The 72089-nt window shown below is 46.6% G+C and overlaps 1 protein-coding gene and 1 long non-coding RNA gene across 2 annotated transcripts; both read left to right on the top strand.

Moving 5' to 3' along the window:
* Nucleotides 1-35888: 35888 nt before the first annotated feature.
* Nucleotides 35889-40722, top strand: LOC140128714 (olfactory receptor 11A1-like). The gene is made up of 3 exons (XM_072150412.1): nt 35889-35927; nt 39799-40171; nt 40430-40722. Exons 1-3 carry the CDS (start codon nt 35889-35891, stop codon nt 40720-40722), a joined length of 705 nt encoding a protein of 234 aa, XP_072006513.1.
* A 2267-nt stretch (nt 40723-42989) lies between these two features.
* On the top strand, nt 42990-50322 carry LOC140125818 (uncharacterized). Its single transcript, XR_011854738.1, has 3 exons — nt 42990-43099; nt 46115-46256; nt 50214-50322. It is a non-coding gene; the product is annotated as an uncharacterized lncRNA (long non-coding RNA).
* Nucleotides 50323-72089: the final 21767 nt, after the last annotated feature.

Raw genomic sequence — 72089 nt, 5'->3', positions numbered from 1 at the left:
TGTTGTGCGACGTGCCCAAGAGGTGGAATTCAACATTAAACATTTTATCCAGAGTTTACCAGCAGCGCAGAGCGATTGTAGACTGCCAGATGTCAACTTCCACCAGAACTGGTAGTCAGGTCAGTCAGCTTCCTCAAGTCTACAATGAGGAGTGGATGTGGATGTCTGATACCTGTTAGGTGCTGAGTAACTTTGAGGAGTCAACACAGATGGTCAGTGGCGATGCCGCCATCATCAGCCTCACCATCTCGCTGCTTGGCCTGTTGAAAAACTCTCTGGTCAGCATGAAGCTGACTAGCTTTGCGCTAGTCACATGAGACGGGCGAAGAAGATTCCCTTGTTGATAGCCAAAGCACCCTCAGGTCTGTTTCTCAGCGCATATCGGAGGAGGTGGAGGAGGATGAGGAGGAAGAGGAGGAGAATGTTGGCGAGACACAAGAGGGGACCATTGTTTAGTCCTTCACTGTTCAGCGTGCATGGGCAGAAGAAGAGGAGTTGGAGGAGGAGGAAATGGAGAGTCAGGCCAGTGAGGGGAGTGAATTCTTGCGCGTTGGTACTCTGGCGCATATGGCAAATTTCATGCTAGGATGCCTATCCCATGACCCTTGCGTTCAAAGAATTTATTCCAGCACCGATTACTGGGTATTCACTCTCCTGGACCCACGGTACAAGCAAAATCTTTCCACTCTCATCCCTGGAGAGCTAGCAGCAGAGGGCGTACTTCTTCGGGACAAGTAGCGAGGGAGAGTAGGCAAGCAGGCAGCTTGTCCAGCACTGGCAGGGGTAGGCTTTACAAGGCCTTTGCCAGTTTTATGTCACCCCAGCAAGACACTGTCACCTGTCCCCAGTCTCGGCAGAGTAGGGCTGACCTTTACAGAAAGATGGTGAGGGAGTACGTAGCTGACCATACCATCGTCCTAAATGATCACACAGCTCCCTACAACCACTGGGTTTCAAAGCTGGACATGTGACACGAACTGGCGCTGTACGCCTTGGAGGTTCTTGCCTGCCCTGCCGCTAGCGTGTTGTCCGAGCGGGTTTTCAGTGCAGCTGGTGGCATCATCACCGATAAGCGTACACGCCTGTCGACTGACAGCGCTGACAGGCTGACGCTTATCAAGATGAATAAAGCCTGGATTTCTCATGATTTCCATTCTCCACCAGGTGAAAGCAGCTCAACTTGAATAATGTATGCACTCCTCCTCCTCATTGTCCTCCTTCTCCTCCTCTTTGTACACTAAAGCAGAGGAAACTGGCTATTTTTTGCCAAGGCCAACTGGCTCTAGCTATAGTACTCTATGGATTTAATTTTTCTGGAGGGCCACCTACCCGGTCCTCTGTTTTAAACAATTTTTGGGAGTGCCACATACAGGCACTCAATCTATTTAATTTTCCTGGAGGACCACCTACCTGCTCCTCTGGTTTGAAAACTTTTTTGGACTGCCACATACAGGCACTCAATCTATTTAATTTTTCTGGAGGACCACCTACCTGCTCCTCTGGTTTGAAAACTTTTTTGGACTGCCACATACAGGCACTATCCAAATTAAATTGTCTCCATAGCAGCCTCCACACGTCGTCTTTTTAGCTGCCTCCACACGTTGTCTCCATTGCTACCTCCACACGTCATCGCCATAGCTGCCTCCAAAAGTCGTCCAAATAGCTGCCTCCATACATGGTCCCCTTATCAAACGAGCTGTGTCAGGCAGAATTTTGGGTTGTTTTCATGGCTTCCACATCAAACTTTTTAACTTTGTCGCCACCCTGCTGTGTTATCCACAAAATATACTGGCAAACTTTTATCATTTACCGATATTATTTCAGCGCTTCTTGCGCATCTGTTTACATTCTCCTCACCCGCCAGAACCCAAACTTATAAGAGCACTACTACACTTGATCTTTTACAAAAGGTTCTTAGAAGTGCTGTTTGGGGAGTAGCCGAGAGACAGGGGCTTGGATAGGCGAAAGCTCGCCTAGCAGCGGACCGCCAGCTCCATCCCAAGATCCAACTAACATAGTTTTAACTGCAGCACCTTTAATCTGCTACTAGTTCACTGTCTCCATACATGGTCCCCTTATCAAACGAGCTGTGTCGGGCAGAATTTTGGGTTGTTTTCATGGATTCCACATCAAACTTGTTAACTTTGTCGCCACCCTGCTGTGTAATCCACAAAATATACTGGCAAACTTTTATCATTTACCGATATTATTTCAGCGCTTCTTGCGCATCTGTTAACATTCCCCTCACCCGCCATATCCCAAACTTATAAGAACGCTACTACACTTGATCTTTTACAAAAGGTTCTTAGAAGTGCTGTTTGGGGAGTAGCCTAGAGACAGGGGCTTGGATTGGCGAAAGCTCGCCTGGCAGCGGAGCGCCAGTTCCATCCCAAGATCCAACTAACATAGTTTTAACTGCAGCACCTTTAATCTACTACTAGTTCACTGCCTCCATACATGGTCCCCTTATCAAACGAGCTGTGTCAGGCAGAATTTTCAGGTGTTTCACCAGATACATAGTGGAACTCGGCCCATCTGTCGCCGCCATGCTGGAGACCTGAAGTTGCAATCATAGCAGCGCAATATGAATGCCCCATACTGTCGCTCTTAATCATGGAAGTCGTCTCCATGGCTGCCTCCACATGTCGTCCCCTTATCAAAAGAGCTGTGTCAGGCTCATTTTTCGGGTGTTTCACCAGATACGTTATGGTCACTATGTCGCCACCATGCTGTGTTATCGACTAAATATACCGTCAACCTTTTGTTCACATAGGAAATCATTTCAGCGCTTCTTGCTCACCTCCTTTGGTTCCTCTCTGCCACCCATTGGTTTGAAGCCTGTTGCCATGACACTCTCTAGCCTGCCGCTGCCTCTGTATGCCGTCCTCTATAGTGTCAGGGTCAATTATTGCATGTTTTAGATGCTATCTAGCCTCATTCGGTCACTCTGTCATGGCCATGCTGTTGCCCATAATTTTGGCATAATGGTGCGATTAAGCAGCCTCAGAGGCATCCATGCATGCTGCCCCTGCTGTTTCCTGTCCATTTCCGTGGTGTTTCCATCCTTTTCTGAGGTTCCCAGGTGTTTGGCCAAGCTTCCCTGTGCAGAGCCTTGGTCTCCTTGAAAAATGCTTGAGTCTCCCATTGACTTCAATGGGGCTCGTTATTCGAGACGAGCACTCGAGCATCGGGAAAAGTTCGTCTCGAATAACGAGTACCCGAGCATTTTAGTGCTCGCTCATCTCTAATCTTCTGCTTAAACCAAATATCTCCCTCTTGCTGCAAAATCTATAATGCTGTTAAATTGGCACTCAGAGGATGCTCCATCTCCCAACAAGGTTTCTCAGCGTTACTGATTAGAGATTTGCACTTATAGTAACCGCAAAAACTTCAAATTTAACTTTTTACATAGTGTGTAAACCTCAACATTTTAAAGATCCTCTGCTATTGTATGGTCCCTAAGATAGCATGTAACACACGTACTAAACCTTAAACTCTATACAGAAATACAGGCGAAAATACTTTGAAATGAACCACCTCATGTGTGTTCTAATTAGGATCTATTTGATGTCCAACTATCTAAATTGTTATTGCACCATTCCAGATATCCGTTGTCATTGAGTTCTTTGTTCTTCTCTGGAGGAGGCAATGCCAAACAAGGTGCTGGAGGAAACCCTAAGATGACCATACCCACTTTCCTTCCATTGTTAGCAGCAGCACATAGTGACTAGATTTCTTTGTTCATTTGTAAACTAGTTTTGTACCACAACCTCAAATTGGTGATTCTCTTCTTGTACATTTATATAGATCTTATGTATTGTGTTTGTCTAGTGTGCTCTTATGGTTATTTAATATTCAAATTAAAGCTGGTTGGTTCTTTTTTTCTTGATCCATAGCTTAAACATCCCTATTCTCATTCATAAATATAAGCTACCTGGGCTGGCTTCTGGCCCAATATAATCCTGTCATGAACTGGGCTTATATCTAACAAGAGGTTGACAGGTACTACTCGGATGTCCGAGCTCTGTGTAAGCACTGTCTCACTCTTTCCTTGAATACATGTGTTCAGGGGATTGTATGTGAGAACCAAAGCTAACTGACCTTGTGTAACCCCAGGGGGTGCGGAACGTCAGAGACCCCGAGGTCATTATTTTTGCAATTGTAATATCTTAATATCTCTATAAAGAAAGCCAACAATAGTTGTGTCCTCTAAGGATTGAAAGCAAAGTTACCCTATTCTGCCACACTCTTTTCAGATAGTAGATGTTACCTCCAGGTGACCCTTCCACACACTATACATGTTCAGCCTTCTAATATGTCTAAGTGTACTGTCATGAATGTGCAGTGTTTTTGCAATATCTTAAAAAATGTGGGTGTTTGATGGAGAATTCACAATTGGGATTGTCCTCTGTCCTGAATGTTCTCTACATGTGGACATTCTTTCCCCCATAGAGTGATGGACTTCCCTCTTTCAATAAAACCCCTATGGGAAGAGACAAGAAGAGAAGAGAATGATGGGAACAGATAATCCATTGATCATTGCTGATCATGATCATTTCTGGAAAGTTCCCTCCTTCACTTGGTGATATCATGCACCTGACTGCTGAAGATCAGCAAAGTGCCAGACCTTGTGCTTGATGTAGCTGTAACATCTGTGTAAGTCTCATCCTCGTCCAAAGTTTGGGATCCTGGAGGTGCTGATTTTATCTTTGTGGTTTGCTTATTTTCTGTAGTGTGAACATGGGTTTACTTGCTGTACAGTTTTAATTGATTTAGAACCTCACCTGTTTCTTACATGCAGCCAACCTTGGTTGACAGCCTCACACTCCTTTCCTGCTCTCTGTGCTGCCTGGATCTCTGAGCTGTAGCCCAATTACCAATGAGTCCAAGGCATTGAGATAACATAAATGTTCTTCACACCCATTATTCACTGTTGGATAAAGAAATAGTGGAGACCTCTCTGGGGCCTCCAGATACTGTACACAGGGGAGGCTGGTGGAGACCTCTCTGGGGCCTCCAGATACTGTACACAGGGGAGGCTGGTTGAGTCCTCTCTGGGGCCACCAGATACAGATCACTCATGATATAAACTAGACGTATCTGAAGCCTTATACATTTACTGGTCTGAGCTCTAGGCTTGTTATTATTCTAAAGGAGAGAAATGAAGGACTCAATGTGCAAGCTAAGAAAACATTTCTTCATTCTGTATTTTTGCACTGGATAATGGATTCATATAATATGCACAAACCAGTCGGACCTGAGGTAAGTCATTGAAATCAACTACAGTTTAAGATTCTCAAAAGACATTATGAAAACAGAAAAAGTTTATTATAGAGGATTGATGCATCTTCCATGTACATTATACCAGATGGAGGAAGTGTCTGCTTTATGAAATGGAAAAAAATCGTAGATTACAAAATGTAAAATTAGAATCAAAAAATTATTATCTCATTGTTTATATGTATTTGAGTATTTCCATGTTACATGTCAGACTATTCTAAGCCTTATTATTTTAATTGACTTCAGTTGGAAAATTACATTTTTATAATTTTAACAAAATGTATGCTGCACTCACTATTATTTACTATTCACTATTCATCTCACTCTGTACATACATGATGTTACTTACCCTGTACTGATCCTGAGTTACATCCTGTATTATACCCCAGAGCTGCACTCACTATTCTGCTGCTGGTGCAGTCACTGTGTATATACATGACATTACTTATACTGTACTGATCCTGAGTTACATCCAGTATTATACTCCAGAGCTGCACTCACTATTCTGCTGCTGGTGCAGTCACTGTGTACATACATGACATTACTTATCCTGTACTGATCCTGAGTTACATCCTGTATTATACCCCAGAGCTGCACTCACTATTCTGCTGCTGGTGCAGTCACTGTGTACATACATGACATTACTTATCCTGTACTGATCCTGAGTTACATTCTGTATTATACTCCAGAGCTGCACTCACTATTCTGCTGCTGGTGCAGTCACTGTGTACATACATGACATTACTTATCCTGTACTGATCCTGAGTTACATCCTGTATTATACTCCAGAGCTGCACTCACTATTCTGCTGCTGGTGCAGTCACTGTGTACATACATGACATTACTTATCCTGTACTGGTCCTAAGTTACATCCTGTATTATACCCCAGAGATGCAGTCACTATTCTGCTGCTGGTGCAGTCACTGTGTACATACATGACATTACTTATCCTGTAGTGATCCGGAGTTACATCCTGTATTATACTCCAGAGCTGCACTCACTATTCTGCTGCTGGTACAGTCACTGTGTACATACATGACATTACTTATCCTGTACTGATCCTGAGTTACATCCTGTATTATACCCCAGAGCTGCACTCACTATTCTGCTGCTGGTGCAGTCACTGTGTACATACATGACATTACTTATCCTGTACTGATCCTGAGTTACATCCTGTAGATCTTTTATTTTATATAAAAGTAAAAAACATAACAATACACACAAAACATAATATACAATATATACAATCTCTTACCTGCTGGTCCAGCCACATTCACACCTAGTAAAAACAATAACTTACAATACACTGAAATGAATAAACACCAATTACCACAACCCCCACCCAACACCCGCAAATAAACAAAAATGACTATAAATATACATAAACCCACCCTACACCCTCTAATAACAAACCACTCCACACAGATCACATCCCACACCCGTTTTTTTTTTTTTGTTTTTTTGTTTTTTTTCAATATATAATAACAAATACACACAACACTACACTAAACTAAATCCCTCGCCCGCACCCTCCCCTTCCCCCCAGACACTGGTCTAACGTCCAAAGTTTGCGTTAAGTAGTCCAGACCAGTGCCCAGGGTCATAGAGTCCAACAGTTCGTAAATCCCACCACCATCACCCCCCTCCCAACCACCATCACCCCCCTCCCAACCTAACACTAATCCCAAACCCCACTATATACAATATATACAGTATTTACAACACAACATAAAGAAAACAGAATACAAATAAAATCTCAACAACATCAATCCAAACCACATAAAGCCCAGGTTCGGCGCCTGCAAGCGCTACATCACTATAACCTCAGGACACAAAACAAAAATCTACTGTGCAGCATCAGCCCATCACCAGGAGCGGAGATGACAGACTAAGGGACACTAAAGGAGAACCCCCTCCAAAGGAGAGAGGCCCTCCCCGTGCCCAGCCTCTCATACTCCAGAGAGCGCACCTTCACCAGGTCACCCAGAATGTTCCTAACCACCTCATCCACCGGGAGGATTTTACGCTGCGTCGATACTAAACACCGTGCGTTCCACGTGTGGTACCTGACCACTAGACTGACTAGGAATAACGTGCAGCGGTCCCGGCCACCCAGGCCTCTGAATGCTCCATAGGCCCACTCCGCATAGGAGAGACCGGCCAACCCGGGCCAATGGATGGAAGCGCCCACCCGGTTGTACACCTCTGTGTTAAAGGGGCACTGAAGCAGGAAGTGGTCCATGCTCTCCAGCAGGCCACCGCACTCCTCCCGGGGACAACCCCTTTCCTCAGAGCTCCTACACTTCAGATTGTCCCTCACACACAGCTTTCCATGGAAGCAGCGCCAAGTCACGTCCCAAAACTTCAAGGGGATCCTGATGGAATTCAATAAACTCAAACCCACCCTCAGATCCCGACTTGGGCAATCCCTGAGGGCCAGAGGCTTCTGGAAATGGGTCAACAGAACCCTCTTGTCAAGGAGTTTCCTCGACATGGTCCTGATCTCCCACATTCCCAGACCCCACCGGCGAATCACCTTCAGAACCGGGGTAGCGTAAGCCGGAAGATGCCCATGCGGTGTACGGAGATCCTTCACTCGCCCTCCTGTCTCCCATTCCTGGAAGAAAGGCCGAAACCATCCCCTGCAGGAGTATACCCACGGAGGAGCCCTCTCTTTCCAGAGGTTTGCGATATTGATCTTAAGAAAGGTATTCACTAGGAACACCACAGGGTTGACCATACACAACCCTCCTTGTCTCCTCGTGCGGTAAGTAACCTCCCTCTTGATTAGGTTCAGCCTATTCCCCCATAACAGCTGGAAGAACAGACTGTACACCCGAGTCCAGAGGGGTTCTGGCAACATGCACACACTGCCCAGATAAATCAGTAACGGGAGCAGGTAAGTTTTAATCAAGTTCACCCTTTCTCTGAGGGTCAAAGACCAACCCTTCCACTGGTCCACCTTCTGAGCGGCGATCTTAAGCCTGCCGTCCCAGTTTTGCATGGGGTAATCCCCCTGGCCAAATTCGATGCCGAGAACTTTGGCAGAGTCCTGGGGCCCTGGAAGAGTGTCCGGGAGATCAAAGCCTGGACCTCCCTCTCCCAGCCAGAGACTCTCACACTTATCCCGGTTGATCTTGGACCCAGAAGCCTCTGAGTAGCGGTCAACCTCTGACATCACCCATTGCGCCTCCCCTCCCGAGGACACGAAAACGGTGACATCATCGGCATACGCTACCACCCTTAGAGTGGCTTCCGGTGCTGCCCGATCCATCCCGACTCCCACCAACGGCCCACGATCAATCCTCCTAAGGAATGGGTCGATCGCGAACACGTACAGTAGTGGGCTCAGAGGACAACCCTGGCGAACACCAGACCCGACCTCAAAAGAGCGGCCAATCCAACCGTTCACAAGCGGGAAACTCTCTGCCCCTGCGTACAAAACTTTCAGCCAATTGACAAACTCCCCCGGCAGGCCATACCTCAGAAGGACAGACCAGAGGTACTCGTGGTTAACCCGGTCAAACGCTTTTGCCTGATCCAAGGACAGCAAGTACCCCTTCCAGTTACCAGCCCTGCCCTGCTCCACTGCCTCCCGGACACAAAGCACAGCACTAAATGTACTGTGGCCTGGAACAGAGCAGTGCTGGGTCCCCGAAAGGAGCCGGGGTGCAAACTGCACCAGCCGATTAAACAGCACCTTTGCCAAAACCTTTCTGTCCGTATTGAGAAGCGCTATGGGACGCCAGTTCTCAACACGAGATCGGTCCTTACCCTTTGACAGAATGATCAGGGCAGACCTCCTCATTGACTTCGGCAGAGCGCCCGAGGAAAGACACTCATTGAATACCTCAGTCAAGAGGGGAACCAAGGCATCCTTAAAGGTCTTATAAAACTCGGATGTTAAGCCATCCGGACCCGGCGATTTCTTGAGGGCGAGCCCTTCAATCGCCAGGCTGACTTCCTCTTCCCTGATCACTTCGGTCAAAACATCAAGAGAGGGGTCTACTCCTGGCTCAGGGACAGTTTCAGCCAGGAAATCCGACATCACATTCCTATCTAGATCCTTCCTGCCCAAGAGGTGCGAGTAGAAGGATCTGACGACCTCCAGAATCCCTGATCTGGACCTTTTCAGGGATCCCGTACTGTCAACCAGTCCTGTGACAACTTTACCATTCACTGACATCTTGCAGTTTCTGTAAGGGTCGGGCGAGCGGTATTTCCCGTAATCCCTCTCAAAAACCAAAGATGCGTGTCTATCGTACTGACACCTCTTCAGCAAGGATTTCACTCTGGAGATGTCCTCACGACTACCTCCAGTCGAGACGAGATGCTCGAGTTTCCTCCTCAGGCCCTGATACAGGCGGTACCTGTCCAGGCTCCTGAGGCTCGAGAGCTGGCGGAAGAATCTCGCCACCCTTTTCTTGAGCATCTCCCACCACTCTGACTTACTGCTACAAAGGCCCAGCAATGGTACCTGGCTCTGAAGAAAGTCCTCAAAGGATTGTCTGATCTCCGCTTCCTCCAGGAGAGACGAATTGAGCTTCCAGTAGCCTCTTCCCATCCGGGGGGTCTCTGTAACATTCAGAGAAAACAAAATTAGACAGTGGTCGGAGAACTCCACTTCAACAACGGACACTGCTGAAGAAATGGCTTCCTCCTTTAAATAAAACCTGTCTATTCTAGACCTGCAGCTACCCCTATAATAGGTGAACCCCGCGTGGCCTGGGGTGTGCCGGATGTGGACATCCACCAGGCGAGCCTCACTAGCTATGCTATTAAGAGCGACGCTATCATAAGTCAGCTTGTCTCTGGAACCTCCCCTATCCTGGGACCTCGTGACAGCATTGAAGTCCCCTCCAAAGACCACCTGCCGACTTGTAAAAAGGTAGGGCTTGATCCTCATAAAGAGACACTTCCTGTCCCACTTGGACTGGGGACCATAGATGTTAATTAGGCGAAGTTCTTGTCCCTTCATGAGGACATCCAGGATCAGGCACCTCCCCATTTCTAACTCAATAACTCGTCGGCATTCTACCGGTGCGGTAAAAAGGACCGCCACTCCGCTATACGGCTCGGCCGCAAGAGACCAATAGGAAGGCCCGTGTCTCCATTCCCTCTTAGCTTTAAACACGGCCGCCAAATCTGGCAGCCTGGTCTCCTGCAAAAATAAAATGTCGGCTTCAACACGGCCGAGAAAATCAAAGGCCGCAAATCTAGCCGCATCAGACTTAATGCTGGCGACATTAATGGACGCCAGCGTCAACGGAGTGGGTGCCGCCATCATGAGTGATTGAGTTAGACGGCTTTCTTTTTACCCATCTTACCACCACCCTCGGGAAATGAACACCCCCTTTTTAGACATATTGTGGTGTCCATCTCCCGCACCTCTGATGCTTCAGGGGCAGATCCAGGACCTGCCCCCTCATCCTCGTCTCCAGACTCTGGGCCAGTCTCCCCTCCTGAGGACCCTGACTCCCCAGGGGGAGACTCGGCACCCCCTGCAGGCTCCGCCACCTCTGGCCCTTCACCCTCAGCCCCTCCATCGGCAGGAGAGGCTCCATCCAGGGCCAGAAATCGATTTGAAAGTTCGACCAGCGGGGGGTCGGTTGCACCTTCCTTGGGTACCTTAGTCAGGGTGGGAGGAGATCTTACACCTCCCTTCTTTTTACCCTTTTTCTTCTTTTTGGCGCCACGCTTACGCTTTTCCTCTAGCCACGCCCTATTATCCTCGTCCATACTCTCATAATGGGAGGAGTCTGAGGACGTGGCACCTTCCTCTCTCTCGATCCTCCTGACCTCCTCATCCAGTACATGATCCCCTGGGGCCTCAGCGACAGGTGTGGTCTCCAGGACAGCGCCAGAGGTTGTCCCAGCAGCCCGAGACTCCCCCCGCTCTCTCTCCTGTTGACGCTTCTCTAGACGCCTTAGCTGGGCAGGCGTCTTTTTCCTGTCTTTCTTCCCTGGCCCCTCCATTCCTCCGCCTCTGCTAGTCCCCTCCCCAGCAGATTCAGCCTCATGGCTTTCATCCGCTGAGGCTGAGCCTGCATTAGCGAAGGAAAGAGGACAACGACTGTACGGGTGACCGAGATCACCACACAGGTTACACCTAATCTGCCCTGTACAGGATGCAGCGAGATGGCCGACACCCCCACACAACGCACACTTCTGCACGGTGCAGTTTGCGCTGAAATGTGTGGGGTCGCCGCACCTGTGACACAGCTTAGGCTGCCCCCGGTAGAAGATCAGGATCCGATCCCTCCCCAGGAAGGCTGATGAAGGGATGTGGGCGACTGAGTTACCTGAACGCCTCAACTTCACCATGAAGGTCCAGGCCCCTGACCAGATACCATACTCGTCTCGATTTTTCTCGGGTACTCCCAGTACCTCTCCATAACGATTCATCCAGGTCATGATGTCAAAGCAAGATAGTGATTCGTTACGGGTAAGAACGGTCACTTTCTTGAGTTCGCTCTGGCGGGACACTGCTTGCACAGCAAAGTCCCGCCACTCGGGCTCGTTGTATCTCAGCTCATAGTTGGACCAGAAGAGCTCAAGCCCCTCCGGCCGAACAAAGCTGATATCAAACTCAGATGTACCATAGGGATGGATCAAGGCAAAGATGTCAGCCGCCTTGAAGTCCATCTTCAGCAGCAGCTCAACTACCCGTGCCCGAGGGGGACACACATCACTGCCACGCCACCGAAGACGGACCACATTCCTACGGTTAGCACCCGGCCCGGTTGTCGGGAGCGACCATGATGTCTCCCTGCCTCTTTGCTCTCGGAAGGCAGACAGGCCGTGCCTCTCTATCCAAAATGACAAATCAACCTCCTGCCCCGCTACATTGATCGTCCTTTCTCCCTTCTGTAAGGCCTGCAGGAGGCGCCGTTGCAAAAAGCCGTCCCCAGAGCCCAGAGACGAGGATGATGGAACCCTACTTCCCCCAGCAGCGACACTGGCATAGCTCTTAACGGGGGCCGCCACTGGGGGAGCAACCGGACCAACCCCTGCACCCACCTCATTAACACTACCCACCTCAGCCGCGCCACCCACACCTCCAGTCACTCCATCACTCAATCCCATAACTGGTAACGGTTCTGCACCACTCACACCATTCACATTATCCACCACAACATTACTGACACCATTCACACTGGCTGGACCAGCACCAACATCAGGGGACATGACCACCTCCGCATCTTCGGGCACAAGGGACGGGGGTCCCCTCGCAGAGCATCGCCCAAAGGGGACACTAACTCTTGTCACACTTGTGCCCTCCGCATCATCGGTAGCAGATGTTATTTTACTTTTTCTGTTGCTTGGTAGTATTCGCCGCTGATCTTTAGCCGGTGTGAGGCGCCGCTGATCTCCAGTCTCCACAGAATGTGCATTATCCCCAACACCGACACAAAACAGTACCTTCTGTCTGGGAGGTCCTGAGCTCTCAGCCTCAGCGACCCCTCCACACTGCCCCCGCCTCTCAACTGGGTGATCAGCGGCAACAGCATGAAGAGGCGCCGAGGCATGAAGAGGCACCGAGGCACTGGAAGCTGCCACCAGTGCCGGGCTATCCCCCCCTCCCACTGGGGGAGGCACCACAGCACTGGATTTCGATGGTATCGCCACATCCGAGCCGCCCTGACTGTCCGGCCTTGCGGCCGATGCCTCCTCTGCTCCCCCACTGTTACCACAAACAGAGACGGAGCCCATCGCCACATCAGATGTCACACCTGTAATCTCCCTGCACCTTTGCACCGGGTCCACAGCAGAACTCGGGGGGGTTTGGGTAGCAGGGCTTGCACAGTGAGCTGACCCTGCGCTTTGCCCGGGGGGGTGTACAGGGAGGGGGGTAAAGATGAAACGTACCTCTTCTTGCTGCTTTGGCCTGGTCTTCTTACTCTTCCTCCGGCTGCTCCCCCCAGCGGCTTCCTCTGGGAGTTCATCACCAAACGAAAAGTTCTCCATGCGCACTGGGGACTCGAGCAGCCGGATCTCTGCCATGAGCGCCCCTCCCTGGCTGCCGGTGTCACTGTCCTCCCCCGAGCGAGGTGTTACTGCTGGCTGTCCTGCAGGGGGCCCACTGCACGAGGCCTGCTGATCTTCCTGCAGGCCGCCAGGTGGGAATTGCTGATCGTCATCATCATCGTCATCCTCCTCCTCCACCTGGCTTTCAGGCTGCAACCCCATCAGCCTTTGCTCTCTGTTATCAGCCATCTGAGCAAATCTATCATCATTAATCAGTTTTTCCTTAAACGGCCCACTGTTCTCACAAATAAAGGTCTTTCTTTTTGTCAGCTTGTCAATCTCTGCCTTTAGGTGATTAATCTCTCCTTTAACCTCCGCCTTGCGCTTCTTTGGCGCCGTGTTCGCCCTGGCACGGGCACAACGCAGCTCCTCCCGGAGCCTCCTGATGGTCTTGGTCGCCTCTTCGTACTCACAGAGGTGGCTCTGGACCCGGGAGGCATAGGTGGACAAAGACTCCCGGGGCCCCTGCACCGCCCAGCCTCCCCCCGCATGGTCAGCCTTACCTCTGTGAGCACTCCGCTTCATGTCTCCAGCCCCGGAAGGACCGCTGTCACCCGCACCATCATGGACGTCCAGGTTCTTGCTGCGCCGCTTCACACCAGACCCAGGGGGAGTAGGAGCTGTATTACAACGATTCCTGGTGGAACGTCTCACCCCTGAGTCCTCCATAGCGCTGGCCGGTAGCTGGCTACCCCTGCCCCCCGCCGGCCTGGCCCGGGAAGCAGGAGCCTGGGGCTTGCCGCTCTGGCTCATGCCTGGAAACCCACCCCCTCCCTGGGAAGGGAGAGAGCAGGCCCCAGGTGGAGGTGGATTATTCCTGGAGCTCAGAGCAGCAGCAGCACACAGCCTCTCACAGCAACAGACAGAGCTTAACGATGTAACGAGCTCCAGAGCTGCACTCACTATTCTGCTGCTGGTGCAGTCACTGTGTACATACATGACATTACTTATCCTGTACTGGTCCTGAGTTACATCCTGTATTATACCCCAGAGCTGCACTCACTATTCTGCTGCTGGTGCAGTCACTGTGTACATACATGACATTACTTATCCTGTAGTGATCCGGAGTTACATCCTGTATTATACCCCAGAGCTTCACTCACTATTCTGCTGCTGGTGCAGTCACTGTGTACATACATGACATTACTTATCCTGTACTGATCCTGAGTTACATCCTGTATTATACTCCAGAGCTGCACTCACTATTCTGCTGCTGGTGCAGTCACTGTGTACATACATGACATTACTTATCCTGTACTGATCCTGAGTAACATCCTGTATTATACTCCAGAGCTGCACTCACTGTTCTGCTGCTGGTGCAGTCACGGTGTACATACATGACATTACTTATCCTGTACTGATCCTGAGTTACATCCTGTATTATACCCCAGAGCTGCACTCACTATTCTGCTGCTGGGGCAGTCACTGTGTACATACATGACATTACTTATCCTGTAGTGATCCGGAGTTACATCCTGTATTATACTCCAGAGCTGCACTCACTATTCTGCTGCTGGTGCAGTCACTGTGTACATACATGACATTACTTATCCTGTAGTGATCCGGAGTTACATCCTGTATTATACTCCAGAGCTGCACTCACTATTCTGCTGCTGGGGCAGTCACTGTGTACATACATGACATTACTTATCCTGTAGTGATCCGGAGTTACATCCTGTATTATACTCCAGAGCTGCACTCACTATTCTGCTGGTGGTACAGTCACTGTGTACATACATGACATTACTTATCCTGTACTGATCCGGAGTTACATCCTGTATTATACTCCAGAGCTGCACTCACTATTCTGCTGGTGGTACAGTCACTGTGTACATACATGACATTACTTATCCTGTACTGATCCTGAGTTACATCCTGTATTATACTGCAGAGCTGCACTCACTATTCTGCTGCTGGTGCAGTCACTGTGTACATACATGACATTACTTATCCTGTACTGACCCTGAGTTACATCTTGTATTATACCCCAGAGCCGCACTCATTATTCTGCTGCTGGTGCAGTCACTGTGTACATACATGACATTACTTATCCTGTACTGATTCTGAGTTACATCCTGTATTATACCCCATAGCTGCACTCACTATTCTGCTGGTGGTACAGTCACTGTGTACATACATGACATTACTTATCCTGTAGTGATCCGGAGTTACATCCTGTATTATACTCCAGAGCTGCACTCACTATTCTGCTGGTGGTACAGTCACTGTGTACATACATGACATCAATTATCCTGTACTCATTCTGAGTTACATCCTTCACTTTACACCAAGCCACAGGATTATTCCTCCCTATCGTTCCACTGCCTTTAAAGCCTCTTCTCTTTCCTTGCAGACATTGGCCCAAAAAGTCTGGTGCATCCTGCAGACTTTACAGGCAAACTGCACCTTTTGATAAACGTGGCCCGGTATCTTTCCCTATGCCAATAATAGCGGAGATGGATCAGACGCAGATGTTAATAGTGTCTGTGGCAGCCTGCTTGTTACAGGGGGCGAGTAAATGCTGATTGGCTCATGGCACGTCCTGATCTGTGATGTAGTGTTCCCAAGCTTTTCAGTTTGTTCTTCAGCCTCCTGTAATCCATCTTTTTAGATTTTGCTTTTCTGAATCAATAGGACATTTGCATTCATGAAAATCAAAATTTTCTCTACTAAAACGGATCAGACAGTGCAGAGACACTGAGTAAAAGGACTCCAGTAGTTTAATGTTATCAGACCTGCTTTTGCCGATTTGTACCACTTCTAATAAGCTTTGAAGTGGAGAGCAGGCAACTTGCATCTTCTCCCCTTAATCACATTCCATGTTTCCTTTCTCTTCTCCAGATGGTCTTCATAAATAATATCACCTCCGTCTTCCTACTGGGATTTTCTAATCTTCAAAACTTCACATTTCCCTTCTTCTCCCTCCTGGTTCTTCTATACTGTGGGACAATATCAGGAAACCTTCTTATCATGGTCTTGTATCTAGTGAGTAAAACCCTTCAGTCCCCCATGTACTTCTTCATTACACAGCTGTCATTGTGTGACCTCCTGCTGACCACAGACATTGTCCCCGTCCTTCTTCACACTGTCCTGTATGGGGGAAGTTCTATCACTCTCATTGGATGCATCATCCAGTTTTCTATTTTTTCTGCCTCTGAGTGCTCGGAATGTCTTCTCCTGTCGGTGATGTCCTATGACCGGTATCTGGCCATCTGTAACCCCCTCCGTTATCCCTCCATTATGACTCATACATTTTGTGTGACATCAGTAAATATAATTTGGCTTCTGTGTGGTTTGGTGACACTAATAGATGCTATTTTTATAAATAACTTACATTTCTGTGGATCACATGTTATTGACCATTTCTGTTGTGACATTGAACCCATAATGCAGCTCTCCTGCTCCGATACCTCCATGCTGCACACATGGGTCCTTACAATTGGATTTTTATTTGCCATCTTACCTTTTGTAGTAATAGTGACGTCCTACGTGTACATTGTCATCACCATCCTGAAGATCCCATCCACTACCGGAAGACATAAAGCCTTCTCCACCTGTAGCTCCCACCTCACTGTGGTCTCCATATTTTATGGCACAATAATCATTGTTTATATGTTTCCAACAAGAGGAGAATCCCTGATCCTGAGTAAGGTCTTGGCTCTAGGCTACACTGTGCTGACCCCACTGCTTAACCCTATCATTTACACCCTTAAAAACAAAGACTTTCATGAAGCTTTTCAAAAACTTAAAGTAGTTTTACTGTATTAATTTCTCTATCATTTCAATTTAAACACACAAAAATTTTAAATTTCTGAAAATCTAGAATATCTAAAATGACTGGCATTAGGTCACAGAAGAACAAGAAGGGATGGACTACATGAAGCTGCAAGCCGCAACTGCAAGAGAGGTGCATATTCTGCTCCGAAGAGTTTAGGCAGTTACATTGAAAGGGATTATTGTGAGGTCAAATGGTACTGCTAAAGTTTCTAGCAGCTTTGTCTGCAGAATTTAAAGAATTAACACCTGCAATTTTTGGCAGCATCAATCTCAGGTGTTACCTGCTGGTATTCATGTTCCAGTTCAGGTAACTTAACCAAGTTCGGCAGCATTCGGGGAGCCCAAACCTGAACAAGTCCGCTCATCACTAGTCCTGATTTATTTGTTACAGTAATGTATAATAAAGGGGTTTTAATAACATTGCAGTAAATATTTATAAAAACTAAGTATCAGATTTAGTATTTCCAATTCTACATGGATCCGGTTTGCACTTTGTAAAGGAGAAATGTTTAAACCTGAAATTATAAACTGGAAGGAGTAAGTCCTCTGTAATATGTTCCTCCAAATCAGCCGCATGTTTTTTATAAGAGGGTAAGAATCTACTCATTTCCAGAAGAGGATTTCACCATAGAATTATTAGCGGCTCGGAGAACAAAAAACGACATCCACCAAACTTATTTATTACCCATAATACAGTCTGTATGAGCCTCCCTACACCTTGGGAAGTGCAGGTCCGCACTCTTCAGTAGCCGACCCTCTCATCATCAGCGAGTCTTTTCACGGCAACCTCACTAGTTTGTCATTATTCAGCTTGTACAGTCTCATACACACCACCATAATAATACCGCCATGTACCACCAATGCTGTGTATCTGAAAAACAACTATAGAACACTAAGAGGATAAGTCTCAGGGACACAAATATGTTTTGATTTGCTGCACAAATGTGTGAACTACAACTAACAAGACCATTTGTAAAATAAAAGTGTTGCCACACTACCATCTACCACCAATCTGAAATGTGTGAAACCTATGATATGAGTATTATGAAAAATACTGGTGGTATATAGACCCACTATAAAGATAACTTAACATCTAACATTGTGGCCCAAATATATCAAACGTGGTGTAATCTGCCTTTGTGCCGTCTCCTCACTAATGTGCAGGTTGCACCAGATAATGCAATAGTGGTGCACGATGTTCTATTATTTGGCGCAATAAGCGCTGCAATGGGACGTGTCCACACAATTGTACCATTTTCTTTTTTGTGCACTTTCATTATACAATGTGCAACACAATTGTGTTGAGTTATAAATGTTGCACAAACTAAGAACACGCACAAACTAAGAACATGCACAAACACGCACATTTATTAAAGTGTTTGTGCCGGTTCTCTGTCTGACTTTGAAATTAAACAAATGTGGAAACTGCTTGTTGCCAGGATTCGGGAAGCATGAATCCACTGGGACTCCTGGGACCGGAGTCTAAGTGGCACCTGGTCTTCACCAGAGCCCGCCGCATAGCAGGATGGATTTGCTGCGGCAGGGAACCACCAGGTCGTTCCACAGGTGCGACTAGCCTGTGGTGGCAGCCAAGGTCGAGGTACCTTAGCGGAAGACAGTCTCGTGGTCAGGTCCAGACACAAGGTCAGGGCAGACGGCAGAGATGCAACGTCAAGTCCAATCCAGGGTCATCAATGGGAGGTACAGGCAGCTGGGAACGGGAACACAGGCACATGTGACACAGGACATGGGAACTAAGGAGCAGGAACACACGGGAGCAGGAACGCAGGATACACAGGAGCACACAGGAATGCTGGAGACACAGGAACGCTGGAGACACAGGAACGCTGGAGACACAGGAACACAGGAGACACAGGAATGCAGGATAATCGCTAGGGAGCTTTTTCTAAGGCTGTGAGGCAGGGGACACAGGAGGGGGCTGGAAATTCAAGCAATATGGCCGGCCAGCCAGCGCACTGGCCCTTTCAATTTCTTGAAGCTGCCGCATGCGCGCCCTAGTTGGCTGGAATGTGCGTACCGCGCTACTGAAGTTGTAGCTGGATAGTGGAGAGGTGAGTGGATCGCGGGGAACCGGAGCAGCGGAGAGGGGCACGGGTGCTCCTGCAACCTGGGAGATGGTTCGCAGGAGCACCCGTGACATTTGTACATGTATTTATAAAGTGTCTTCACCAGTTTTGTGTTGCTCTATATCCGACTAGACAGAAAAAATGTTCACCTAAAAGGGCAAGTTACTGCTTAGTCAGACCGTGCGCCACAATTCTTTCTGACATGCACCACGATTCTGCAGCGTGAACAAAGCGAACCAAAACAAATGGTGGACATTTCCCGAGCAGTGCAGGGGGTGCCAGATTCATTAAGACCGGGCGCCAGTATTCAATAGTCTGCAGCGCCCTACACACTCCACAGGAGATAAAAGTTTTCTTGTGTCAAGATAAAAGCTAAGAATAAGTCACCATCCAGTCGCCCCACTGTGCGTTTTCCTTCTTTTCCACCGTATTTGACCTGTATTTCCACTGAAAAGAATAGAAGCACATAGCGTAGTCCATCCGTAATTCATATAAAATCCTTTAAAGTCTGCATTTAAAACTCTGTATGCATATACGTGCTCGGCAAAATGCCCGACCCAGGCTTCCACCAGGATCATAAATAAATTGACTTCATCATATGCAAGCTCCAAAGAAATGGGGGGAGATTTATCTTTTCTCGTAGTTTTACATTCCTCCCTGGTGTGGAGGATTCAACTTCTTTTAAAAATAAGTCGCAAATTTTTGTGCAAAAAAGTCTCAAAGATGATAGTCCGATAAATCTCCCCTTTTCTTTATATAATGCTTTTGGTTTTATTGGGACAGACTTTTGTAGTTTTTGCGCCTTTTCATAGTGTTACAGTGTTTTTGTGCCAGTTCTGTTCTTAAACACCAAACTAGCCGAGCAGCATAATAACCATGTTTTCCTAATTTATCCTACCAATCCAGATATTTTGCTGTACCTACTTATGATTCATCATTAGCAACTTTTTTTTAGACAGAATTTAGGCGCAAAAACACTCCAGCCGAAGGTGGCATTGACTGAAAAGTAAGTGCTGAGCTCTTCTGTAGAGCAGCTTATCCCCAGGAGCAGAGCTCAGCCCATGCTCAAACTACTTGCAGTCGCGGTTTACATTTCAGGTGCTTCTGTTTTCAAATATTCTGCAAAAGAAGCATCTCAGAGCAGGATAGAAGAGAAGTGAGTGGGAGCTGCAGACACGACAAAGAACTGTCCCCATGTAGAAGGATAGAAGAGAACGCTGTAGGAGCTGAAGACAGTATAGAGAAGTGTCTCCGTGTAGCAGGATAGAAGAGAAGTGTGTGTGAGCTGAAGACAGGACAGAGAAGTGTCCCCATGTAGCAGGATAGAATAGAAGTGTGTGGGAGCTGCAGACAGGACAGAGAAGTGTCCCTGTGTAGCAGGATAGAAGAGAAGTGTGTAGGAGCTGCAGACAGGATGGAGAAGTGTCCCAAGTAGCAGCATAGAAGAGAAGTGTATGGGAGCACCAGACAGGACAGAGAAGTGTCCCTGTGTAGCAGAATAGAAGAGAAGTGTGTAGGAGCTGCAGACAGGATGGAGAAGTGTCCCAAGTAGCAGCATAGAAGAGAAGTGTATGGGAGCTCCAGACAGGACAGAGAAGTGTCCCTGTGTAGCAGAATAGAAGAGAAGTGTGTAGGAGCTGCCGACAGGATGGAGAAGTGTCCCATGTAGCAGGATAGAAGAGAAGTGTGTTGGATCGGCAGATAGGACAGAGAAGTGTCCGCGTGTAGCAGGATGTTACCACACTGGTGGGGGGGAGAGCAGGATAGAAGAGAAGTGTGTGTTATCTGAAGACAGGACAGAGAAGTGTCCCCATGTAGCAGGATGGAAGAGAAGTGTGTAGGAGCTGCAGAGAATATGGAGAAGTGTCCCGTGCAGCAGGATAGAAGGGAAGGGTGCGGGAGCTGCAGAAAGCACAGGGAAGTGTCCTGCGTATCAGGATAAACACATTGGTGTCTGGATGGGAATATTGGCCAGAATTACAAGGGGCAGCAGAAGATCAGTACTAAAGGATCCGCTGCAGGATAAGCCATTTATTATGACAATCACTGGGTGCAGGGTGTCACACACCTGGGCTCTGCTGTGGGGGTCATTCTCATGCTGGATTGTGGGCGAAGCAGAGAGGAGCTTGTAGGAGGATCACATGTAAGTGCCTGAATTTCAGACTGCGCCTAAATTGTACTTAAAGTAAAGTGATTAATAAGAGGCAGGAACTCAGCTCATCAGAGATGGTTGTAGCTTGTGATAACGTGACTTGAGCGCAGCAACAGTGATACATCTGGCCCGTTGTCTGCATATTTCAGCCAAAAGACAGTTCATTGCCAGGTTTAGAGATGAGCGAACATACTCGTCCGAGCTTGATGCTCGATCGAGCATTAGCGTACTCGTAACTGCTCGTTGCTCGGACGAGTATTTCGCCCGCTCGAGAAAATGGCAGCTCCCGCCGTTTTGCTTTTTGGCGGCCAGAAGCAGAGCCAATCACAAGCCAGGAGACTCTGCACTCCACCCAGCATGACGTGGTACCCTTACACGTAGATAGCAGTGGTTGGCTGGCCAGATCAGGTGACCCTGGGATAGACTAGCCGCTGCCCGCGCTGCTCGGATCATTCTCTGTCTGGATGCCGCTAGGGAGAGAGCTGCTGCTGGTCAGGGAAAGCGTTAGGGTGTTCTATTAGCTTACTGTTAGGCAGGAGTGATTCTACAAGAACCCAACAGCCCTTCTTAGGGCTACAATAACGTTATAATTTTTTTTTTTTTTATTTGCAGCTAGTACCATATTGTGAGGAATTTGCAGGGGGACTTGCTACCGTTGTGTTTAGCTCTTAGTGACACACATATCCACCTCAAACACCAAAGTGGGAAAATTTATTAGGGGTTTGAGTAGAATTAGGCACAGTCTGCCAGTTTCTTTTTATTTTACGTTTATTTTTTTCATAACTCAGCGTCATCTCATCTGGCATAGTAGTGTGCTGTAATACTTGGCTAGAAAATAGCCATAGGAGAATACAAACGTCTTAATTACGCCTGCAGTAGCGTTATATATATTTGATTTCTGGTTGATCTGCTGGTGGCTGTACTTGCTGCAGTGCATCTACTATCAAATTGGGAGGAATTTGGAGTCAGACTTGCGACCACTGTGTTTTAGTGACGCACATATCCATCGCAAAGACCGAAGTGGGAAAATTTATTAGGGCCCGGGGTTGTATTTCAATTAGGCACAGTCTGCCAGTTTCTTTTTATTTTACGTTTATTTTTTTCATAACTCAGCGTCATCTCATCTGGCATAGTAGTGTGCTGTAATACTTGGCTAGAAAATAGCCATAGGAGAATACAAACGTCTTAATTACGCCTGCAGTAGCGTTATATATATTTGATTTCTGGTTGATCTGCTGGTGGCTGTACTTGCTGCAGTGCATCTACTATCAAATTGGGAGGAATTTGGAGTCAGACTTGCGACCACTGTGTTTTAGTGACGCACATATCCATCGCAAAGACCGAAGTGGGAAAATTTATTAGGGCCCGGGGTTGTATTTCAATTAGGCACAGTCTGCCAGTTTCTTTTTATTTTACGTTTATTTTTTTCATAACTCAGCGTCATCTCATCTGGCATAGTAGTGTGCTGTTATACTTGGCTAGAAAATAGCCATAGGAGAATACAAACGTCTTAATTACGCCTACAGTAGCGTTATATATATTTGATTTCTGGTTGATCTGCTGGTGGCTGTACTTGCTGCAGTGCATCTACTATCAAATTGGGAGCAATTTGGAGTCAGACTTGCGACCACTGTGTTTTAGTGACGCACATATCCATCGCAAAGACCGAAGTGGGAAAATTTATTAGGGCCCGGGGTTGTATTTCAACTAGGCACAGTCTGCCATTTCCTTTTTTATTTTACGTTTATTTTTTTCATAACTCAGCGTCATCTCATCTGGCATAGTAGTGTGCTGTAATACTTGGCTAGAAAATAGCCATAGGAGAATACAAACGTCTTAATTACGCCTACAGTAGCGTTATATATATTTGATTTCTGGTTGATCTGCTGGTGGCTGTACTTGCTGCAGTGCATCTACTATCAAATTGGGAGCAATTTGGAGTCAGACTTGCGACCACTGTGTTTTAGTGACACACATATCCATCGCAAAGACCGAAGTGGGAAAATTTATTAGGGCCCGGGGTTGTATTTCAACTAGGCACAGTCTGCCATTTCCTTTTTTATTTTACGTTTATTTTTTTCATAACTCAGCGTCATCTCATCTGGCATAGTAGTGTGCTTTCATACTTGGCTAGAAAATAGCCATAGGAGAATACAAACGTCTTAATTACGCCTACAGTAGCGTTATATATATTTGATTTCTGGTTGATCTGCTGGTGGCTGTACTTGCTGCAGTGCATCTACTATCAAATTGGGAGCAATTTGGAGTCAGACTTGCGACCACTGTGTTTTAGTGACGCACATATCCATCGCAAAGACCGAAGTGGGAAAATTTATTAGGGCCCGGGGTTGTATTTCAACTAGGCACAGTCTGCCATTTCCTTTTTTATTTTACGTTTATTTTTTTCATAACTCAGCGTCATCTCATCTGGCATAGTAGTGTGCTGTAATACTTGGCTAGAAAATAGCCATAGGAGAATACAAACGTCTTAATTACGCCTACAGTAGCGTTATATATATTTGATTTCTGGTTGATCTGCTGGTGGCTGTACTTGCTGCAGTGCATCTACTATCAAATTGGGAGCAATTTGGAGTCAGACTTGCGACCACTGTGTTTTAGTGACGCACATATCCATCGCAAAGACCGAAGTGGGAAAATTTATTAGGGCCCGGGGTTGTATTTCAACTAGGCACAGTCTGCCATTTCCTTTTTTATTTTACGTTTATTTTTTTCATAACTCAGCGTCATCTCATCTGGCATAGTAGTGTGCTGTAATACTTGGCTAGAAAATAGCCATAGCAATAGGATAGCATCGTTTGGTTTTAAAAACTAAAAAACACAAAAAAAAAAAAAAAAAAAAAAGTTAAAAAAAAAATACAAGTTATAACTCTCATTTTCAAAATGTTTAACCCGAGGGCTAGGGGTAGAGGACGAGGGCGGGGACGTGGGCGTCCAACTACTGCAGGGGTCAGAGGCCGTGGTCCTGGGCGGGGTGAGACACCACCTGCTTATGAGGGAGCAGGGGAACGCCGCAGAGCTACACTCCCTAGGTTCATGTCTGAAGTTACTGGGACTCGTGGTAGAGCACTGTTGAGGCCAGAACAGTGCGAACAGGTGATGTCGTGGATTGCCGACAATGCTTCGAGCAATTTGTCCACCAGTCAGTCTTCCACGCAGTCCACCCATGTCACCGAAATCGGCACTCCTCCAGCTCCTGCACCTCAGCCTCCTCCCCCCCAGTCTACCCCCTCCCAGCAAAATTTGCCATTTGAACCGGCATACTCTGAGGAACTGTTTTCTGGACCCTTCCCACAGTCACAAACCACTTGTCCGGTTGCTGATGAGCAATTTTCTGATGCCCAGGTTTTCCACCAGTCGCAGTCTGTGGGTGATGATGACCTTGTTGACGTAGTGGAAGAAGTGTGTAAAGAGGTGTCCGACGATGAGGAGACACGGTTGTCAGACAGTGGGGAAGTTGTTGTCAGGGCAGGAAGTCCGAGGGGGGAGCAGACTGAGGGATCGGAGGATGATGAGGTGACAGACCCAAGCTGGGTTGAGAGGCCGGGTGAACACAGTGCTTCTGAGACGGAGGAGAGTCCTCGACCAGAACAGGTTGGAAGAGGCAGTGGTGGGGCCAGACGGAGAGGCAGGGCCAGAGCTGGTGCATCAGCGCCAAATGTGTCAACTAGTGAAGCTCCCGTGGCGAGGGCTCCTGCGGCGAGGGCTAGATTTTCAGAAGTCTGGAGGTTCTTTAAGGAAACACCGGATGACCGACGGACTGTGGTGTGCCACATTTGCCAAACCAGGATCAGCAGGGGTTCCACCACTACTAGCTTAACTACCACCAGTATGCGCAGGCATATGAATGCTAAACACCCCACTCAGTGGCAACAAGCGCGTTCACCTCCGGCCGTGCACACCACTGCTCCTTCCCCTGTGTCAGCTGATAGTCAGCCCCCTGCCCAGGACCCTGCCACAAAAACCCCATCGTCACCTCCACGATCCTCCACAGCATCCACCAGCGTTCAGCTCTCCATACCCCAGACGCTGGAGCGGAAACGCAAATATAGTGCAACCCACCCGCACGCCCAAGCCCTTAATGTGCACATTTCCAGATTGCTAAGCCTGGAGATGCTGCCCTATAGGCTAGTAGAGACCGAGGCCTTTCGCAGCCTCATGGCGGCGGCCGCCCCTCGGTATTCGGTCCCCAGCCGCCACTACTTTTCCCGATGTGCCGTCCCAGCCCTGCACCAGCACGTGTCAGACAACATAATCCGTGCCCTGACCAACGCCGTTTCTGACAAGGTCCACCTGACCACGGACACGTGGACAAGTGCTGCCGGGCAGGGCCACTATATATCTCTGACGGCACATTGGGTTAACTTGGTGGAGGCTGGGACCGAGTGTGACCCTGCGGCTGGTCATGTACTGCCGACGCCGAGGATTGCGGGGCCTACCTCGGTCCAGGTGTTTGAGGCCTACTATGCCTCCTCCTCCTCCCACCCCTCCTCCACCTCCTCCTCCGAACGACCATCCGTGGGCATGGCGCCATCAGTCGGTAGCTCTAGGCACAGCAGCAGTGCCGTCGCTAAGCGACAGCAGGCGGTGCTCAAACTGCTGAGCCTAGGCGATAAAAGGCACACCGCCCAAGAACTATTACAGGGCATCACGGCGCAGACTGATCTGTGGCTGGCACCGCTGAACCTGAAGCCAGGCATGGTTGTGTGTGACAACGGCCGTAACCTGGTGGCGGCTCAGCAACTCGGCAGACTGACACATGTGCCATGCCTGGCCCATGTGTTAAATCTGATAGTTCAGCGTTTCCTCAAGACATACCCCAATCTGTCTGATTTGCTCACGAAGGTGCGCCGCATCTGTGCGCATTTCAGGAAGTCCAGCACAGATGCTGCCACTCTCAGGGCAGCGCAGCGCCGCCTCCAACTGCCCGCTCACCGACTGTTGTGCGACGTGCCCACGAGGTGGAATTCAACACTGACCATGTTATCCAGAGTTTACCAGCAGCGCCGAGCGATTGTAGACTGCCAGATGTCAACTTCCACCAGAACTGGTAGTCAGGTCAGTCAGCTTCCTCAAGTCTACAATGAGGAGTGGACGTGGATGTCTGATATCTGTCAGGTGCTGAGTAACTTTGAGGAGTCAACACAGATGGTCAGTGGCGATGCCGCCATCATCAGCCTCACCATCCCGCTGCTTGGCCTGTTGAAAAACTCTCTGGTCAGCATGAAGTCGGAAGCTTTGCGCTCCTCACAAGAGACAGGGGAAGAAGATTCCCTTGTTGATAGCCAAAGCACCCTTAGGTCTGTTTCTCAGCGCATATCGGAGGAGGTGGAGGTGGAGGAGGATGAGGATGAGGAGGAAGAGGAGGAGAATGTTGGCGAGACACAAGAGGGGACCATTGTTGAGTCCTACACTGTTGAGCGTGTATGGGCAGAAGAAGAGGAGTTGGAGGAGTTGGAGGAGGAGGAAATGGACAGTCAGGCCAGTGAGGGGAGTGAATTCTTACGCGTTGGTACTCTGGCGCATATGGCAGATTTCATGCTAGGCTGCCTATCCCGTGACCCTCGCGTTCAAAGAATTTATTCCAGCACCGATTACTGGGTGTTCACTCTCCTGGACCCACGGTACAAGCAAAATCTTTCCACTCTCATCCCTGGAGAGGAAAGGAGTGTGAGAATGCATGAATACCAGCAGGCCCTGGTGCACAAGCTGAAACAGTATTTCCCTTCTGACAGCGCTAGCGGCAGAGTGCGTAGTTCTGCGGGACAAGTAGCGAGGGAGAGTAGGCGAGCAGGCAGCTTGTCCAGCACTGGCAAGGGTACGCTTTACAAGGCTTTTGCCAGCTTTATGTCACCCCAGCAAGACACTGTCACCTGTCCCCAGTCTCGGCAGAGTAGGGCTGATCTTTACAGAAAGATGGTGAGGGAGTACGTAGCTGACCATACCATCGTCCTAAATGATCACACAGCTCCCTACAACTACTGGGTTTCAAAGCTGGACATGTGGCACGAACTGGCGCTCTACGCCTTGGAGGTTCTTGCCTGCCCTGCCGCTAGCGTCTTGTCAGAGCGGGTTTTCAGTGCAGCTGGTGGCATCATCACCGATAAGCGTACACGCCTGTCGACTGACAGCGCTGACAGGCTGACGCTTATCAAGATGAATAAAGCATGGATTTCTCCTAATTTCAAATCTCCAGCAGGTGAAGGAAGCTCAACCTGAATAATTTATCCACTCCTCCTCCTCCTCATTTTCCTCCTTCTCCTCCTCTTTCTACAGTAAAGCAGAGGAAACTGGCTGTTTTTTGACAGGGCCCACTGGCTCTAGGTATATGCATTTAAAAAAAATTAAATGCTTTATGCATTTAATTTTTCTGGAGGGCCACCGACACGGTCCTCTGTTTTAAACAATTTTTGGGAGTGCCACATACAGGCACTCAATCTATTCAATTTTTCTGGAGGGCCACCTTTCCGGTCCTCTGTTTTAAACAATTTTTTGGGACTGCCACATACAGGCACTCAATCTATTCCATTTTTCTGGAGGGCCACCTACCTGCTCCTCTGGTTTAAAAACTTTTTTGGACTGCCACATACAGGCACTCAATCTATTCCATTTTTCTGGAGGGCCACCTACCTGCTCCTCTGGTTTAAAAACTTTTTTGGACTGCCACATACAGGCACTCAATCTATTCCATTTTTCTGGAGGGCCACCTACCTGCTCCTCTGGTTTGAAAACTTTTTTGGACTGCCACATACAGGCACTCAATCTATTCCATTTTTCTGGAGGGCCACCTACCTGCTCCTCTGGTTTGAAAAATTTTTTGGACTGCCACATACAGGCACTCAATCTATTCCATTTTTCTGGAGGGCCACCTACCTGCTCCTCTGGTTTGAAAAATTTTTTGGACTGCCACATACAGGCACTATCCAAATTGAATTGTCTCCATAGCAGCCTCCACACGTTGTCTCCATTGCTACCTCCAAAAGTCGTCCATATAGCTGCCTCCATACATCGTCCCTTTATCAAACGAGGTTTGTCAGGCCGAAATTTGGGTTGTTTTCATGGATTCCACATCAAAGTTGTTAACTTTGTCGCCACCCTGCTGTGTTATCCACAAAATACACTGGCAAACTTTTACCATTTACGGATATTATTTCAGCGCTTCTTGCGCATCTGTTTACATTCCCCTCACCCGCCATATCCCAAACTTATAAGAACGCTACTACACTTGATCTTATACAAAAGGTTCTTAGAAGTGCTGTTTGGGGAGTAGCCTAGAGACAGGGGCTTGGATTGGCGAAAGCTCGCCTAGCATCGGAGCGCCAGCTCCATGCGCATCATGCGCTTCTTGCGCATCTGTTTACATTCCCCTCACCCGCCATATCCTAAACTTATAAGAACGCTACTACACTTGATCTTATACAAAAGGTTCTTAGAAGTGCTGTTTGGGGAGTAGCCTAGAGACAGGGGCTTGGATTGGCGAAAGCTCGCCTAGCAGCGGAGCGCCAGCTCCATGCGCATCATGCGCTTCTTGCGCATCTGTTTACATTCCCCTCACCCGCCATATTCCAAACTTATAAGAACGCTACTACACTTAACTTGGTGCAGGCTGGGACCGAGTCTAACCCTGGGGCTGGTCATATACTGCCGACGCAGAGGATTGCGGGGCCTACCTCGGTCCAGGTCTCAAAGGCCTACTATACCTCCAAATCCTCCCACCCCTCCTCCACCTCCTCCTCCTCCGAATTACCATCCGTGGGCATGGCGCCATCAGTCAGTAGCTCTAGGCACAGCAGCAGTGCCGTTGCTAAGCGACAGCAGGCGGTGCTCAAACTGCTGAGCCTAGGTGATAAAAGGCACACCGCCCAAGAGCTATTGCAGGGCATTCCACATCAAACTTGTTAACTTTGTCGCCACCCTGCTGTGTAAGCCACAAAATATACTGGCAAACTTTTTTCATTTACGGATATTATTTCAGCGCTTCTTGCGCAGATGTTTACATTCCCCTCACCCGCCATATCCCAAACTTATAAGAACGCTACTACACTTGATCTTATCCGAAAGGTTCTTAGAAGTGCTGTTTGGGGAGTAGCCTAGAGACAGGGGCTTGGATTGGCGAAAGCTCGCCTGGCAGCGGAGCGCCAGCTCCATGCCAAGAACCAACTAACATAGTTTTAACTGCAGTACCTTTAATCTACTACTAGTTCACTGCCTCCATACATCGTCCCCTTATCAAACGAGCTGTGTCAGGCAGAATTTTGGATTGTTTTCATGGCTTCCATGTTAACTTTGTCGCCACCCTGCTGTGTAATCCACAAAATATACTGGCAAACTTTTATCATGTACCAATATTATTTGAGCGCTTCTTGCTCACCTTCTTTGGTTCCTCTCTGCTACCCATTGGTTTGAAGCCTGAGTCCATTTAGGGTATGTCGCCATGCCACTCTCTAGCCTTCCGCTGCTGCCGCTGCCTCTGCATGCCGTCCCCTATAGTGTCAGGGTCAATTATTGGATGTTTTAGATGCTATCTAGCTTCATTCTGTCACTCTGTCATGGCCATGCTGTTGCCCATAATTTTGGCATAATGGTGCGATTAAGCAGCCTCAGAGGCATCCATGCATGCTGCCCCTGCTGTTTCCTGTCCATTTCCGTTTTGTTTCCATCCTTTTCTGAGGTTCCCAGGTGTTTGGCCAAGCTTCCCTGTGCAGAGCCTTGGTCCCCTTGAAAAATGCTCGAGTCTCCCATTGACTTCAATGGGGCTCGTTACTCGAAACGAGCACTCGAGCATCGGGAAAAGTTCGTCTCGAATAACGAGTACCCGAGCATTTTAGTGCTCGCTCATCTCTAGCCAGGTTTTATTTTATTAAAAATGATCCTATAAAAAAAAGAAATTGCAATCAGCAGTTTTTTTCCATTTGTCAAAATTTGCACAGCTTTTGCTGTGCCTAAAAAAACATTTTACATCCAAAATGTTTTTTAAAATGTATTTTTACATTGCATCTAAATAAACTCTTACATTTTTTTTTACCTGAAATTTTTTCAAGTTGGTGAAGTTAGACACGTCAGTGCTTTCTAGCATATTGCAGCAAAGGCTTACCGGTAACACCAGATTGCGGCGGCTTAAAAAAGATGGCTGTGCATGGGTGCCACCATCTTGCCGCGGATCGTTGCTCCCTGTGACGTCATCGGGGAGTGGCGATCCATCACCATGGCAGCCTTGGGTCTTCCGAAGACCCGAGGCTGTCTCGTTTTAACCCATTCATTACATTGTGCTATGAGCATAAATATTTGCATCAAATATCAATAGACAGAAAGCCTTCTCCACCTGCAGCTCCCACCTCACTGTGGTCTCCAAATTTTATTTGACTTTGCTAAGTGTTTATGTCTTCCCAACAAAAGGACAATCGTCAAGCATGGGTAAAGTCTTATCTCTGTTGTATATCATGTTCACCCCTTTTATCAACTCAATAATATACTGTTTAAGGAATAAAGATATTGTAAAAGCCGTACAAGGACTATTTTGGAAAATATAAATTGATGTCTCCATTTATTGTTCATAGTCGAAAGATGTAAAAAAATAAACTAATTATTACCACCATTGAAATGTGTTTTTTGGAGGGAGCTTTCACAATATAGGTATCTTAAAGGTCATCTATGCATTAGAGCTCATTCACACGGCTGTTCATGGGGACGTACATTCGGCCACCAAAAGATTTATTAAAGGGCCCAAGCCAGTTTAATAAATCTGAAAAGCAGAGGAGCTCCAAAGGCCGTCATAGAACTATCGCAAGGAGCCGCCTAATGAGACATCTCCCCCATTGAGTTTAGGTTGAATCTGAGGGAAGTGAGAAGACCACTTTCAAAAACATATAAATATTTTCTTTCGGCCTCTTTATCTAATGACCATCATATTAGTAGAACTAAATGGACTAAAGATATTGGTTCACTTGATGATAAACAGTTGACTAACGTCTTGAATAATGTTGAAAACATATCAATGTCTAGAGCTTTAAGATAATTCAATTTAAGATTGTATATCGGCTACTATTCGCCCCAATTGCTTAGTAAGTTTAAGAAAGGGAGGGAAGTACGGTGTCTTAAAGTGATCAAATAAATGTTGATTTTTTTTTTTTTGCACATGGTATGAAGCTGTAGAAAAATAAATCTATAAAAGGAATGGATTTATGTAGAAATATTTAAGAAAATACAGATGAATTTTATTCCATCTCCAGATGTTATGCTGTGAGGTATAAGTGGATCATTAGGGCATTGTTTATTGTTAGATATATTATTATTCTAAAATGGAATAAATCTTCTGTATCTCCTATTTTGAAAGAATGGGAAAATCTATTTGAAAGGGTAAAAAATGATAAAAAATTTAAATATTTGGATTTAGGTGAAGAAATTAGGAGGAAGGAGAGATGGTTGTCTAAGTAAGTAAAAATAGATGGTGCGCTACTACCCACTGACTGGGAAACTGAGAGGGAAAAACTGAATGTGGTTTATAAAATATTGTATGTCTAATTATGAATAATAACGGTTTTAAAAAAAAGTATCGGACTTTCGGGTAACTTATTAAGTTATACCCCAGAAGTGTAGCCATTCATTGAACACCCATCTAGCAGGCAATGACATTGCTTCCCCGTAATTATGTCTATGAAAACGTCCTCTACCTCTTGAACCAACACAGTCCCTACTTACTGCAGCATGCAAGCATTTTAACACTGAGAGCACTTAAGGTCGCGGACGTGAAGGCCCATATTGGGCTTGTGATAGACACTAATTTATTTCCCATAAAAAGAAATGTCTGCAAAAGTTAAAAAACCTTTAAGTCCGGACAGTAGAAAGCAGAATTATATAAAAAGTATATTCGAAAATTGGCACCAAATCCACTTCATGTTTTAGTTGTGAGTTTTTCACTTTGCTCATGGTCCCATATACTATCATGTGTTACTAGGCTTATACTCGAATATAAGCTTAGTTTTTCAGCACACAAAAAAGGCGCTGAAAACCCAAACTCGGCTTATACTCGAGTAAAAAAATATCAAAACTCACCTTTCCAGCTTCCCCCGCTGCTGGCTATATACTGGGGCAGGGGGCTGGCTATATACTGGGACATGGGGCTGGCTTTATACTGGGGCAGTGGGCTGGCTATATTCTGGGGGATATGGCCTGGCAGGCTATATACTGGGGGGCAGATGCTGGCTATATACTATGGGGCAGGGTCCGGCAGGCTATATAATGGGGAGGCTGTGACCAATGCCTTTCCCACTCCCAGCTTATACTCAAGTCAATAGGTTTTCCCAGGTTTTTCTGGTAAAATTAGGGGCCTTGGCTTATACTCGTTGCATTATTATTTCTATGTAACATATAATCTTTCTTATTACATAGCCACTTGTGTTACTTTATCTGAATAATATGTGATAATTGTCTCTTTTTTGGTGAATTATTAAAGAATATTAAATTAAATTATTTTATAGAACATAACTTTTAACATGTTGCAAAATCTGAAGTTCTTTTGTTGCTAGCCCTTGTTTCCGTTTTAGGTCAGATGTAGTAATTTTACATTGTAATATCCGTGTTGTCTCTAATATCCTGACCTCTCTCTTCCTGAAGCTTAATCTTTTTAAGTCTGAACTTTTTGTCTTTCCATCTACTTACCGACCAAACCCTGACCTCTCCACTTTGGTCTGTGAGATTACTATAGCATCGAGGCAGCAGGCCCACTGTCTTAGTGTTGTGCTGGACTCCAACCTCTCCTTTGCACCTCATATTGAATTTGCTTGCTCTTGCTGCATGCATCTTAGAAAAATCTCCCCATCACTATGATCCCAATATTACTGATCAATGCTGGAGATGCCAACAGAGTAGAGGCACATTCTTATGGGGGGACTGCCTGTAATCCAACCCTTTGGACAGCAATAGCCTCTGCAATTTAGTCATATGCCCCAAAGTGCCGGCTTTGAATGAAAAGATCCTCTGCTTAAACTCAACACCCACCTCTTGGCCACATAACTATAATAAGGTGTTATAAATACAATTGATTATTGCTGCAAAATGGTGGCATTGGGTCAACAAGGTTTCTCAGCTGTGCAGAGAAGAGATTTGCTTTTACAGTAACCACAACTGCCCCAAAATTGTTAAAATCTGGTCTCCCTGGATGCATACTCTTTGCTCCCCACTTCTCCTTTATGTCACTTTTTGGTACATAGTGTGTAAATAACAACATTTCAATATCTAATTCTATTATGTGTTCCTTAAGATTGCATGTAACAATTTAACAGAACCTGGAACTCGATACGGATATGCAGCCAAAAATATATAAAAACCAACCGCCTCATGTGTGTTATAAATAGGAGTTGCTGTCCTACTATCAGAATTGTTATTGCACCGTTACAGATGTTTGTATTGTTCTTCTTCTATTGTTCATTATTTGTTGTCATTGGCTGTAAATTTCACATACTTGTTGTATCGTTTAACACTTTTTAAAAAATCTAATAAAGAGAAATTTGAAAATAATTTTAATTAAAACCCTGAATCCTTTAAGTTCTTTGCTCTTCTACGGGGAAGGTAATGCCAAACAACGTGCTGGAGGAAGCCCTAAGAACACATTTTCCTTCCATTGTTGGCAGCGACACATTGTAACTAGTTTTCTTTGTTCATTTGTAAACTAGTTTTGTACTCCAAGCTCAATCTGGTAACTCTGTCCACTGTACAATTATATAGCTTTTTATAGACATTTAAATATCCAAATTAATCCTGATTTGTTCTTTTTTCTCCATTCACAGCTACCTGGGCTGATTTCTGGCCCAATATATTGCTGTTACAACTGGGTTTATATCTAACAAGAGGTTGTGAAAAAAAAAAATATCTCAGCCTTTGGGGTTGTAGTCGTGTGGAACCCTGTCTCTCTCTTTCTGAGCCTCCTTGATTGTCTGTGAAAACCGTAGTTAACCAACCTTTTGTAACTCCAGGGGGTGTAGAACGTCACAGATGTTGACTAGTCTTGCTCTTTAAAAAAAAGACAAAAGAAGCAGAGTCCAATAAGGTTCAAAAGCAAGGTTCTTTTATAGAGTAGATGCCTTCTCCTGATGATCCTTCCACACACTATACATGTTCAGCTTTGCAATAAATGCACTGTCATGAATGTGAAGTGCTTTCATAATATCTCAAAGAATTGGGGTGTTCGATGGGAAATCCACTGTGAATTTGCCTGTTTCAAAATAGCCTCTTAAACCCATATCTACAACGATGTGAAGAGACGATCCATTTATCATTGCTGATCATGATAATTTATGGAAAGTTCCCTCATTCACTTGGTGATATCATGCACCTGATTGCTGAAGATCAGCAAAGTGCCAGTTTTTGTGCTTGAATTTATTTAAAGATGTATCTGTAACATCTGTGTCAGCTGAATCCTCAGTCCATAGTTTAGGACCCTGAAGGTGCTGATTTTATCTTTCTCCGTAGTGTGAACATGGGTTTACTTACTGTGCAGTTTTAGAACCTCACCTGTTTTTTTTCTGCAGCCAAGCTTGGTCCAGCAGTAATTAATACCAGAAAATTCACGGCCTCACACTCCTTTCCTGCTCAATGTGCTACATGGATCTCTGAGCTGTAGCCAAATTACCAGTAAGTCCAGGTGATTGAGATCACATAAATGTTCTGCCTACCCTTTATTCACTGTTGGTTAATGAAGTTTTCTTACCAGATCCATGACTCTCTTGATATTTGTATCTTTGATTTCTGGTATCTTGTCTTTGGCTTGCTATTCCTGACCTGTGTCCTGTTTAGTGTTTTTGTACTGCACTGCCCTATCTGTTGTGATCCAGTTCTGTCAATTCTTCTTATTTGTTTTCCTTTTTTCACACAGTGTCCATAATTGGCACTTTGGTGTAGAGAGGGACTGTCTTCTAGTTGTTCCCAACCGCCTAGGGCATTTGAGGCAAGCCAATATGGCCTTTGTTGGGTTCAGTCTTGGGGCCCAATGTCTTCTGTGTTCCTGAATCTGCTCCTTATATTACAGTAGCACTTGCATCAAGGGTCAACTCTCCATAGGGACTGTCAACCGTTACTTAGTTAAAGGAAAATTTACTTGTCCTAGGGCTAGAATAGGAACAGGGCCTAAACCAACATCATCGAACTAATGGTTTTGAGCATAATAGAATGTCCATTACTTGAAAAAGTTAGAATAGAGAAATCGTAATCCTATTTTTCACAATTATTGTTTTTATCATCTGCATTTGTTGCCGTAATTGGTCAATTAGCTTTAAAGTAATGTGTGAATTACAGATGTACACAGGGGAGGCTGGTGGATATCTCTCTGGGGCCTCCAGATACTATACACAGGGGAGGCTGGTGGAGACCTCTCTGGGGCCTCCGGATACAGATCACTCATGTTATAAACTGGATGTATCTGAAGCCTTATACATTTACTGGTCCGAGCACCAGGCTTGTTTATTCTATAGGAGAGAAATGAAGGATTTGCACAGTCATTCAAGGAGTGAGCTAAGAAAACATTTCTTCCTTCTGTATTTTTATACTGGATAATGGATAAATATAATATGCACAAACCAGATGAAGCTGGGGTAAGTCCTGTCACTGATATCATCCTGAACCAAATTAAGTTCAGTTTCAAACTCACAAAAGACATTATGAAAAAAAAATGTATTATAGAGAATTGATGCCATGTACATTATACCAGATGGAGAAAGTGCCTGATAAGTGAGATGAATAAAAATGTTTGATTACAAAGTGTAAAATCATCAAATTATTTATATGTTTCAGAATATTTCCATATAACATGCCAGACTATTCTTTGCCTCATTAAACAGACTTTATTAGGGAAATGAAGAATTCATAATTTGAACACATTTTATGTCACTGTCTACATGACATTACTTATCCTGTACTGATCCTGAATTATACCCCAGAGCTGCACTCACTATTCTGCTGGTGCAGTCACTGTGTACATACATGACATTACTTATCCTGTACTTATCCTGAGTTACATCCTGTATTATACCCCAGAGCTGCACTCACTATTCTGCTGGTGCAGTCACTGTGTACATACATGACATTACTCATCCTGTACTTATCCTGAGTTACATCCTGTATTATACCCCAGAGCTGCACTCACTATTCTGCTGGTGCAGTCACTGTCTACATACATGACATTACTTATCCTGTACTGATCCTGAGTTACATCCTGTATTATACCCCAGAGCTGCACTCACTATTCTGCTGCTGGTGCAGTCACTGTCTACATACATGACATTACTTATCCTGTACTGATCCTGAGTTACATCCTGTATTATACCCCAGAGCTGCTCTCACTATTCTGCTGCTGGTGCAGTCACTGTGTACATACATGACATTATTTATCCTGTACTGATCCTTAGTTACATCCTGTATTATACTCCAGAGCTGCACTCACTATTCTGCTGCTGGTGCAGTCACTGTGTACATACATGACATTACTTATCCTGTACTGATTCTGAGTTACATCCTGTATTATACCCCAGAGCTGCACTCACTATTCAGCTGTTGGTGCAGTCACTGTGTACATACATGACATAACTTATCCTGTACTGACCCTGTAGCTCTTTTATTTTCTTTATAAAAAAATGAAAAACATTACAATTATAAATATAAATCAAGCCATAACTTCTGGCAAAATAAAACAAAATAATAATAATAATAATAATAATAATAATAATAATAATAATAACAACAACTAAACAATATCATAAACTAAAAGACCTATGAAAACCTCCTGGCACAGCCACACACAAACCATACACTTAGCATTAAAAAGCAAAACCTTCACCCAGTCCCACCACAAAAAAAAAAAAAAAATTAATTTTTTATATATTTTTTTACATTTTTATTTTTTATTTCTCTAGTAAATATATACAGAATACACAGCAAAAAAAGACATAAACAGGAAAAAAAGCACATTAAATATAACTAACTAAATCCCACGCCCATCACCTTCCCACCCAGACACTGGTCTAACGTCCAAAGTCTGCTTTGATTAGTCCAGACCAGTGCCCAGGATCATAGTGTCCAAATCCCGTCATCCCCCACCCAACCTTATCCCTACACCCCAAACCTCCTTATATACACAAATACTATAAAAATCTATATAGAACAATACACTATGACACACATCAAATCTCTAAACAAATACAAACCACATAAAGCAAAGGTTCGGCGCCTGCAAGCCCTACATCACTTTATGCTCAGAACACAAAACAAAAATCTACTGTGCAGCATCAGACCAACACCAGGAGAGGAGATGATGGACTAAGGGACATTAAAGGAGAACCCCCTCCAAAGGAGAGAGGCCCTCCCCGTGCCCAGCCTCTCATACTCCAGAGAGCGCACCGTCACCAGGTCACCCAGAATGTTCCTAACCACCTTATCCACCAGGAGGATTTTACACTGCGTCGACACTAAGCACCGTGCGTTCCACGTGTGGTACCTGACCACTAGACTGACTAGGAATAACGTGCAGCTGTCCCGGCCACCCAGGCCTCTGAATGCTCCACTCCGCATAGGAGAGACCGGCCAACCCGGGCCAATGGATGGAAGCACCCACCCTGTTGTACACCTCTGTGTTAAAGGGGCACTGAAGCAGGAAGTGGTCCATGCTCTCTAGCAGGCCACCGCACTCCTCCCGGGGACAACCCCTTTCCTCAGAGCTCCTACACTTCAGATTGTCCCTCACACACAGCTTTCCATGGAAGCAGCGCCAAGCCACGTCCCAAAATTTCAAGGGGATCCTGATGGAATTCAAAAGACCTAAACCAACCCCAAGATCCCGACCTGGGGAATCCCTGAGGGCCAGAGGCTTCTGTAAAAGGGCAAACAGAACCATTTTGTCAAGGAGTTTCCTCGACATGGTCCTGATCTCCCACATTCCCAGACACCACCGGCAAATCACCTTCAGAACTGGGGTAGCAGAAGCGGGAAGATGCCCATGAGGTGTATGAAGATCCTTTACTTCTCCTCCTGTCTCCCATTCCTGGAAGAAAGGCCGAAACCATCCCCTACAGGATTATTCCCAGGAGCCCTCTCTTTCCAGAGGTTTGCTACATTGATCTTAAGAAAGGTATTCACTAGGAATACCACAGGGTTGACCATACACAACCCTCCTTGTCTCCTTGTGCGGTAAGTTACCTCCCTCTTGATTAGGTTCAGCCGAATTCCCGATAACAGCTGAAAGAATAGACTCCAGAAAGAACCTCAAAATAGACGCCAATCCAACCGTTCTCAAGCGGGAAACTCTCTGCCCCTGCATACAAAACCTTTAGCCAATTGACTAACTCCCCCGGCAGGCCATACCTCAGAAGGACAGACCAGAAGTACTCGTGGTTAACCCGATCAAACGCTTTTGCCTGATCCAAGGACAGCAAGTACCCGTTCCAGTTACCAGCCCTACCATGCTCCACTGCCTCCCGGACACAGATCACAGTACTAAATGTATTGTGGCCTGGAACAGAGCAGTGCTGGGCCCCCGGAAGGAGCCGGGCTGCAAACTGCACCAGCCAATTAAACAGCACCTTTGCCAAAACCTTTCTGTCCGTATTGAGAAGCGCTATGGGACGCCAGTTTTCAATACGAGTTCGGTCCTTACCCTTTGACAGGATGATCAGCAGACCTCCTCATTGACTTTGGCAGAGTGCCCGAGACACTCATTGAATACCTCAGTTAAGAGAGGAACCAAGGCGTCCTTAAGGGTCTTATAAAACTAGGATGTTAAGCCATCCAGAGCTGGCGATTTCTTGAGGGCAAGCCCTTCAATCGCTAGGCTGACTTCCTCTTCCCTGATCATTTCAGTCAAAACATTAAGAGGGGTCTACTCCTGGCTCTACTCACCTTCAGCCACACCAGTATCTCTACTCACAGGAACCTCCCCAATTACAGCAACACCTCCCACCATAGCAGCACCACTAGTCCAAGCAATACCTCTCTCCATACCACCATCCCCCCTATTCACAGCGGCCACCCCCACTCACAACAGCCCCCTCATTCACTGCAACACTTCCACTCACAGCAACACCATCACCTCTGATAACAAACCTACAGCCATAAAACCATTCACTCTTGCTGGATCAGCAGTAACGACGGACAGCAGGCAACCTCAGCATCTTTGGCCATAGGGGCAGAGGCCACCCCCACAGAACAAATTCCCTCAGCCTGCAAGGTCTGTCTGTCATGACAAAGTTTTTCCAATGTTCGGCTCCAATTCTACTTTGTTCAAATCAGTTCACTCATCTCTACTAAAACGGATCAGACAATTCACAGACACTAAATAATAGGACTCCAGTAGTTTAATGTTATCAGACCTGCTTTTGCTGATTTGTATAGCTTCTAATAAGCTTTGAAGTGGAGAGCAGGCAACTTGCATCTTCTCTCCTCAATCACATTCCATGTTTCTTTCCCTTTCTCCAGATGGTCTTCATAAAAAATGTGACCTCCATCTTTCTTCTGGGATTTACTCATCTTCAAAACTTCACATTTTCCTTCTTCTCCCTCCTGGTTCTTATCTTCTGTGGGACAATATCAGGAAACCTTCTTATCATGGTCTTGTATCTAGTGAGTAAAACCCTTCAGTCCCCCATGTACTTCTTCATTACACAGCTGTCATTGTGTGACCTTCTAGTCTCCACAGACATTGTCCCTGTCCTTCTTCACACCGTCCTGTATGGAGGAAGTACTATCACTCTCATCAGCTGCATCATCCAGTTTGTGATTTTTGTTACCTCTGAGCTCTCAGAATGTCTTCTCCTGTCGGTGATGTCTTATGACCGGTATGTGGCCATATGTAACCCCCTCCATTATCACTCTATTATGAGTCATTCATTTTGTGTGACATCAGTAAATATAATTTGGCTTCTGTGTGGTTTGGTGACACTAATAGATGCTATTTTTATAAATAACTTACATTTCTGTGGACCACATGTTATTGACCATTTCTGTTGTGACATTGAACCCATAATGCAGCTCTCCTGCTCCGATACCTCCATGCTGCACACATGGGTCCTTACAATTGGATTTTTATTTGCAATCTTACCTTTTCTAGTAATAGTGACGTCCTACGTGTACATTGTCATCACCATCCTGAAGATCCCATCCCATACCGGAAGACATAAAGCCTTCTCCACCTGTAGCTCCCACCTCATTGTTGTCTCAGTATTTTATGGCACAATAATCATTGTCTATATGTTTCCAACAAAAGGAGAATCCTTGACCCTGAGTAAGGTCTTGGCTCTGGGCTACACTGTGCTGACCCCACTGCTTAACCCCATCATTTACACCCTTAAAAACAAAGACTTTCGTGAAGCTTTTCAAAAACTTAAAGCACTTTTATCATAGTAAACTCTTTATGGTATTGTATCATATTAAACATATTTCAGCTTAAATTTAAAAAAATGCTGAATTTCAGAAAATCTAAAATCTAAACTGAAATGACTGGCACTATGTCACCGATAAGATGGGCTACATGAAGCTGTAATCCGCAACTGCAAGAGAGGTGCATTTTCTACTCCAAAGAGCTCAGACAGAGACATTGGGAGGAAAAGGGAAACAGAGGATTGTTTTACTAATGGATATAAAGGATGTAACAAAAGTTTGGGATGGTAGAATTTCTCGTGAAATGCACATCAGATCAAAAAAACTAAAAATATATGTGTCAAATATTTTGAAAAATATCTATCCATTGATACTAAACTGGGCCCTATACTCGCACCCCCTGGAGGTGGGGCAGGGGCAACTTAAAAATCTTGAACGGGAACCCTCATTTTTTAATTACAGATTCACATTCCCCAGGAAAAATTACTTGACGTCGGTCTTTTTCAATTTTGGTGACAGGTGCCAAAAATTTAAATTTGTGCAAAAACTTTAAAAAAAGCTCCAAAGTTACCAAATGTGAGAACTTCATTTGGAGCATTAGATATTTGAAAAAAACTTTGTAGGCAAGAATAAAAATCCCAATCTTCATATCTGATACAAAAGCCCATGATGCTATAAATAAATGAATATAACAGAGCTTTTAACTATTTAAACTTTAACTATTTAAGCTCTATAATGGAGCTTAATGGTTTGATTTAATGATTCACTATATTTTTTGGCCTGTCTAAATTATATGGAGTTATCACCATGATGGCAGCCACTGGAAACTACAAGTCCCATGATCTGTTTGTTTTCAGTAACTCCTCCTACCTCTTGTGCTCTGCTCCCAGTGATGATCTAACAGGTTTTCTTGCTCTGAAACGTAGTGATGATCACATGACCTGCCCAGGTAGCTGCAGGACATGTGATGTGGACATGTGACCAGCGGCCATCTTCTGTCCTGTTTCTGCTCCGCACAGAGGAAATCAGAGGACAGATTAAAGGGCCAGTAGCATTTTAATTCTTCATTATGTTGTATGTCCACAGCATTTTTCTGCTTAAGGGAGTAAAATTTTAAATAACAACTAAATATATATTAGCTTATATTTTAAGGATCCATTTGTATATGAATTATGTTGATTCCTGGAATACCCCTTTAAGGAGACTTAAGTTAATTAACTCTTTGATGTTTGAGAGGTGGGTCTTCACATTACACCAGCCCCAGATATGTGAGACCTGGGCACCCACATTACACCTGCACACAATGAGTAAGAGGTGGAGACTCACAGTACACTATACCCCGATGTGTGAGAAGCAGGGACTCACATTACACCCAATCCCAATATGTGAGAGGCTGGGGCTCACATTACACCAGCTCCCGATGTGTGAGAGGCGGGGACTCACATTACACCAGCCCCCGATGTGTGAGAGGCGGGGACTCACATTACACCAGCCCCCGATGTGTGAGAGGCTGGGACTCACATTACACCCAATCCCAATGTGTGAGAGGCTGGGGCTCTGGAAACCTCAGAAAAGGATGGAAACACCACGGAAATGGACAGGAAACAGCAGGGGCAGCATGCATGGATGCCTCTGAGGCTGCTTAATCGCACCATTATGCCAAAATTATGGGCAACAGCATGGCCATGACAGAGTGACAGAATGAAGCTAGATAGCATCTAAAACATCCAATAATTGACCCTGACACTATAGGGGACGGCACGCAGAGGCAGCAGCAGCAGCGGCCGGTTAGAGAGTGGCATGGCGACATACCCTAAATGGACTCAGGTTTCACCAAAGGAGGTGAGCAAGAAGCGCTGAAATGATTTCCTATGTGAACAAAAGGTTGACGGTATATTTAGTCGATAACACAGCATGGTGGCGACATAGTGACCAAGTTCCATAACGTATCTGGTGAAACACCCGAAAAATTAGCCTGACACAGCTCTTTTGATAAGGGCAGAGCCGGATCTACATTGGCGCTCCTCGAGCACTTGCGCCGGGCCCCGGGATCAGCCCTCTCTCTATGGGGCCCCGGCGTTTGGCGCTGTAGATCCGGCCCTACACACAATGACAGGCTACAGGGGCCCCCGCAGGCATCAGTTAGTAAGTATCGGGCTGCTAAACGCTATTAGCAGCCCGATACTGACACGCACACTAAATGGTGCCTGTGCCTTTAAGGCACTGGCACCATAGAGTGACAGAAGTGCAGGTAGAGTGACCTCTGCCTGCACCTTCTGTCCTCCACAGACGGCCGATCTATGACTCATAGATCGCGCCGTCTGTGTCTCCACACTGCAGCAGGAGAGGAGCCACTGATCTTCCAGGTGTCAGCGCTGCCTACGGGGGATCGTCTGGAAAGGTGAGTGAACTTTTATTATTTTATTGTTATAAAGGGGCCCAGCAAAGAAGACAGAAGATAATTTATATATATTAAGGAGCAAATGTATAGAGGGGGGTATGTACTGTATATATAGAGGAGCCACAGTATATGGGGGGTGTATTTTATATATATTGAGGAGCATATGTATAGGGGAGGGGGATGTCATTTATATATAGAGGAGCCACTGTATAGGGGACGGGGAGGGGGGTGTCATTTATATATAGAAGAGCCACTGTATAGGGGACGGGAGGAGGTGTCATTTATATTTAGAAGAGCCACTGTATAGGGGACGGGAGGAGGTGTCATTTATATATAGAGGAGCCACTGTATAGGGGAGAGGGGTGTCATTTATATATAGAGGAGCCACTGTATAGGGGAGGGGGGTGTCATTTATATATAGAGGAGCCACTGTATAGGGGACGGGAGGAGGTCTCATTTATATATAGAGGAGCCACTGTATAGGGGACGGGAGGAGGTGTCATTTATATATAGAGGAGCCACTGTATAGGGGACGGGAGGAGGTGTCATTTATATATAGAGGAGCCGCTGTATAGGGGACGGGAGGGGGGTGTCATTTATATATAGAGGAGCCACTGTATGGGGGATGGGGAGGGGGGTGTCATTTATATATAGGGGAGCCACTGTATAGGGGACAGGGAGGGGGGTGTCATTTATATATAGAGGAGCCACTGTATAGGGGACGGGGAGGGAGGTGTCATTTATATATAGAGGAGCCACTGTATAGGGGACGGGAGGATGTGTCATTTATATATAGAGGAGCCACTGTATGGGGGATAGGGAGGGGGGTGTCATTTATATATAGGGGAGCCACTATATAGGGGACAGGGAGGGGGGTGTCATTTATATATAGAGGAGCCACTGTATAGGGGACGGGGAGGGAGGTGTCATTTATATATAGAGGAGCCACTGTATAGGGGACGGGAGGAGGTGTCATTTATATATAGAGGAGCCACTGTATAGGGGACGGGAGGAGGTCTCATTTATATATAGAGGAGCCACTGTATAGGGGACGGGGAGGGGGGTGTCATTTATATATAGAGGAGCCACTGTATAGGGGACGGGAGGAGGTGTCATTTATATATAGAGGAGCCACTGTATAGGGGACGGGAGGAGGTGTCATTTATATATAGAGGAGCCACTGTATAGGGGACGGGAGGAGGTGTCATTTATATATAGAGGAGCCACTGTATAGGGGACGGGAGGAGGTGTCATTTATATATAGAGGAGCCACTGTATAGGGGAGGAGGTGTCATTTATATATAGAGGAGCCACTGTATAGGGGACGGGAGGAGGTGTCATTTATATATAGAGGAGCCACTGTATAGGGGACGGGAGGAGGTCTCATTTATATATAGAGGAGCCACTGTATAGGGGACGGGAGGAGGTGTCATTTATATATAGAGGAGCCACTGTATAGGGGACGGGAGGAGGTGTCATTTATATATAGAGGAGCCACTGTATAGGGGACGGGAGGAGGTCTCATTTATATATAGAGGAGCCACTGTATAGGGGACGGGGAGGGGGGTGTCATTTATATATAGAGGAGCCACTGTATAGGGGACGGGAGGAGGTGTCATTTATATATAGAGGAGCCACTGTATAGGGGACGGGAGGAGGTGTCATTTATATATAGAGGAGCCACTGTATAGGGGACGGGAGGAGGTGTCATTTATATATAGAGGAGCCACTGTATAGGGGACTGGAGGATGTGTCATTTATATATAGAGGAGCCACTGTATAGGGGAGGAGGTGTCATTTATATATAGAGGAGCCACTGTATAGGGGACGGGAGGGGGGTGTCATTTATATATAGAGGATCCACTGTATAGGGGACAGGGAGGGGGGTGTAATTTATATATAGAGGAGCCACTGTATAGGGGACGGGAGGAGGTGTCATTTATATATAGAGGAGCCACTGTATAGGGGACGGGAGGGGGGTGTCATTTATATATAGAGGAGCCACTGTATAGGGGACGGGAGGGGTGTCATTTATATATAGAGGAGCCACTGTATAGGGGAGGGGGGTGTCATTTATATATAGGGGAGCCACTGTATAGGGGACAGGGAGGGAGGTGTCATTTATATATAGAGGAGCCACTGTATAGGGGACGGAAGGGGGGGTGTCATTTATATATAGAGGAGCCACTGTATAGGGGAGGGAGGTGTCTTATATATAGAGGAGCCACTGTATAGGGGAGGGGGTGTCATTTATATATAGGGGAGCCACTGTATAGGGGACAGGGAGGGGGGTGTCATTTATATATAGAGGAGCCACTGTATAGGGGACGGGGAGGGGGGGTGTCATTTATATATAGAGGAGCCAATGTATAGGGGAGGGAGGTGTCTTATATATAGAGGAGCCACTGTATAGGGGAGGGGGGTGTCATTTATATATAGAGGAGCCACTGTATAGGGCACAGGGTACAGTATATAGGGGGGTTTAATTGATGTATATAACCATTGTATAGAGGACAAGGGGTGTAATTCATATATAGAGGAAGTGTAGAGGGAACAGGTGGTGTAATTTATGTATAGATGCACTGCATAGAGGATGGGGGTTGTAATTCATATATAGAGGCACTGTAGAGAGGACGGGGGTGTAGTTCATATATAGTGGACAGTGGAGTGTAATGCATGTATACTGACAGTGTATAGAGGACAGGGGGGTAATTTATGAATAGAGGCAAGGGGGGGTACTATTTATGTATAGAGCCACTGTTTAGTGTATGTGGGGACTGTATTTCGGGGCAAGAGGGGTGCTTTATAGAGGGCCGTCTTTGTATAGGGTAGGTCACTTTATAGATGAAATGGGCCATTGTTTTGGGGGGGGATTTGTATAGTGGGAGTTGCTGTATAGCAGGGGCAGCTTTTATATATTCATTCATAAATGGGGTTGCCATATATAGCTTTAGTAAGTAGGTGCTGTGTATATATATCCAGGTGCCATTACACTGTGATTGTGGTATCTTTAAGGGCACAGATGTGCTGCCAAGAGCTGAAGACATCTAGGGGCGAATCCATCACAACTGGAGGAGTTACACCAGATGAAGAATCCCAAACTACAGGGGGCGCTATAGAGGCTGTAATGAAGTTGTAATGACGAAGACAGTAAACGGTGAGTAATCAGATATAATTATATTCTAATATTTTTGTTTTTGTTTATCTGCAGAGCATTTCATTTTTAATTTGAATACATTTATTGTTTTTTTTTTAAATTGAGTTTGTGTTGGGCTATATTTACACAATGTATGCCCGCCGTACAGTAGCACGGCGGGCATACATCGGCGCTGTGGAGAGAAGCACAAGGGATGAGCGCAGATCACCCCCGCCCCTCTCTATAGGAATATACAGCGCACGGCGCCATATTACGTAGAAAGATATGACATGTCCTATCTTTATACGGGCTACGGAGCGGTACGGTGCTGCACTGTACCGCTCCCGTACAGGGCCGTGACCCCATAGAAGTGTATGGGGGGCGTATATCGCCCGTATATACATCGGCCGTATAAACATCCCCCATACGTTCGTGTGAATGTAGCCTGAGGTGGTATTATTTTGCTGTGGTAATGCTGTGGTGGTATTATTCAGTGATGATGCAGTGGTAGTGGGGGTAATGAGCGGTACTGTGTGGTCATTTGTGGTGTGAGGGTATATATAATATATGTGGGGTACAGTGTGGTCAGTTGTGGTGTGAGGGGTATATATGATATATGTAGGAGCACAGTGTGGTCAGTTGTGGTGTGAGGGGTATATATGATATATGTAGGGGCACAGTGTGGTCAGTTGTGGTGTGAGGGGTATATATGATATATGTGGGGGCACAGTGTGGACAGTTGTGGTGTGAGGGGTATATATGATATATGTGGGGGCACAGTGTGATCAATTGTAGTGTGGGGGCACAGTGTGATCAGTTGTAGTGTGAGGGGTATATATGATTTATGTGGGGTACAGTGTGATCAGTTGTAGTGTGAGGGGTATATATGATTTATGTGGGGTACAGTGTGATCAGTTGTAGTGTGAGGGGTATATATTATATATTTGGGGCCACAGTGTGATCAGTTGTAGTGTGAGGGGTATATATGATATATGTGAGCGCACAGTGTGGTCAGTTGTGGTGTGAGGGGTATATATGATATATGTGGGGTACAGTGTGATCAGTTGTTGTGTCAGGGGTATATATGATATATGTGAGCGCACAGTGTGGTCAGTTGTGGTGTGAGGGGTATATATGATATATGTGGGGTACAGTGTGATCAGTTGTTGTGTCAGGGGTATATATGATTTATGTGGGGTACAGTGTGATCAGTTGTTGTGTCAGGGGTATATATGATTTATGTGGGGTACAGTGTGATCAGTTGTGGTGTGAGGAGTATATATGATATATGTGGGGGCACAGTGCAGTCAGTTGTGGTGTGAGAGGTATATATGATATATGTGGGGGCACAGTGTGGTTAGTTGTGGTGTGAGGGGTATATATGATATATGTAGGGGCACAGTGTGGTTAGTTGTGGTGTGAGGGGTATATATGATATATGTGGGGGCACAGTGTAGTCAGTTGTGGTGTGAGGGGTATATATGATATATGTGGGGGCACAGTGTGATCAGTTGTAGTGTGAGGGGTATATATGATTTATGTGGGGTACAGTGTGATCAGTTGTAGTGTGAGGGGTATATATTATATATTTGGGGCCACAGTGTGATCAGTTGTAGTGTGAGGGGTATATATGATATATGTGAGGGTACAGTGTGATCAGTTGTGGTGTGAGGGGTATATATGATATATGTGAGCGCACAGTGTGGTCAGTTGTGGTGTGAGGGGTATATATGATATATGTGGGGTACAGTGTGATCAGTTGTTGTGTCAGGGGTATATATGATTTATGTGAGGTACAGTGTGATCAGTTGTTGTGTCAGGGGTATATATGATTTATGTGGGGTACAGTGTGATCAGTTGTGGTGTGAGGAGTATATATGATATATGTGGGGGCACAGTGCAGTCAGTTGTGGTGTGAGAGGTATATATGATATATGTGGGGGCGCAGTGTGGTCAGTTGTAGTGTGAGGTGTATATATGATATATGTGAGGGTACAGTGTGATCAGTTGTGGTGTGAGGGGTATATATGATATATGTGGGGGCACAGTGTGGTCAGTTGTGGTGTGAGGGGTATATATGATATATGTGGGGTACAGTGTGGTCAGTTGTGGTGTGAGGGGTATATATGATATATGTGGGGGGTACAGTGTGGTCAGTTGTGGTGTGAGGGGTGTATATCATATATGTGAGCACACAGTGTGGTCAGTTGTGGTGTGAGGGGTATATATGATATATGTGGGGACAGAGTGTGGTCAGTTGTGGTGTGAGGGGTATATATGATATATGTGGGGGCACAGTGTGGTCAGTTGTGGTGTGAGGGGTGTATATGATATATGTGAGCACACAGTGTGGTCAGTTGTGGTGTGAGGGGTATATATGATATATGTGGGGACAGAGTGTGGTCAGTTGTGGTGTGAGGGGTATATATGATATATGTGGGGGCACAGTGTGGTCAGTTGTGGTGTCAGGGGTGTATATGATATATATGGGGGCACAGTGTTGTCAGTTATGGTGTGAGGGGTATATATGATATATGTGGGGCACAGTGTGGTCAGTTGTGGTGTGAGGGGTATATATGATATAGGTGGGGCACAGTGTGGTCAGTTGTGGTATGAGGGGTATATATGATATAGGTGGGGCACAGTGTGGTCAGTTGTGGTATGAGGGGTATATATGATATATGTGGGGGCACAGTGTGATCAGTTTTGGTGTGAGGGGTATATATGATATATGTGGGCAGTACATTGTGGTCAGTTGTGGTGTGAGGGGTATATATGATATATATGGGGGGTACAGTGTGGTCAGTTGTGGTGTGAGGGGTATATATGATGTATATGTGGGGGTACAGTGTGGTCAGTTGTGGCGTGAGGGGTATATATGTGGGGGCACAGTGTTGTCAGCTGTGGTGTGGAGGTATATATGATATATGTCGGGGCACAGTGTGGTCAGTTGTGGTGTGAGGGGTATATATAATATATGTGGGGGGTACAATGTGGTCAGTTGTGGTGTGAGGGGTACATATAATATATGTGGGGGCACAGTGTGGTCAGTTGTGGTGTGAGGGGTATATATGATATATATGGGGGGTACAATGTGGTCAGTTGTGGTGTGAGGGGTACATATAATATATGTGGGGGCACAGTATGATCAGTTGTGGTGTGAGGAGTATATATGATATATGTGGGGGCACAGTGTGGTCAGTTGTGGTGTGAGGGGTATATATGATATATGTGGGGTTACAGTGTGGTCAGTTGTGGTGTGAGGGGTACATATAATATATGTGGGGGCACAGTGTGGTCAGTTGTGGTGTGAGGGGTATATATGATATATATGGGGGGTACAATGTGGTCAGTTGTGGTGTGAGGGGTACATATAATATATGTGGGGGCACAGTATGATCAGTTGTGGTGTGAGGAGTATATATGATATATGTGGGGGCACAGTGTGGTCAGTTGTGGTGTGAGGGATATATATGATATATGTGGGGGCACAGTGTGGTCAGTTGTGGTGTGAGGGGTATATATGATATATGTGGAGGCACAGTGTGGTCAGTTATGGTGTGAGGGGTACATATGATATATGTGAGGGCACAGTGTGGTCAGTTATGGTGTGAGGGGTACATATGATATATATGAGGGTACAGTGTGGTCAGTTGTGGTGTGAGGGATATATATGATATATGTGGGGGCACAGTGTGGTCAGTTGTGGTGTGAGGGGTACATATGATATATGTGAGGGCACAGTGTGGTCAGTTGTGGTGTGAGGGATATATATGATATATGTGGGGGCACAGTGTGGTCAGTTGTGGTGTGAGGGGTACATATGATATATGTGAGGGCACAGTGTGGTCAGTTATGGTGTGAGGGGTACATATGATATATGTGAGGGCACAGTGTGTACAGTTGTGGTATGAGGGGTATATATGATATATGTGTATATAGGATGATGCCAATCATGTCCGTTTTATAAACCAGCAGAGATGAATTGTGGCTGGAAGAAGTCTCCTGGAAGATCAGACAGGAAGGAAGAGACAACATTGGGGAGGTCACCTGTAAGTCACTGGATTACACTGCGGCCTCTGTGCAGGACTGGTATATACTACTATATGGTCACTATATGGTGGTACATACTGGTCTGTGTGTAGGTTATTATATAGCACTGCAGTATTATTCAGTCATTATGTAGTGGTGATAATCAGGATGTAGTGTTATTATTTGGGCCTTGTACAGAGGTGTCATTAGTGATATTGTACCTTGCAGGATGGTGTTTGTATTATAACAATATGGCGGTAGGGTTTTATCAATAAATGGAGTTTATATGTGGTAAATGATTGGTAATCCTGGTCTGTGTATAGAGTCTTGTGTTCATTATCAGGAAGTTGGTATGTTCTTTATGTTGTGGTAATGCTGTGGGTCACAGTTTAGACGGATCTTTTGGAATAGTTTGGAATATTGGTTTTATGGTAGTTTTAATTGGTGACAGTATTGAGGTAGCATTATCTGGTAATAGTATAGCGCTGATATTTGAAACCGGATAACTAAGTGGTATCTTTTTTTCACATATATTGTTGTGGAAGGGGGCCCCGCGTTGCGTGCCGAGCTGGGGGGCCCCATCCTAAATTAAGTGCTCCATACCCCTGGGACCCTTAATCTGGCCCTGGATAAGGGGACGACATGTGGAGGCAGCCATGGAGACAACTTCCATGATTAAGAGCGACAGTATGGGGCATTCATATTGCGCTGCTATGATTGCAACTTCAGGTCTCCAGCATGGCGGCGACAGACGCGCCGAGTTCCACTATGTATCTGGTGAAACACCTGAAAATTCTGCCTGACACAGCTCGTTTGATAAGGGGATGATGTGCTGCATATCCTCTCGTGCTCCAGCGTCTGGGGTATAGAGAGTTGAAATGAGACATTGGTGGACGCTGTGGAGGATCGTGGAGGCAAAATGGACAGGAAACAGCAGGGGCAGCATGCATGGATGCCTCCGAGGCTGCCTGATCTTGGGATGGAGCTGGCGGTCTGCTGCCAGGCGAGCTTTTGCCTGTCCAAGCCCCTGTCTCTCGGCTCCTCCCCACCCAAAATGGGCCTGGGGGCCAGAAGCGTTTACTTTGAAAAAATTATAATTTTCAAAGCAGGCCGGGTCGTTTGAATATTTCACCTAGGAATAATGGAATAGCATAGTGGTTCTATTTTTAATTGTTTTTACGGAAATGGTTCCATGATTAAGAGCGACAGTATGGGGCATCCATATTGCGCTGCTATAATTGCAACTCTAGGCTACTCCCCAAACAGCACTTCTAAGAACCTTTTGTAGTAGCGTTCTTATAAGTTTAGGATATGGCGGGTGAGGGGAATGTAAACAGATGCGCAAGAAGCGCTGAAATAATATTGGTAAATGATAAAAGTTTGCCAGTATATTTTGTGGATTACACAGCAGGGTGGCGACAAAGTTAACAAGTTTGATGTGGAATCCATGAAAACAACCCAAAATTCTGCCTGACACAGCTCGTTTGATAAGGGGACCATGTATGGAGGCAGTGAACTAGTAGTAGTTTAAAGGTGCTGCAGTTAAAACTATGTTAGTTGGATCTTGGGATGGAGCTGGCGCTCCGCTGCCAGGCGAGCTTTCGCCAATCCAAGCCCCTGTCTCTAGGCTACTCCCCAAACAGTACTTCTAAGAACCTTTTGTATAAGATCAAGTGTAGTAGCGTTGTTATAAGTTTGGGATATGGCTTGAGGAAACGCTGAACTATGAGATTTAACACATGGGCCAGGCATGGCGCATGTGTCAGTCTGCCGAGTTGCAGAGCCGCCAGCAGGTTACGGCCGTTGTCACACACAACCATGCCTGGTTTCAGGTTCAGCAGTGCCAGCCACAGATCGGTCTGCGCCGTGATGCCCTGTAATAGCTCTTGGGCGGTGTGCCTTTTATCGCCTAGGCTCAGCAGTTTGAGCACCGCCTGCTGTCGCTTAGCGACGGCACTTCTGCTGTGCCTAGAGCTACCGACTGATGGCGCCATGCCCACGGATGGTAATTCGGAGGATCTTGGGATGGAGCTGGCGCTCCGCTGCCAGGCGAGCTTTCACCAATCCAAGTCCCTGTCTCTAGGCTACTCCCCAAACAGCACTTCTAAGAACCTTTTGTATAAGATCAAGTGTAGTAGCGTTCTTATAAGTTTGGGATATGGCGGGTGAGGGGAATGTAAACAGATGCGCAAGAAGCGCTGAAATAATATCGGTAAATGATAAAAGTTTGCCAGTATATTTTGTGGATTACACAGCAGGGTGGCGACAAAGTTAACAAGTTTGATGTGGAATGCCCTGTAATAGCTCTTGGGCGGTGTGCCTTTTATCGCCTAGGCTCAGCAGTTTGAGCACCGCCTGCTGTCGCTTAGCGACGGCACTGCTGCTGTGCCTAGAGCTACCGACTGATGGCGCCATGCCCACGGATGGTAATTCGGAGGAGGAGGAGGTGGAGGAGGGGTGAGAGGAGGAGGAGGTATAGTAGGCCTTTGAGACCTGGACCGAGGTAGGCCCTGCAATCCTCGGCGTCGGCAGTATATGACCAGCCCCAGGGTCAGACTCGGTCCCAGCCTGCACCAAGTTAAGTGTAGTAGCGTTCTTATAAGTTTGGAATATGGCGGGTGAGGGGAATGTAAACAGATGCGCAAGAAGCGCTGAAATAATATCCGTAAATGGTAAAAGTTTGGCAGCATATTTTGTGGATTACACAGCAGTGTAATCAACAGATGCGCAAGAAGCGCTGAAATAATATCGGTTAATCATAAAAGTTTGCCAGTATATTTTGTGGATAACACAGCAGGGTGTCGACAAAGTTAACAACTTTGATGTGGAATGCATGAAAACAACCCAAATTTCTGCCTGACACACCTCGTTTGATAAGGGGACGATGTATGGAGGCAGCTATATGGACGACTTTTGGAGGTAGCAATGGAGACAACGTGTGGAGGCTGCTATGGAGACAATTTAATTTGGAAAGTGCCTGTATGTGGCAGTCCAAAAAAGTTTTCAAACCAGAGGAGCAGGTAGGTGGCCCTCCAGAAAAATGAAATAGATTGAGTGCCTGTATGTGGCAGTCCAAAAAAGTTTTCAAACCAGAGGAGCAGGTAGGTGGCCCTCCAGTAAAATGAAATAGATTGAGTGCCTGTATGTGGCAGTCCAAAAAAGTTTTCAAACAAGAGGAGCAGGTAGGTGGCCCTCCAGAAAAATTTAATAGATTGAGTGCCTGTATGTGGCAGTCCCAAAAATTGTTTAAAACAGAGGACCGGGTAGGTGGCCCTCCAGAAAAATTAAATGCATAAAGTATTATAGCTAGAGCCAGTGGGCCCTGTCAAAAAATAGCCAGTTTCCTCTGCTTTAGTGTACAAAGAGGAGGAGAAGGAGGAAAATGAGGAGGAGGAGTGCATAAATTATTCAGGTTGAGCTTCCTTCACCTGGTGGAGATTTTAAATTATGAGAAATCCGGTCTTTATTCATCTTAATAAGCGTCAGCCTGTCAGCGCTGTCAGTCGACAGGCGTGTACGCTTATCGGTGATGATGCCACCAGCTGCACTGAAAACCCGCTCGGACAACACGCTAGCGGCAGGGCAGGCAAGAACCTCCAAGGCGTACAGCGCCAGTTCGTGCCACATGTCCAGCTTTGAAACCCAGTAGTTGTAGGGAGCTGTGTGATCATTTAGGACGATGGTATGGTCAGCTACGTACTCCCTCACCATCTTTCTGTAGAGATCAGCCCTACTCTGCCGAGACTGGGGACAGGTGACAGTGTCTTGCTGGGGTGACATAAAATTGGCAAAGGCCTTGTAAAGCGTACCCCTGCCAGTGCTGGACAAGCTGCCTGCTCGCCTACTCTCCCTCGCTACTTGTCCCGCAGAAGTACGCCCTCTGCCGCTAGCGCTGTCAGAAGGGAATTACTGTTTCAGCTTGTGCACCAGGGCCCTGTTGGTATTCATGCATTCTCACACTCCTTTCCTCTCCAGGGATGAGAGTGGAAAGATTTTGCTTGTACCGTGGGTCCAGGAGAGTAAATACCCAGTAATCGGTGCTGGAATAAATTTTTTGAACGTGAGTGTCACGGGATAGGCAGCCTAGCATGAAATCTGCCATATGCGCCAGAGTACCAACGCACAAGAATTCACTCCCCTCACTGGCCTGAATCTCCATTTCCTCCTCCTCAAACTCCTCCAACTCCTCTACTTCTGCCCATACATGCTGAACAGTGAAGGACTGAACAATGGTCCCCTCTTGTGTCTCGCCAATATTCTCCTCCTCTTCCTCCTCATCCTCCTCCACCTCCTTCGATATGCGCTGAAAAACAGTCCTGCGGGTGCTTTGGCTATCAACAAGGGAATCTTCTTCCCCCGTCTCTTGTGACGAGCGCAAAGCTTCCGACTTCATGCTAACCAGAGAGTTTTTCAACAGGCCAAGCAGCGGGATGGTGAGGATGATGTTGGCGGCATCGCCACTGACCATCTGTGTTGACTCCTCAAAGTTACTCAGCACCTGACAGATATCAGACATCCACGTCCACTCCTCATTGTAGACTTGAGACAGCTGACTGACCTGACTACCAGTTCTGGTGGAAGTTGACATCTGGCAGTCTACAATCGCTCTGCGCTGCTGGTAAACTCTGGATAACATGGTTAATGTTGAAGTCCACCTCGTGGGCACGTCGCACAACAGTCGGTGAGCGGGCAGTTGGAGACGGCGCTGCGCTGCCCTGAGAGTGGCAACATCTGTGCTGGACTTCCTGAAATGCGCACGGATGCGGCGCACCTTCGTGAGCAAATCAGACAGATTGGGGTATGTCTTGAGGAAACGCTGAACTATGAGATTTAACACATGGGCCAGGCATGGCACATGTGTCAGTCTGCCGAGTTGCAGAGCCGCCACCAGGTTACGGCCGTTGTCACACACAACCATGCCTGGCTTCAGGTTCAGCAGTGCCAGCCACAGATCAGTCTGGGGCGTGATGCCCTGTAATAGCTCTTGGGCGGTGTGCCTTTTATCGCCTAGGCTCAGCAGTTTGAGCACCGCCTGCTGTCGCTTAGCGATGGTACTGCTGCTGTGCCTAGAGCTACCGACTGATGGCGGCATGCCCACGGATGGTAATTCGGAGGAGGAGGTGGAGGAGGGGTTGGAGGAGGAGGCATAGTAGGCCTTTGAGACCTGGACCGAGGTAGGCCCCGCAATCCTCGGCGTCGGCAGTATATGACCAGCCGCAGGGTCAGACTCGGTCCCAGCCTCCACCAAGTTAACCCAATGTGCCGTCAGCGATATATAGTGGCCCTGCCCGGTAGCACTCGTCCACGTGTCCGTGGTCAGGTGGACCTTGTCAGAAACGGCGTTGGTCAGGGCACGGATGATGTTGTCTGACACGTGCTGGTGCAGGGCTGAGACGGCACATCGGGAAAAGTAGTGGCGGCTGGAGACCGAATACCGAGGGGCGGCCGCCGCCATGAGGTTGCGAAAGGCCTCGGTCTCTACTAGCCTATAGGGCAGCATCTCCAGGCTAAGCAATCTGGAGATGTGGACATTAAGGGCTTGGGCGTGCGGGTGGGTTGCACTATATTTCCTTTTCCGCTCCAGCGTCTGGGGTATGGAGAGCTGAACGCTGGTGGATGCTGTGGAGGATCGTGGAGGTGACGATGGGGTTTTTGTGCCAGGGTCCTGGGCAGGGGGCTGACTAGCAGCTGACACAGGGGAAGGAGCAGTGGTGTGCACGGCCGGAGGTGAACGGGCTTGGTGCCACTGATTGGGGTGTTTAGCATTCATATGCCTGCGCATACTGGTGGTAGTTAAGCTAGTAGTGGTGGAACCCCTGCTGATCCTGGTTTGGCAAAGGTTGCACACCACAGTCCGTCGGTCATCCGGTGTTTCCTTAAAGAACCTCCAGACTTCTGAAAATCTAGCCCTCGCCGCGGGAGCCCTCGCCACGGGAGTTTCACTACGTGACACATTTGGCGCTGATGCACCAGCTCTGGCGCTGCCTCTCCGTCTGGCCCCACCACTGCCTCTTCCAACCTGTTCTGGTCGAGGACTCTCCTCCGTCTCAGAAGCACTGTGTTCACCCGGCCTCTCAACCCAGCTTGGGTCTGTCACCTCATCATCCTCCGATCCCTCAGTCTGCTCCCCCCTCGGACTTCCTGCCCTGACAACAACTTCACCACTGTCTGACAACCGTGTCTCCTCATCGTCGGACACCTCTTTACACACTTCTTCCACTACGTCAAGAAGGTCATCATCACCCACAGACTGCGACTGGTGGAAAACCTGGGCATCGGAAAATTGCTCAGCAGCAACCGGACAAGTGGTTTGTGACTGTGGGAAGGGTCCTGAAAACAGTTCCTCAGAGTATGCCGGTTCAAATGCCAAATTTTCCTGGGAGGGGGCAGACTGGGGGGGAGGAGGCTGAGGTGCAGGAGCTGGAGGAGTGCCGATTTCGGTGACATGGGTGGACTGCGTGGAAGACTGACTGGTGGACAAATTGCTCGAAGCATTGTCGGCAATCCACGACATCACCTGTTCGCACTGTTCTGGCCTCAACAGTGCTCTAACACGAGTCCCAGTAACTTCAGACATGAACCTAGGGAGTGTAGCTTTGCGGCGTTCCCCTGCTCCCTCATCAGCAGGTGGTGTCTCACCCCACCCAGGACCACGGCCTCTGACCCCTGCAGTAGTTGTACGCCCACGTCCCCGCCCTCTACCCCTAGCCCTCGGGTTAAACATTTTGAAAATGAACGTTATAACTTTAATTTTTTTTTTACTTTTTTTTTTTTTGTGTGTTTTTCAGTTTCTAAAACCAAACGATGCTATCCTATTGTTATGGCTATTTTCTAGCCAAGTCTGAAAGCACACTGCTATGCCAGATGAGATGACGCTGAGTTATGAAAAAATAAACGTAAAATAAAAAGTAAATGGCAGACTGTGCCTAATTGAAATCCAACCCCTAATAAATTTTCCCACTTCGGTCTTTGCGATGGATATGTGCGTCACTAAGCGCTAAACACAACGGTCGCAAGTCTCACTGCAAATTCCTCACAATATGGTAGTAGATGCACTGCAGCAAGTACAGCCACCAGCAGATCAACCAGAAATAAAATATATAACGCTATTGCAGGCCTAAGTAAGCCGTTTGGATTCTCCTATGGCTATTTTCTAGCCAACTATGAAAGCACACTACTATGCCAGATGAGATGACGCTGAGTTATCAAAAAATAAACGTAAAATAAAAAGAAAATGGCAGACTGTGCCTAATTGAAATCAAACCCCTAATAAATGGTCCCACTTCGGTGTTTGAGATGGATATGTGCGTCACTAAGAGCTAAACAAAACGGTCCCAAGTCTCACTGCAAATTCCTCACAATATGGTACTAGCTGCAAATTTAAAAAAAAAATGTATAACGTTATTGTAACCCTAAGAAGGGCTGTTGGGTTCTTGTAGAATCACTCCTGCCTAACACTATTCTAATAGAACAGCCTAACGCTTTCCCTGACCAGCAGCAGCTCTCTCCCTAGCGGCATCCAGACACAGAATGATCCGAGCAGCGCAGGCAGGGGCTAGTCTATTCCAGGGTCACCTGATCTGGCCAGCCAACCACTGCTATCGACGTGTAAGGGTACCACGTCATGCTGGGTGGAGTGCAGAGTCTCCTGGCTTGTGATTGGCTCTGTTTCTGGCCGCCAAAAAGCAAAACGGCGGGAGATGCCATTTTCTCGAGCGGGCGAAGTATTCGTCCGAGCAACGAGCAGTTTCGAGTACGCTAATGCTCGAACGAGCATCAAGCTCGGACGAGTATGTTCGCTCATCTCTAGTCATTTCCCTTTCCCTGTTTTTTCTTGCTGATCATTGCCATGTTAGGCAGTTACACTATGACCCATACCCTTCCCGACTCACCCTAGCAGTTTAGTGTTTGTCTAATAATCTGCTATAAGTTTAAATATGATACAGAACACAACATTATAACTAAGAATCACTTCAAAAAAGTAGACAGCAATTGATACTTGAGTTAAAACAGTGTCCACTACCGAAAATGGCTGGACAATATACCGTTTACCCAATTTTCAAGAACAAGAAGGATCTGTAGTAAAGATTCAGATTACAAAACACAATCTGAGGTTATCACCAAAAAAAATTATAGATAATGGATATCCAAAAGAATTAGTAAAAAATTACTGAGAAATTATAAAAAAAGGGATATAACTAGAGATGAGCGAGTATACTCGTCCGAGCTTGATGCTCGTTTGAGTATTAGCGTACTTGAAACGGCTCGTTGCTCGGACGAGTATTTCCCCTGCTCGAGATCGAGCATTTATTTAAGAAAATACAATGAAAACAGTTACAGTGCAAACCGGATCATTTAAGTGAAGAACACATTGAAAGAACACATGAAAGAACTCGTGAAGAATACATTGCAGATGTCCGCGTACATCTTCTTACTTATCAGAAGACATTGGTGCAGAACGGTGTTCTCCACAATAGTATGTGAAGAACAATATGTGTGAAGAACACATTGCAGATGTATGGACCCTGGTGACGCTGGTCATCTGGTGACCCTTGAATAGACTAGCCCCTGCCTGCGCTGCTCGGATCATTCTGTGTCTGGATGCCGCTAGGGAGAGAGCTGCTGCTGGTCAGGGAAAGCGTTAGGCTGTTCTATTAGAATAGTGTTAGGCAGGAGTGATTCTACAAGAACCCAAAAGCCCTTCTTAGGGCTACAATAACGTTTTATTTTACTTTTTTTTGGTTTGCTTGTGGCTGGGCTTGCTGGCACTAGTAGTGCAGCTAGTATCATATTGTGAGTAATTTGCAGGGAGACTTGCTACCATTGTGTTTTAGCTCTTAGTGACACACATATCCACCTCAAACACCGAAGTGGGACAATTTATTAGGGGTTTGATTTGAATTACGCCGAGTCTGCTGATTTATTTTTTTTTACCTTTATTTCTTTTTATAACTCAAAGTAATCTGGCAAAGCAGTGTGCTTTCAGTGTAGGCTAGAAAATAGCCATAGGAGAACCCCAACGGCTTATTTAGGCCTACAATAGCGTTATATTTTACTTTTTTTGGTTTGCCTGTGGCTGGGCTTGCTGGCATTAGTAGTGCAGCTAGTACCATATTGTGAGGAATTTGCTGGGAGACTTGCGACCGTTGTGTTTAGCTCTTAGTGACACACATATCCACCTCAAACACCAAAGTGGGACAATTTATTAGGGGTTTGATTAGAATTAGGCACAGTCTTCTGATTTATTTTTTTTTACGTTTATTTCTTTTTATAACTCAAAGTCATCAGGCATAGCACAAAATCCAGTTGTGTGCTGTCAGTGTAGGTTAGAAACTAGCCATAGCAATAGGATAGCATCGTTTTGTTTAAAAATAAATAAATAAAAATAAACACAAAAAAAAAAAAATTAAAGTTTACACTTTAATTTGGAAAATGTTTAACCCGAGGGCTAGGGGTAGAGGACATGGGCGTGGACGTGGGCGTCCAACTACTGCAGGGGTCAGAGGCCGTGGTCCTGGGCGGGGTGAGACACCACCTGCTGATGAGGGAGCAGGGAAACGCCTCAGAGCTACACTCCCTAGGTTCATCATGTCTCAAGTTACTGGGACTCGTGGTAGAGCACTGTTGAGGCCAGAACAGTGCGAACAGGTGATGTCATGGATTGCGGACAATGCTTCTAGCCATTTGTCCACCAGTCACTCTTGCACGCAGTCCACCCATGTCAGCGAAATCAGCACTCCTCCAGCTCCTCCACCTCAGCCGCCTTCCCCCCAGTCTGCCCCCTCCCACCAAAATTTGGCATTTGAACCGGCATACTCTGAGGAACTGTTTTCAGGACCCTTCCCACAGTCACAAACCACTTATCCGGTTGCTGCTGAGCTATTTTCCAATGCTCAGGTTTTCCACCGGTCGCAGTCTGTGGGTGATGATGACATTATTGACGTAGTGGAAGAAGTGTGTAAAGAGGTGTCGGACGATGAGGAGACACGGTTGTCAGACAGTGGTGAAGTTGTTGTCAGGGCAGGAAGTCCGAGGGGGGAGCAGACTGAGGGATCGGAGGATGATGAGGTGACAGACCCAAGCTGGGTTGATAGGCCGGGTGAACACAGTGCTTCTGAGACAGAGGCGAGTCCTATACCAGAACAGGTTGGAAGAGGCAGTGGTGGGGCCAGACGGAGAGGCAGGGCAAGAGCAGGTGCATCAGCGCCAAATGTTTCCCGTAGTCAAGCTCCCGTGGCGAGGGCTAGATTTTCAGAAGTCTGGAGGTTCTTTAAAGAAACACCGGATGACCGACAAACTGTGGTGTGCAACCTGTGCCAAACCAGGATCAGCAGGGGTTCCACCACTACTAGCTTAACTATCACCAGTATGCGCAGGCATATGAATGCTAAACACCTCACTCAATGGCACCAAGCCCGTTCACCTCTGGCCGGGCACACCACTGCTCCTTCCCCTGTGTCATCTGCTAGTCAGCCCCCTGCCCAGGACCCCGGCCCAAACACTTCCCGTGCGAAAACCCCATCTTCGCCTCCATGATCCTCCACAGCATCCACCAGCGTTCAGCTCTCCATGCCCCAGATGCTGGAGCGCAAAAGGAAGTATAGTGCAACCCACCCGCAAGCCCAAGCCCTCAACGTCCACATCTCCAAACTGCTTAGCCTGGAGATGCTGCCCTATAGGCTGGTAGAGACAGAGGCCTTTTGAAACCTCATGGCGGCGGCCGCCCCTCGGTATTCGGTCCCCAGCCGCCACTACTTTTCCCGATGTGCCGTCCCAGCCCTGCACAAGCACGTGTCAGAGAACATCATCCGTGCCCTGACCAACGCCGTTTCTGACAAGGTCCACCTGACCAAGGACACGTGGACGAGTGCTGCCAGGCAGGGCCACTGTATATTGCTGACGGCACATTGGGTTAACTTGGTGGAGGCTGGGACCGAGTCTGACCCTGCGGCTGGTCATATACTGCCGACGCCGAGGATTGCGGGGCCTACCTCGGTCCAGGTCTCAAAGGCCTACTATGCCTCCTCCTCCCACCCCTCCTCCACCTCCTCCTCCGAATTACCATCCGTGGGCATGCCGCCATCAGTCGGTAGCTCTAGGCACAGCAGCAGTACCATCGCTAAGCGACAGCAGGCGGTGCTCAAACTGCTGAGCCTAGGCGATAAAAGGCACACCGCCCAAGAGCTATTATAGGGCATCACGGCCCAGACTGATCTGTGGCTGGCACTGCTGAACCTGAAGCCAGGCATGGTTGTGTGTGACAACGGCCGTAACCTGGTGGCGGCTCTGCAACTCGGCAGACTGACACATGTGCCATGCCTGGCCCATGTGTTAAATCTCATAGTTCAGCGTTTCCTCAAGACATACCCCAATCTGTCTGATTTGCTCACGAAGGTGCGCCGCATCTGTACGCATTTCAGGAAGTCCAGCACAGATGCTGCCACTCTCAGGGCAGCGCAGCGCCGTCTCCAACTGCCCGCTCACCGACTGTTGTGCGACGTGCCCACGAGGTGGACTTCAACATTAACCATGTTATCCAGAGTTTACCAGCAGCGCAGAGCGATTGTAGACTGCCAGATGTCAACTTCCACCAGAACTGGTAGTCAGGTCAGTCAGCTGTCTCAAGTCTACAATGAGGAGTGGACGTGGATGTCTGATATCTGTCAGGTGCTGAGTAACTTTGAGGAGTCAACACAGATGGTCAGTGGCGATGCCGCCAACATCAGCCTCACCATCCCGCTGCTTGGCCTGTTGAAAAACTCTCTGGTTAGCATGAAGTCGGAAGCTTTGCGCTCGTCACAAGAGACGGGGGAAGAAGATTCCCTTGTTGATAGCCAAAGCACCCTCAGGACTGTTTCTCAGCGCATATCGAAGGAGGTGGAGGAGGATGAGGAGGAAGAGGAGGAGAATGTTGGCGAGACACAAGAGGGGACCATTATTCAGTCCTTCACTGTTCAGCGTGTATGGGCAGAAGAAGAGTTGGAGGAAGAGGAAATGGAGATTCAGGCCAGTGAGGGGAGTGAATTCTTGTGCGTTGGTACTCTGGCGCATATGGCAGATTTCATGCTAGGCTGCCTATCCCGTAACACTCACGTTCAAAGAATTTATTCCTGCACCGATTACTGGGTATTCACTCTCCTGGACCCACGGTACAAGCAAAATCTTTCCACTCTCATCCCTGGAGAGGAAAGGAGTGTGAGAATGCATGAATACCAGCAGGCCCTGGTGCACAAGCTGAAACAGTATTTCCCTTCTGACAGCGCTAGCGGCAGAGGGCGTACTTCTGCGGGACAAGTAGCGAGGGAGAGTAGGCGAGCAGGCAGCTTGTCCAGCACTGGCAGGGGTACGCTTTACAAGGCCTTTGCCAATTTTATGTCACCCCAGCAAGACACTGTCACCTGTCCCCAGTCTCGGCAGAGTAGGGCTGATCTCTACAGAAAGATGGTGAGGGAGTACGTAGCTGACCATACCATCGTCCTAAATGATCACACAGCTCCCTACAACTACTGGGTTTCAAAGCTGGACATGTGGCACGAACTGGCGCTGTACGCCTTGGAGGTTCTTGCCTGCCCTGCCGCTAGCGTCTTGTCCGAGCGGGTTTTCAGTGCAGCTGGTGGCATCATCACCGATAAGCGTACACGCCTGTCGACTGACAGCACTGACAGGCTGACGCTTATCAAGATGAATAAAGCCTGGATTTCTCCGTATTTTCATTCTCCACCAGGTGAAAGAAGCTCAACCTAAATAATGTATGCACTCCTCCTCCTCATTGTCCTCCTTCTCCTCCTCTTTGTACACTAACGCAGAGGAAACTGGCTATTTTTTTCCAGGGTCAACTGGCTCGAGCTATAGTACTTTATGTATTTAATTTTTCTGGAGGGCCACCTACCCGGTGCTCTGTTTTAAACAATTTTTGGGAGTGCCACATACAGGCACTCAATCTATTTAATTTTTCTGAATGACCACCTACCTGCTCCTCTGGTTTGAAAACCTTTTTGGACTTCCACATACAGGCACTCAATCTATTTAATTTTTCTGGAGGACCACCTCCCTGCTCCTCTGGTTTGAAAACTTTTTGGGACTGCCACATACAGGCACTATCCAAATTAAATTGTCTCCATAGCAGCCTCCACACGTCGTCTTTTTAGCTGCCTCCACACGTTGTCTCCATTGCTACCTCCACACGTCATCGCCATAGCTGCCTCCAAAAGTCGTCCATATAGCTGCCTCCATACATGGTCCCCTTATCAAACGAGCTGTGTCAGGCGGAATTTTGGGTTGTTTTCATGGCTTCCACAAATTGAAATATTCAAACGACCCGGCCTGCTTTGAAAATTATAATTTTTTCAAAGTAAACGCTTCTGGCCCCCAGGCCCATTTTGGGTGGGGAGGAGCCAAGAGACAGGGGCTTGGACAGGCGAAAGCTCGCCTGGCAGCGGACCGCCAGCTCCATCCCAAAATAAGGCAGCCTCAGAGGCATCCATGCATGCTGCCCCTGCTGTTTCTTGTCCATTTCGCCTCCACGATCCTCCACAGCGTCCACCAATGTCTCCATGCGCAACTTTCAGCTGTCTATACCCCAGACGCTGGAGCACGAGAGGATATGCAGCACATCATCCCCTTATCAAACGAGCTGTGTCAGGCAGAATTTTCAGGTGTTTCACCAGATACATAGTGGAACTCGGCCCATCTGTCGCTGCCATGCTGGCAACCTGAAGTTGCAATCATAGCAGCACAATATGGATGCCCCAGTAGTCACTCTTAATCATGGAAGTCGTCTCCATGGCTGCCTCCACATGTCGTCCCCTTATCAAACGAGCTGTGTCAGGCGCATTTTTCGGGTGTTTCACCAGATACGTTATGGAACTTGATCACTATGTCGCCACCATGCTGTGTTATCGACTAAATATACTGTCAACCTTTTGTTCAAAGAGGAAATCATTTCAGCGCTTCTTGCTCACCTCCTTTGGTTCCTCTCTGCCACCCATTGGTTTGAAGCCTGAATCCATTTAGAGTATGTCGCCATGCCACTCTCTATCCTGCCGCTGCCTCTGCATGCCGTTCCCTATAGTGTCAGGGTCAATTATTGGATGTTTTAGATGCTATCTAGCTTCATTCTGTCACTCTGTCATGGCCATGCTGTTGCCCATAATTTTGGCATAATGGTGCGATTAAGCAGCCTCAGAGGCATCCATGCATGCTGCCCCTGCTGTTTCCTGTCCATTTCCGTGGTGTTTCCATCCTTTTCTGAGGTTCCCAGGTGTTTGGCCAAGCTTCCCTGTGCAGACCCTTGGTCTCCTTGAAAAATGCTCGAGCCTCCCATTGACTTCAATGGGGCTCGTTATTCGAGACGAGCACTCGAGCATCGGGAAAAGTTTGTCTCGAATAACGAGCACCCAAGCATTTTAGTGCTCGCTCATCTCTAATCTTTAGTTCTCTTTCCTCGTGTCTGCTTTGGTTTCTTATGATGTCTTGAACCCCGCTTGTTTCATCCTTGTTCGTCCTGTTTTTTCCCTCTGTCTTAATACTGTCCTCACTCCCACACTGCTGTTTTTCTCTCCGTATCACCTGACAGCGGCTGACAGACCTATTTGGGTTCCTCTCACCTCCCAGGGCCTTGCAGGGTAGTTAGGAGGTTCCTGCGGCAGAGGCTCCCTACCTTTAAGGGGGTTTCTGCCTTGGTAGGGTCTAGTTGGTAGATCAGCGCAGGGTTAGTTCGCCCTCTTGCTCTGTTCTGTCAGCCTGCACTCAGACTGTGTGGTAGTTATGCGTACAGTATTCCAGACGTAAGTTTTCCTAACATTACCACACACCTACCTGATGAAAGCTGAACAAAGTTGTAACATGTTGTATTTTACATTTAAGCATTTTTTAAATAAAAAACTAAAGTTATGTTGTCTCCCTTTTTTGTAGATATTGCTGAATTATTTTGCCCAATTTTTCACCCCTGTCTTATTCTTAGTTGCTGATGCATCTTCTACATTTCTCCATTGTGACTCGGATCTTCTTTTTGCTTTATTCTTTGGAGCAGCTACAATATGTTTGACCTGACAAAACATTATAAAACTTCTGTTGTTTTCAATTATCCACATGAACTTGTATGTAAACCGGTGAGTTTCGGGAACTTTTCTACAGTAAGTCTTGGGACCAAATCGGACATCATAGAAGACTAGAGATGAGCGAGCACTAAAATGCTCGGGTACTCATTATTCGAGACGAACTTTTCCCGATGCTCGAGTGCTCGTCTCGAATAACGAACCCCATTGAAGTCAATGGGAGACTCGAGCATTTTTCAAGGGGACCAAGGCTCTGCACAGGGAAGCTTGGCCAAACACCTGGGAACCTCAGAAAAGGATGGAAACACCACGGAAATGGACAGGAAACAGCAGGGGCAGCATGCATGGATGCCTCTGAGGCTGCATAATCGCACCATTATGCCAAAATTATGGGCAACAGCATGGCCATGACAGAGTGACAGAATGAAGCTAGATAGCATCTAAAACATCCAATAATTGACCCTGACACTATAGGGGACGGCATGCAGAGGCAGCAGCGGCAGGCTAGAGAGTGTCATGGCGACATACCCTAAATGGACTCAGGCTTCAAACCAATGGGTGGCAGAGAGGAACCAAAGGAGGTGAGCAAGAAGCGCTCAAATAATATCGGTACATGATAAAAGTTTGCCAGTATATTTTGTGGATTACACAGCAGGGTGGCGACAAAGTTAACATGGAAGCCATGAAAACAACCCAAAATTCTGCCTGACACAGCTCGTTTGATAAGGGGACCATGTATGGAGGCAGTGAACTAGTAGTAGATTAAAGGTGCTGCAGTTAAAACTATGTTAGTTGGATCTTGGCATGGAGCTGGCGCTCCGCTGCCAGGCGAGCTTTCGCCAATCCAAGCCCCTGTCTCTAGGCTACTCCCCAAACAGCACTTCTAAGAACCTTTTGTATAAGATCAAGTGTAGTAGCGTTCTTATAAGTTTAGGATATGGCGGGTGAGGGGAATGTAAACAGATGCGCAAGAAGCGCTGAAATAATATCGGTAAATGATAAAAGTTTGCCAGTATTTTTTGTGGATTACACAGCAGGGTGGCGACAAAGTTAACAAGTTTGATGTGGAAGCCATGAAAACAACCCAAAATTCTGCCTGACACAGCTCGTTTGATAAGGGGACCATGTATGCTTACAGTTCATGCCAGTAGCTGCACTGGCTGCCAGTCTCCTTTCGAATAGTTTAAAATAATAACCCTCATCCATAAAGCTCTGTATAATGCTGCACCCCCCTACCTCTCCTCTCTTATCTCAGTCTATCGCCCAACCCGTGCTCTTAGATCCGCCAGTGATCTTAGATTAACCTCTACCCTAGTGCGGACCTCCCACTCGCGTCTCCAAGACTTCTCTAGAGCTGCACCAATTCTATGGAATGCTCTGCCCTGGACTATCAGACTAATACCTAACCTCCAAAGTTTCAAACGTGCTCTTAAAACCCATTTCTTTAGGCAAGCCTATAACACTCATTAACTGCATGAAGTTTTAACTCTTCTACTAACCCGTCCTGTGTCGTCCTCCCATCTGTTATCCAGCAACCAACAGGCACCAGACTTCTCTACAGTCCCGTACAGAGAGAGACAATAGGTCTGGCACCACCCCTATATACCTCGTGACACGATTGGACCACGGTATTATTGGAGTTATATTTTGGCATCTGATGCAGTGGTGTTGAAGTCCCAGGTGGTGCTCAGCGGAGCAATGAGGCAGTTCCAAATAGATAAATAGAAGAAAAGTTGCGGCACTCACCAAGTAAACTTCAGTATTTATTAGAAACCACACAGGTGATACAGGACGCCGGCATGCGGCAAGGCGACGGGCCGTTTCGCGCTAACCAGCGCTTTCTCTAGCCTCTGACGTCATCCTTCCGGGGCGTGCGTGTTTTAAGCGCTGGTCCCGGGAGGTTGTCATAGATACACAACAACAAGACATACAAGTGCACAATCATGGATAAACGTGACTAAGTTAACAGTAAGTTAAAAACAAAGCAGATGGGGGGAAAAAATGCATTACATGAACAGTTACTGTTTTCAAAATGAGACCGTAATGGCTGAGTAAGATGTATACGGAGGGGCGAACTATGTCTCTACGTGAATCGTCGGAAGTTATAGGAAAACACTAAGGTCGTTCCGATCATTCAATCCTAAGGCACCCATGGCATTACATCTAAGGATCCATTTGGCTTCACGGCGTAAGAGGGCTTTCTGGCGATCTCCGCCCCTTGGGTTATTATCTACCCTCTCTATGCCCGCAAAGCGGAGTGAATTAGAGTCATTGGGGTGGTAAAGCCTCATATGTTCGATCAGCCTCGGACAGCCATTCCCGGTCTCAATGGAATTAAAATGTTCTCTAACTCGTGTAAACATATTTCTGATTGTTTTACCGATATAAAATCTGTTACAAGGACAGAGGAGAACATATACTACAAACGTTGTTCTGCAAGTAATAAAGCTTTTCACGTCAATCGTCACACCTCCTAGGTTCAAGGATTTAGCCTGCATGTTACATCTGCAGAAATTACAGTGCCCACATTTAAAGTTTCCCTTAGGGGCTCCTTTGCTGAGCCAATTTTGTCTCACAGTCGAGTATCTGCTTTGGACCAGCTCAGTCCTCAATGTAGGGCTACGTCTAAAGGTAACAAGTGGTCTGTGGACCGTAAATTCAGCCAATTTTGATTCCTGACGAAGAATATTCCAATGTTTATTGATAGCCTTGCGGATAATGCCTTCATTAGGGTTAAAATCAAAGGAGAAAGCAAATCTCCTCTCATTTTTATTCTTCTCTTTCTTGGCATTGGTAAAAAGACTTCGTCTAGGAATAGCATCGGCTTTTTTTAGGGCAACCTGTATATCTTTATCTGGATAACCGCGTTCTAAAAACCGTGCGGCGAGTTCCTGTGCTTGCTGTTGAAACCTTGTATTGTCACTATTAAGTCTCTTAAGGCGTAAGAATTGACTAAAGGGAACACCGGATTTTACATGTGAAGGGTGGGAACTGTCGTAATGCAAAAGTGAGTTGGTCGCTGTGGGTTTTCGAAACCCTTCTGTAGAAAGGGTTCTGTCAACTATCTTGAGCCTTACGTCCAAAAAATCTAATGACTCGCCCCCAAACAGAGAAGTAAATTTCATGTTCATGTCATTGCTGTCATTTAGATAATCGACAAAGGAGGAGAATGCGTCATGTGATCCATCCCAAACAATAAAAATATCGTCCACGTAACGTAGATACATACGGATGCTTTTGATAAACGGATTGCGCAGAGAATGGACAAAGCGGGACTCAAAAACAGCCAAGAAGATGTTGGCCAATGTGCAGGCTACGGGAGTACCCATAGCTGTGCCCACCCTCTGCGCATACCAAGAATCATTGAACATGAACGCATTATGGGATAAGACAAAGGTGAGTGCATCACTCACGAAGGCGATGTAGTCAGCATCCTTACCCGCATTCCGCAGAGCCAGGCGCACAGCCTCGACGCCAAGGTCCTGCGGAATGCGGGTATATAGGCTCTCAACGTCGATGGAGACAAGCTGGAAGCCCTCCTGCCATAACAAATCCTCGATGGCTAAGAGGAAGGCCGTCGTGTCCTTCAGATAGGCCGGAATGTCGTTCAACAATGGGCGTAGTAACCAATCTAGGTATTGGGAGATGGGTTCCGTAATGGACCCTATGCCAGCGACGATAGGACGTCCTGGTGGGTCACAGAGGGTCTTATGAATCTTAGGGAGGAAATACCACACCGGATATATAGGATTTTTTGGAAACAATCGGTCGGCTGTCCTTTTAGAAAGAATCCCCTTCTCCACATTACGCCTAAGTAAGGTCTGAAGGCGTGATGCGTAATTACGAGTCGGGTTCTGGTCCAGGCGTCTATAGGTACAGGTATCCCCCAACTGGCGATTGGCCTCGGTCAAATAATACTCCCGTGTCATGACCACCACGTTCCCACCCTTGTCGGCCGGTTTTATAATTACGTCATCCTGCGTTTTGAGGTACTTCAGAGCTAGTTTCTCACTCGGAGATATATTATCTGCGGTGATCGGATGAATCAGTGCTCTGACGTCCTCAATCACGCGTTGGACAAAATTGTCAATAGGATGACCGGCCGGCAAGGGTGGGCAGAAGGTTGAGGGAACCCCTCTTCTAAACTCCTCGATACAGACCTGTGTCATATCATTAAATACAGGTTCAAAGTCAGGTAAGTGGTGTAAATCATGTAGTAGTCGGATGTCAGATTCGTCAACCGTTGGGGTTGTATCAGGGGGGCTAAACCCTAAAGGACCGATAATACTAGGAATCTCGCCAGGCCTCCGTTCTACTTCAGGTGTAGATTTGTCGTAAAAAAACCTATGTAAATTGAGTTTGCGTGCTGCTTTAAATAAATCAATTTCAAAGTTACAAACATCAAAAGCATTAGGCATGGCAAAATTCAATCCTCTAGACAGCAGGGATATTACGTTATCATCAAGGATGGATCCGGAGATGGAGACAAACACAGACATCGATAATGCAGAAATTAACATTAACACAGGCAGAGAGGACGCCGCTGCGTTTTTTGATCTATGCAACAAGAGGGATATGCTACAAATGATCAGCACAAAAACTTTGGAACACAAAGTGTTCTCGCTTGCAGACAAGGAAATCAGATTATTTTGGACTAATCATTCACTACAATCTTATAAAGACCATGGACGTGTCCCCAGAGGTTTACGGACATACAAAGAACCTGCTCAATACAAAGACGATCCCCTCTTCCTTGATGCTTGGAAGAAATTACATCTGCAATACTCCCTTGAAATAATGCAACTTGTGTTGGACAGAAATAGAACCGAATACGAATCGGTCACTACAGAGCTTTGTAAGGCAAAAACTGAGTTGAGATCACGCCTTTCAGAAAGCCAGTTCCAAACTTTCTCTAAAAAACTGGAGAAAAAAATGCTTCTAACCCAGATAGAAGTTAAAAACCGGAAGCGAGACAAATTCCTCCGGGACAAGCAAGATTTCGACGAAGGTCGGATATTTGATTGGCAGTCCAATAGTAACATCCATAGAAGAAAAGGAGGGAACCGTAGGAGGAACTCCAGAACCAAAACTAATACAGACTTTTGGACCACTGAGTCCGACTCCAGTCCATCTGATGAAGCAGGACCAAGTAACCAAGATACTACAGTCCAGAGTAATGAGAACACTCCCGCGGTCTCTGTCCCTTTAGGCGACGCACCCGCCGGGGCGGGACGAGGCGGTCGAGGAAGAAAACAGAGCATGAAACGAAAACAAGTCTCCTGGCGTTAGCTGTAACAGGTGAATCATGCACTAACCGGACAGTGGTTAACCTTACTAACATTCCCCTTGATGATAACGTGATATCCCTGCTGTCTAGAGGATTGAATTTTGCCATGCCTAATGCTTTTGATGTTTGTAACTTTGAAATTGATTTATTTAAAGCAGCACGCAAACTCAATTTACATAGGTTTTTTTACGACAAATCTACACCTGAAGTAGAACGGAGGCCTGGCGAGATTCCTAGTATTATCGGTCCTTTAGGGTTTAGCCCCCCTGATACAACCCCAACGGTTGACGAATCTGACATCCGACTACTACATGATTTACACCACTTACCTGACTTTGAACCTGTATTTAATGATATGACACAGGTCTGTATCGAGGAGTTTAGAAGAGGGGTTCCCTCAACCTTCTGCCCACCCTTGCCGGCCGGTCATCCTATTGACAATTTTGTCCAACGCGTGATTGAGGACGTCAGAGCACTGATTCATCCGATCACCGCAGATAATATATCTCCGAGTGAGAAACTAGCTCTGAAGTACCTCAAAACGCAGGATGACGTAATTATAAAACTGGCCGACAAGGGTGGGAACGTGGTGGTCATGACACGGGAGTATTATTTGACCGAGGCCAATCGCCAGTTGGGGGATACCTGTACCTATAGACGCCTGGACCAGAACCCGACTCGTAATTACGCATCACGCCTTCAGACCTTACTTAGGCGTAATGTGGAGAAGGGGATTCTTTCTAAAAGGACAGCCGACCGATTGTTTCCAAAAAATCCTATATATCCGGTGTGGTATTTCCTCCCTAAGATTCATAAGACCCTCTGTGACCCACCAGGACGTCCTATCGTCGCTGGCATAGGGTCCATTACGGAACCCATCTCCCAATACCTAGATTGGTTACTACGCCCATTGTTGAACGACATTCCGGCCTATCTGAAGGACACAACGGCCTTCCTCTTAGCCATCGAGGATTTGTTATGGCAGGAGGGCTTCCAGCTTGTCTCCATCGACGTTGAGAGCCTATATACCCGCATTCCGCAGGACCTTGGCGTCGAGGCTGTGCGCCTGGCTCTGCGGAATGCGGGTAAGGATGCTGACTACATCGCCTTCGTGAGTGATGCACTCACCTTTGTCTTATCCCATAATGCGTTCATGTTCAATGATTCTTGGTATGCGCAGAGGGTGGGCACAGCTATGGGTACTCCCGTAGCCTGCACATTGGCCAACATCTTCTTGGCTGTTTTTGAGTCCCGCTTTGTCCATTCTCTGCGCAATCCGTTTATCAAAAGCATCCGTATGTATCTACGTTACGTGGACGATATTTTTATTGTTTGGGATGGATCACATGACGCATTCTCCTCCTTTGTCGATTATCTAAATGACAGCAATGACATGAACATGAAATTTACTTCTCTGTTTGGGGGCGAGTCATTAGATTTTTTGGACGTAAGGCTCAAGATAGTTGACGGAACCCTTTC

Source organism: Engystomops pustulosus, chromosome 4, assembly GCF_040894005.1.
Source record: "Engystomops pustulosus chromosome 4, aEngPut4.maternal, whole genome shotgun sequence".
Taxonomy (NCBI): Eukaryota; Metazoa; Chordata; class Amphibia; order Anura; family Leptodactylidae; genus Engystomops; species Engystomops pustulosus.
The sequence above is the reverse complement of the archived record's forward strand: the minus strand, read 5'-3'. Positions and strand labels throughout refer to the sequence as shown.

Bases quoted from the DNA above. Each gene is read 5' to 3' on its own strand.
- LOC140128714 (XM_072150412.1), top strand. From the start codon at position 35,889: ATGGATAAATATAATATGCACAAACCAGATGAAGCTGGG. The intron at 35,928-39,798 runs GTAAGTCCTGTC...CCCTTTCTCCAG, and splicing joins ACAAACCAGATGAAGCTGGG to ATGGTCTTCATAAAAAATGT. The intron at 40,172-40,429 runs GTAACCCCCTCC...TACCTTTTCTAG, and splicing joins TGACCGGTATGTGGCCATAT to TAATAGTGACGTCCTACGTG.